This window comes from Moschus berezovskii, chromosome 5, assembly GCF_049115385.1.
Source record: "Moschus berezovskii isolate FMDL1 chromosome 5, NW_MosBer_1.0, whole genome shotgun sequence".
Lineage (NCBI taxonomy): Eukaryota > Metazoa > Chordata > Mammalia > Artiodactyla > Moschidae > Moschus > Moschus berezovskii.
The window spans coordinates 55,832,172-55,904,260 of record NC_142464.1 but is presented as its reverse complement, the minus strand read 5'-3'; positions in this window follow the sequence as shown (position 1 = coordinate 55,904,260).

The following is a 72,089-nucleotide window of genomic DNA, read 5'->3' as shown; positions in this document are numbered from 1 at the left end:
GTTAAATATAAATATAAAATACAGGGGATTTCTGATCATGAGCATGAAAAAAAAATCTATAATATGTTGGTAAATTTGGCAATTTCTAACTTACATTCCATGATGCTGAAACTGAAACTCCAATACTTTGGTCACCTGATGCGAAGAACTGACTCATTGGAAAAGACCCTGATGCTGGGAAAGACTGAAGGTCAAGGCGAAGGGGACGGCAGAGGATTAGATGGTTGGATGGCATCACCGACTCAATGGACATGAGTTTTAGCAAGTTCCAGGTGTGGATGAGGGACAGAGAAGCCTGGCATGCTGCAGTCCTTGGGATCGCAGAGTAAAACATGACTGAGCGACTGAACTGAACTGAACTTACATTCATATTCACATTCACATGTACATACCAAAGACAAACCTCATGTTTGAATTAAAGGCTGAATTTAATTAATTTAATTTTAATTATTCTGTGAGCTTTTTGTGCATTATTTTAATTTTTGTCATGAACATATAATAATTATATGATCAGAAAATACAGTCCATTTAAAATTTTAAAATTAATGATAATTTTAAGACATAACCCACTTTTCTTCTCTCAGTAAGCAAATCTGACCTTTCATTACTTTTTTTTCTTTTCAACTGTATATGATATTATTTCAGTATGCATTCACACCTGTATGTATGTGTATATATATATATTTCAGGCGAACTGCTGCTACTGAAGGCAAGAACTGTCCTTCATAATCAATGTCCACCTTCCACGGGGAATCAATCTATAGTCTGCAAACCAGAAAGTCCTAATGACAGGTATTCTCTGAGTAAAAGCAACACGTAATCCATATTTCATGACTTACCTCTGTATTGCCAAATTCCTTGGCAAAAAACAAGTTACTATGAATCCCATGACTGTATTTACATGTGATTAGTTTGAAAATGTTTTTAAGACTTAATTACATGCAAATCTCCCTTTTTCAGTCTCCCACTTTCTTCTCTCTCTCTCTCTCTCTCTCTCCCCCTCTCTCTCCAGAAAGCTGGAACGTATAATAAAATTCGATGACTTTTCAAGAGTCAATTTTTTTTTTTCAGGAAAAATCTCTAGAAATTGGTTCTTTGCTTATCTTGAATTACCTATACAAGAGATAACATAGTTGTACCTAGCAAATAGATTCAAAAAAAGAGTACTTGGACATCTAACACTAATTTTTTTAAAATAGAAAAAAAAATGGAAAGTAAACAAAAGCTCTTTTGGAACAACAACAAAAAAAAAAACAGAAATAAAATTTCTCTTATTCTAAGGGTTGTCAAATAAAGTCAAATTAACTCATGTAGCAATTCAAAATAATAGTGCTAAAAAGACCAAAATTAATGGGTTTCTTATGACTATAAAGAGAGCTTTATCAGTCTTTTCACCCAGCAAATTCCAAAGTTTTTAGGAGTTTTTGGCCAAAAACTAAAAGTATAAATAAAGCTGTTTACTATAAATCACAATATTACAATCATGTTAACTGTCAAGTTCTTACCAATCATCAGTTCAGTTCAGTCGCTCAGTCGTGTCCGACTCTTTGAGACCCCATGAAGCAAAGCACGCCAGGCCTCCCTGTCCATCACCAACTCCCGGGGTTCACTCAAACTCATGTCCATCGAGTCGGTGATGCCATCCAGCCATCTCATTCTCTGTCGTCCCCTTCTCCTCCTGCCCCCAATACCTACCAGCATCAGTCTTTTCCATTGAGTCAACTCATCGCATGAGGTAGCTAAAGTATTGGAGTTTCAGCTTTAGTATCAGTCCTTCTTTTCCTTTTCTGCAGGAGTTACTTTTGAGGACAGGCTTTGTAGTTTGTTAGCATCTAAGAAAGGCTTTTCCAACCTGTCTCTTTCCCTGGTTTTCTCTGGTAAACCAGGAAGCCTATAACTTTGTTTATCATTGTTATTGAACTACTAGCCTCATCTTAATAGTTCGCCACCCAAATATCCACTGATTTTTACAGCTCCACTACTCGAGTTTCTGCACATTCTGTTCCAAGTGAAGTCAATTTCCATGGAGGCAGCTCCAGAGATCTCTATTCTTGTGGCCTCTCTCTTTCCCTTGGCAGCATCTCTGAGCCTTTTCTTAGGAGCTGAGACTGGCTTATCCATTTCAGAGTGACACCTGCTTTATGAGCAGAGCACTGGTCAGGAGCACTAGTCTCTAGTCTTGGATTTGCTCTTCCTGTGTGTCCCATTCTCTCTATGATTGAGTGTGATGAAGGCAATAGGTTTCCCAGTGTTCTTTGCTTGTCATCCCTGAAATAAATCCTCTATAATGTGACTACAGACCTGGTGAAAGAGTCAGGTTCTGATATCTTGAATATTTATCTGAAATTTAATTTCTGCTATACAGAAATGTGGCAGGGGGGTGAAAAATGTTGATGACTCCCCATCTCTGGAGTAGAGAAATTCTATCTTATTGGTTATACCTACCCCAAAGGAAGTCTCCATTATGCTGAGCTGGGGTGGGGGGAGGAAAATAAGGGAGTGAGTTGTAGTTCAAATGCCATAGACTTTCACTGTGCTTGTTGAGATTTAGTAGATTTTTTTAGATTAATGTTTATTTCCTGTACGTTTTAGAATAAGATTCAGAAACTTTAAATGGTTGTTGCTAAATAACTATTTAAAGTTATTTTTGCTTATTGGGGAAAGCTTTATACTACCATTCTATAAGTAAATCCTCAAAAGTTTAAGTTCCACTGAAAGTTGGATTATCTTAAAATTTCACTTATGTTAAGAAAGTATCATTATCTGGTGAGCAATTTAATTAATAAATGATTGACTTTCTCTTATTCTTACATATTTAATATATTTGAAAATTAAGGATTTCCTTTTACTTTATTTAACTCCTAAAAATAAATGGCTTTATTAAAACATAATCCCTATTTATCCATTTTGCATTTTAATAAATAATACATTATATTTAATATGTTTTCACAAGTATAAAAATATAGAGATGAAAAACATGTTACTTATGAAGAACTAGCTCTTCTTAAAAGCAGATATATAATACTTATTTTCAAAGTGTTTGTTAAAGAACTGAAGTACACAACTACATACAATATAAAAAAAAATTGAGTATGAGAAGTCAATTATTTTTACAGACCCATAACATGTGTTTGGGCCTCCCAGGAGGCGCCAAGGTAAAGAACCCTCCTGCCAGTTTCAAGAGATGTGAGAAACACTAGCTTGATCCCTGAGTTGGGAAGATCCCTTGGAGGAGGAAATGGCAAGCCACTCCAGTATACTTACCTAGAAAATTCCATGGACAGAGGAGCCTAATGAGCTACAGTCAATGAATCACAAACAGTTGGACACACACACACACACACACATACATGTTTGCCTCTATATGCCAGTGCTTTTTAAAATATACTTTCCAATATTTTATTATTTCAGCTGATTTAGGACTAAGCAATATTTTACTGGTGAACTATAATTGGAAAAAAGAATAGAAATTATGGTTGATAAAATAATTGATTCCCTGAAAGAAAAATAATGTTTTCTATATTGTAAACCAGCACAATCAATTAGCATATAAATTATTAATAGTAGCACTTTTCATCTATTTTAAAATCTCATTATTTTATTTCCTAATGCTTTTCAATAGTTACTTTAGAAGAAATGTTTTAAAATTTTAATGGAATTAATTATAGATCTTTTTTTGAGAAATGTGAGCTAAAACTGATTTGTTTTGCTTGAAGTTCACTTTTTAATAAAAAATGCTCAAAGTATATTCAGGTTAAAATGTTAAAACAGAAAAATCAACATAGTATCATTTATTTTCTTATTTTAAAAGAGTTAGAAGTTCATGAGGATTTCTAGTATTGCCACTAATGAGTGATGGACTTTCTGTTTCATAGTTAAACAAAATATTGATTATGGCTGTTGCTTTTAAAATAATTATTCCAGGCAGAGAAAAGTATGTGGGTGCAGGCTCCCCCAAATTTCATATCTTTAAATTATGCACCTGAGAGAAATTGACTCAACTGTCTCTTAGACCCTAAGCTCTAAGACACCAAGGAAGTTTCCCTTGGCAATATTTACTAAAAAGTAGACCATTGAACATGAACATATAAGATGCACTTAAGGATAAAAAATTGTTTTATCTATTTGTCCCCAGTTTTCAATGCATCCTGCTGCGGATTTGTGAAAGATTATCCAATGCCAGAAAATCTCCCATTGCTTTACGCATGAGACTTTACATTAGAAGCTCCGGCCCACACTTAGATTTGACCCAGATGAAAGCAGACAATAGGAGTATAATGAGAGGACCAGGTACTCAAGTGAGAACTTAGTGGCAAAAGAATAGAAGTGATCCTTCTGAATAAAAGAGTAACTTTTCCTTCAATCCTTGTCTTGATGTGCATTTCTTATAACTTTGTAAACAAAATCAGAACAAAATTTCTTCCTTTATTCCCTTTCACTCAACTAAAAATTTTAATGTTCTAGTTTTATAATTAGTTTTGTGCACCCTCATCAACATTTTCTAAAATGTTGTTAACACAACTGTGACCCTGGGGTACATTGATAGGCACTGAATTTGGTGGGAGTTTGGTATGTGAATGTGTGTATGATTTTGTGTATGTGATAGAGGAAAGGCAAATGGATCGGAATATATACTAATCTAAGTCAATAACTTGAAACCTGAAAAATTGAAAAATAGTCACATCACAATTATATCACTCACAGACGCATACCAACTCTTTGCTTTCCTTTTATTATCAATGTAAAATTACCTTATCAAAGAAGATTATTGTCAGAGAAAAATGTACTGATTTTGGAATACTGTGTTCTCAATCTTTTTAATATATGGTAATTTGTAGTAAATCTTCTTCTTTCTTAGAAAATAATTAAAAAAATTAAACTTCACAATGATTATGCTTTTGTACCTGTTAATTGGGAAAATATCCCTTGATTAAAAGCTCTATAAGTAAATATTTTCATTAAACATAATATCACTTACAATCATTTGAAAAATAAATTCACTTTATATATGAATATACATATATATATATATATATACACACAGAGAGAAACACTTATACACACACATACATATATATGTGGCAGTGGGGATGTTAATGAACTAAATGGGAGGAATCTTTTCACTATGTATATGTATATAAAATGATCACGATGCATCCTTTACATATCTTAAAATTTTTCAAGCATATGTCAATAAAGATGAAAAGTATATCACACATGTGTGGACCACACGTTTTTTAGGTAATCTTCAATGTCCACATGGATTTAACACTTCTAGAAATATATTCTTGTTCCTAGGTGTCCTCATTCATAGAATGGGGGCGAATGGTTTTAAGCCAATTTTGGTGCATGAACATTTCTTCAGTGGAAATTCTCACTTGAGAGCTCAATGTACTCAACAAATGGAGTGAAGTTGTTCTGCCAGGGTTTTTGGATTTCTGTATAGTTCACCTGCCTCTCTTCCTCATGTACCATGTCTCTTCTCTCCTCCCTTGAGTTCCTCCTTACACATAAGGAAAGAGCACTGAACCAATTTCAGTGATTTATAAGAATATTTATCTATGTAGGCAAAATTAGATCAAAGGACTCTTTCTAAAGCATAAATGTTTAGATGACTAGATATGTAGTTACATCTTTAAACATAAACTTCAAAGAACTTGAATTTCTCTCTTAAATCCTACTTGGAATTGTTTTTCTTTTTTTTGAAGTACAACTGACCTATACCATGGCAGTTCCAGGTGCACAGGATAGTGATTTGATATTTCCATAATCACAGAATGATCACCATGATAAGTACAGTTACCATCTCCCACCACACAAAGTTATTACAATATTATTGACTATATTCCTCATGTTGTAGAATTCATCTCTGTGATTCATTTATTTTGTAACTGGTAGTCTGTACCACTTACTACTTGAAATTCTTAAATCAGAATTTTTCTCGACGGTAACTGCAGGATTAGAAATTTATGGAAAAGAATTGTTGTATGCTTTGTTGAGCTAAATGTCATGGTAGAATGCATTGCAGTTAGTTATCTGACCTAGAATGGTGAACTTTGAATTATTTTGTTATTATTACATTATTCACTTTGTATCTAAGATGGATACTTAGGGTTTCTAATAACATTGGCTCTTCCCTTTATTCACTTTTCTCCAAGTCTAAATTGTAAAGAGTTATATATTTGGTTTTCCTTAGGTTAAAAGTTGGATTCAGGAAGTTTATGTTTTTCATCCTGTTGAAAGCATAATTACAATTATTTATTAACATCATTGACTTATTGACTATTTACCACCAAGTTTTCTTGTTTTGAAACAACTTAATACTGTGCTCTGTGCTTCACACACATTGTCTCATTCAGAACTTTCAATAATCTTAGAAATTAGACATTATTATAATAGGCATTTTCAGATGAGGAACTAAAATTCAGCAGGAAAAATAATTTACCCAAAGTCTCAAAATGTTTGAAGTGAGAAACCAAGTTCAAACTCAGACCTCACATCAGAGCTCTGATTCTTACTCATTTATCAAAATGTCTAACAAACATTTTTTTTTAATCTGTGTTTCTCCTAAGAGGATATAAAGTTTGAATAGATTTAATGCACATTTTCCATAAAATAATAATGAATACTTATTACAACATAAAAATATAAAACAGCAGAAAAAGAAACTAAGTCATCCATTTTAATAATGCCTTCCTTAAAACATTGTTGCACATTGTTAGTTTTTCATAATCTCATATAATATTTGCATAATTGTGAATATATTAGCTCTGGAACTTCATATGCTTCCTTTTTAATTTACATGATAATTTTTCATATTATTATGTCATTAAAAATAATATTAAAAATTCATAATATTTTATTAAAACTGTAAGTATTTAAGAATAGTTAGGCATTTAGGTTATCATAATGGTCTTTATTATAAATCTGCTCTTAATAGAACAGGTTTTATATATCAAAATTATAATTATTTTCTAGAAAAGTTTATAAAACTGAATAGAACAGTCTTTGGGACTCTGGGAGAGGGTGAAGGTGGGATGATTGGGGAGAATGGCATTGTAGCATGTGTATTATCATATGTGAAATGAATCACCAGTCCAGGTTAGACGCATGATACAGGATGCTTGGGGCTGGTGCACGGGGATGACCTGGAGGGAGGATATGGGGAAGAGGGAGGTGGGAGTGGGGTTCAAGAGGGGGAACACATGTACACCCGGGGCGGATTCGTGTCAATGTATGGCAAAACCAACCAATATATAAGGTAATTTGCCTCCAATAAAACAAATTTAAAAAAATAAATAAATAAATAAATAAAACTGAAGTCGGCATTTCAGGTGCCTTTAAACACAGTTAAGTTTCTTTTTGCATAATGCCAATACTTTTCCAAGGCTTCTGCTTCTATAAGTTCACCATTCCAAAAGAAATGCATAAATATGTGCATTTTACTGCATATGATAAGTCTGCATATTATATCATTCCATAAAGCAAAAAACTATGTGGAAGGTGCTATAGATGAAAGCTACATCTAATACCACCCACCTCTCCCCTTTTAAAAATATCAGTGAAACAAGGGGAAGGAAATGGATCCATATCTTTAAAGACTTAAGAATATCAAAGCACCAATGACCCTGAAAGGAAGTACACGATTTTTACCCCAATCATCTCCTTTGAATGATTTCAAATGATTCACCAATGCCAAATCCATCCCGAAAAAACATATCTATATCAGTACCTGTATCTATATCTGTATTGGTTCCTAATTTTCCTAATCACATACAATATTTGTATAATTGTGAATATATTACCTGTGGAACTTTATATGCTTCTTTCTTAATTTACATGAGAATTTTTCATATTATTATGCCATCTTTAAAAAAATCATATTAAAACTTCATAATTTTTTAAAAACAGTATTAGAGAACTTTTACTTATCCACAAATATCTATGCTCATCATTTTCTCTCCTTACTTCCTGAATTACGTTTTTATTACCCCCTCTCTCTTAACTATTATTTTCATGGTTTAGAGAATCCAATAATATCCTTCACTTATCAACGATTACCATAAATTAATAACTTGAATACTTTCTTTTAAAACACTTTTACTCTATTTCCTTGTACTTTAATGCAACACTTGCTGGATATTTACTTCTATATATGTTATACATCTACAAACATTATTATTGCCTTTTTAATTCAGTCAGTATTATCTTTGAGTCCATATATGTAATTATGAATTTCCTTTCCTTCCATTTTGTTTTTTTATTTCTATTTCTTTGACCATCCAGCTGGGATCACTTACTTTCTCATAAAATGAAAATATTTACTATTTTTATTTTAGTGATGGTAACAATCCCCTCTTTTTTCTAAAGTGTTTTAATTGTACCATGGCAACCCACTTCAGTATTCTTGACTAGAGAATCCCGTGGACAGAGGAGCCTGGTGGGTTACAGTCGCACCAGGGTCACAAAGAGTCAGACATGACTGAAGTGACAAAACAACAATAAGTCTGTGTGTATATATATATATATATATATATATATACACACACACACATGTATATATAGTTATCTTTTGAAATTTTATTGTCTTCTGCATTTTAAAATACAGATATTTTATAGACATGTTAGACAAAATTTGAAGAAGTTCATCAAATATATACATGTATATATAAATCAGGAAGGACTTTCCTGGTGGCTCAGACAGTAAAGAACCTGCCTGCAATGCAGGAAACCTGGGTTTGATTCCTGGGTCAGAAAGATCACCCAGAGAAAGACATGGCAATCCACTCCAATATTCTTGCCTGGAGAATCCCATTGATAGAGGAGCCTGACAGGCTACATACAGTCCATGGGCTCACAAAGAGTCAGACACAACTGCTGCTGCTGCTGCTGCTGCTAAGTCACTTCAGTTGTGTCTGACTGTGCAACCCCATAGATGGCAGCCCACTAGGCTCCTCTGTCCTGGGATTCTTCAGGCAAGAACACTGGAGTGGGTTGCCATTTCCTTCTCCAATGCATGAAAGGGAAAAGTGAAAGTGAAGTCGCTCAGTGTGCCCAACTCTTAGCGACCTCATGGACTGCAGCCTACCAGGCTCCTCCGTCCATGGGATTTTCCAGGCAAGAGTACTGGAGTGGCTTGCCATTGCCTTCTCCGCAGACACAACTGAGTGACTAACATTTTTACTTTTCATATAAATCGCTTGAGTACTGGAGTGGGTTGCCATTGTCCTCTCTGATATAAATCACAGAACCCCTTAATTTCAAAACTGAGCAAAAACTTGAACTTTATTTTCTAGCAAATTGCTAAATTTCTGCAGTAAGTGAAATGATATGAAGAAGATTAAATTCTATTGTCAGAGTTATTTTTAAAAAGCATATTTACAATTGAAATCTCACTATCTTACAAGGTCACAATTGACTTAGTTCACCCTTCTAAAAATATTTAGTGATTGCCTATTTCTGTTTAATAAATTCTATGCTATATTACAATATGGGAAATAATTCAAAATGTATTTCAGAGATTCGATTTTCCTTTATATCTTCATAAATGATTTGAACAACTGGTAGATATTGAAATTATGATCGTCACTTCAATTATGGGGCAAATAAATTAGATATATATATATCCAACAGCAGTCTCAGTTTCTAACCTCTTTTTGATTACCCTATCTTTAGGGCTGGACTAGGCAAGAAGTCACAGAAACCTGAAGGACTGTGGTACTTGGGGCCAAGGAGTTAATGGGATGTACTCTTTTAGAATCAAAAACTAAACAGATGATCCAAAGGATGTAACATTATGAATGGTTAGACAGAAGAATAGAAATAATGACAAAAGAAACCAGAGAAATGAAGTTAAAGTTGAAGCTCAGTTTAAGTGATGTATTTGAGAATTGGTCAGGTACTGACCTAGCCCTTTTCCAAGAAAAAGAGAAAAAAAAAAAAAAAAAACACCAAAAATAATACTAATGTACTTTCCCAGCTCAGAAAATTGAACACCTCCAGACTAAGTTGCTAGCCCTCAAATTCACCAACTGTTATTTTACCATCATGATTTTTCCAGCTGATATTGACCTAGAATGCCTTTTCTCTTTTAACTGTGTACAATAGCCATCATTAAAGAGCTAGCTTAACTTTCACACTTAAGATATCTTCCCTATTTCAACTACTCTTCCTAAAAAAGATTCTGTATTTTTCTGTTAACTCAGTACTTTGATTTTATTTCTTTTCTCATTAAAAGACTTTCTAACCATTATTCTTGAGGTTATACCTATGGTTATATCATTGTAAGTATATTTGGTTTTAATTAATCTGGGATGAATTAGCTACTTTATAAATTTTTCACCTGCCTTCTCAGCTGCTAAATAATATTCTCTGAATACTGAAGACTATGATTAATATGCCTTTGATTTTACCAGAGAACAATGTCAAATAATATTAACTAAATACACATGCTGAAAATTATAAGAATTTTTCTAGATTTTTTTATAATGTATTTTTTCTGAAATATGTGTATATGACTGAAATACAGTTAAATGACTGAAAAATGTAATTGACCACAATGGGTAAATAAAAATAGTTATAACTATATTTGTTTGAATGGATCAAATTATAAAATTTTCAAATATTTATTTTGATATTTAAATTCTTATCTTGCAATAAGAATAAGGCCTAGCAGTATTTCTGCAAACCACTTACATAAAATCAAAACTAAAACTTCAGGTATACATGGTAATTTAAAATGATCCCATCAATTATTTTTAAATGATTTGCTATGCACAGAACATTATCAGAGACACTGTGAGAAATTTAAAAGTACTATGCAAATGTCCTATCCTCAACAAAGCAAATCTAATTGAGGGTGGGACTAGGAATTCATGGGTGAAACAACATAAATATAACACACAAACTTAATTGTTAAGTTTTTCGGTTTGATTCTATAAGTAGTGAAAGTGAAGAAGTTCACCATGATATTCATGTAAACCCTTTGCAACTAGATTTAAATAACTTGCATAAGAAAATAATAATAACAAAAAATAACATTGTTTCAGCAACGTCAATTCCACTTTTTACATTTATGTCAGTACTTACTATTACAAAATTACCACCCTATATACAGATATCAGAAGTTAAACCAAATTTATATTTGTTTTGAAGTTTCAAAAAATACATAAGAACAATTTTCACCTTATGTATTAAAGGCTCCAACACATTACAGCAGAATTTTAAAAATTTACAATTTCCTAACTGATGCAGAGACATTACTTTGCCAACCAAGGTCCATCTAGTCAAGGCTATGGTTTTTCCCGTAGTTGTGTATGGATGTGAGAGTTGGACCGTGAAGAAAGCTGAGCGCCTGGAGAAGACTGTTGAGAGTCCCTTGGACTGCAAGGAGATCCAACCAGTCCATTCTAAAGGAGATCAACCCTGGGTGTTCATTGGAAGGACTGATGCTAAAGCTGAAACTGCAATACTTTGGCCACCTCATGCAACGAGTTGACTCACTGGAAAAGAGTCTGATGCTGGGAGGGATTGGGAGTGGGAGGAGAAGGGGACGACAGAGAATGAGATGGCTGGATGGCATCACCGACTCGATGGACATGAGTTTGAGTGAACTCTGGGATTTGGTGATGGACAGGGAAGCCTGGCGTGCTGTGATTCATGGGGTCGCAAAGAGTTGGACACGACTGAGCGACTGAACTGAACTGATGAAAAGATTTTTTTTTCCCCCTGCGATTTATTAAATTGTTCTTTATTCAAACAAACATAAATGAACATTATTGTCCACAGCAATGTACTTAAAGTTCTATTCTATATAACAAGTTTGAACATGAAGAAAAATTCACAAGGACCTCACTCACCCAACATAAAGTTGATTTCAGGCTGTCCTATCACTTTGCTTTGTGGGTTTATACATACTAAGGAAAAACTACACAAAATTGAGTAATCTGGGTTGGAAATGAATAGAGTACTTGGAGAATATTAAAAAGTAGAGTGGCAGATAGAAGGGAAATATAAATGAATAAAAATGTATAACACCTATGAATTTGACATAAGATAGCTAGACTGAAATGATCCTTGTGAAATACTATTACACATTCATGCTTCCAGAACACCAGGATGGAAAACCAATTATGTACATAACTCAAAATATGGCTCAAAATATTTTCCCCTAACGATAGCCAAGCCAAGTTTGGTAGAACATGTGACTAACCATTTATCAGAATCACTTAGAGAACTTAATAAAAATATAAGAATACAGACTTTGCTCAAGTTAACTACATTTATTGAGTGCTTAACATACTACAGCTACTTTTTAAAAAACTAAGTAATTCAATCCTCGTAATCTTTTTGAAGTAGTTTCTATTTTATGCATGAGAAATTTAAGTCTCAATAGGATTAAATACCCATATAACTCATAGAAATGAATCTCCATTGTCTTTACTGAAATATCTGCCCTTTCTTGTCTTTAAATTTTGAAGTGATTTAGGCTTGTTTCTATCTGCACCACTATCATTTATGTGACCTCATCAATCTACACAGATTTTAATACCATATACCTGCTGGGCAGTCTTATATGTACATTTCTGGAAAAATCACACAAAACTCTACGAATTATCTCTATGACCCCACTTTGATAAGAGAGACGGGTAGCTTTAACAAACCAGCTACTATTCCTTAGTCAAAAATATACTATCGGTCAATCTATCATCTAGGCAATAGAGATAACAAATCAAAAGATCTCTCAGCTCATAGCCTCTATTATGTTTTGATAAAGATGATATATCCATAAATGGGTGTCTCCCCCACAGTTTCAGGATCCATTTGGTTCACTGACATGGATGTTCTCTATTAAATACTTATTCAAAATATCATCCATCTTAGTAGTGTGATTTTAATATTACTTCTCTCAGAGATGTGGTATAAGTATGTTGAAAGCCAAAGGTATTCAACATATGTTATGCTTTCTGGAATATGCTTTCATGCATCCTGAAGAATCCTAAATCATCTGAAGTACTCTCTTGAAATCAAGTACTTGAACTATTTCTGAATAGAATTCTCTGGATCATATACAATTCTTTATTTTTTTAATCTCTTTGATGGTACATATACATTTCCTAATGAATCCACATTGCCAGGTAAGTTTATTCTTTTGTATTTAAACAAAATCTACTTGAATCCCCCTGTTAGAATTATCATGCCTTTTCTATTTATAACCACCACAATATTTGATTTTGTACGTCTGCATTCTGCAAATGTCCTGGTCTATCTAGTCAGTGCCATTTTGAAGGTGGAACATACCATACTTTGCTTGATCTTCTCCCATTATTTTTTTTTAAATAAGATTAAATGTGCACCCATGAAATCTGTGTACATAGAACTTAATTATACTTGGGGAGAAGCTGGAGGAAGGCAAGTTTATATCACAGCAAAACAGCTTAAAATATTCAGAAACTTTCTCTTTATAAAGTCATTTGCCAACCGGTCACAGGAGATTTCTTTCTTGACCACGCCTTCCCACCACTCTAGTCTCCAAAATCCAGTCTTATCCTAGGGGCTTCCATTTGTTCAAACCAGTTTTCAACTTCAAATTCATAGTCCTTAGGCTAACTTTTTATTTTACTTTATTTTATTTTACTCTTTCTTTCCAAATAATATCCTCTTCTGTTTTTAAATATCTTCTGAATCCCAAGGTCTACATTCAAAATGGTTTGTCAAGACATTTTATATAATAAAAAAGACTATCTCTTACCTAAGAATTCTGACACTGGTGAGACAATATATTTTTACCTTGTTAAGATTATTTATTTGAGCTTCTCTCTTAAGTCCTTTATCAGGGACGACCAGTGATTTCTTAACTGTAAGACTTGCTCTTTATATATCATTCAATGGTTAGCATACATATATATATATGCATATGTGTGTGTGTATGCATATGTACGTGTGTGTGTGTATGCATATATACATACTCAGTCACTCAGTTGTGTCAAACTCCTTGCAACCCTATGGATGATAGCCTGCCAGGCTCCTCTGTCCATAGAATTAAAATAGGTTTCCATATCCTCCTCCAGTGGATCTTACCAACCCAGTGATTGAACTGGGCCTCCTGTATAGAAGAATTCTTTATCATCTGAGCCACCAAGGAAGCCTGTGTGTGTGTGTGTGTGAATATGAATGTACAAATGTATATGAATATATGTATGAACACATATAACTATATTTTGTTTCTTGATTTTCATCTTTAAAAAACCCTCCCTAACCACAGAACTGGAAGAGGTCAGTCTTCATTCCAATCCCAAAGAAAGGCAATGGCAAAGAATGCTCAAACTACCGCACAATTGCACTCATCTCACATGCTAGTAAAGTCATGCTCAAAATTCTCCAAGCCAGGCTTCAGCAGTATGTAAACCGTGAACTCCCAGATGTTCAAGCAGGTTTTAGAAATGGCAGAGGCACCAGAGATGAAATTGCCAACATCCGCTGGATCATGGAGAAAGCAAGAGAGTTTCAGAAAAACATCTATTTCTGCTTCATTGACTATGCCAAAGCCTTTGACTGTGTCGATCACAGTAAACTGTGGAACATTCTGAAAGAGATGGGAATACCAGACCACCTGACCTGCCTCTTGAGAAACCTGTATGCAGGTCAGGAAGCAACAGTTAGAACTGGACATGGAACAACAGACTGGTTCCAAATAGGAAAAGGTGTACATCAAGGTTGTATATTGTCACCTTGCTTATTTAACTTCTATGCAGAGTATATCATGAGGAACGCTGGGCTGGAAGAAGCACAAGCTGGAATCAAGATTGCTGGGAGAAATATCAATAACCTCAGATATGCAGATGACACTACCCTTATGGCAGAAAGTGAAGAGGAACTCAAAAGCCTCTTGATGAAAGTGAAAGAGGAGAGTGAAAAGGTTGGCTTGAAGCTCAACATTCAGAAAACAAAGATCATGGCATCTGGCCCCATCACTTCATGGGAAATAGATGGAAAAACAGTGGAAACCGTGTCAGACTTTATTTTTTTGGGCTCCAAAATCACTGCAGATGCTGATTGCAGCCAGGAAATTAAAAGACGCTTGCTCCTTGGAAGGAAAGTTATGACCAACCTTGATAGTATATTAAAAAGCAGAGACATTACTTTGCCAACCAAGGTCCGTCTAGTCAAGGCAATGGTTTTTCCCGTGGTCATGTATGGATGTGAGAGTTGGACTGTGAAGAAGGCTGATCACTGAAGAATCGATGCTTTTGAACTGTGGTGTTGGAGAAGACTCTTGAGAGTCCCTTATACTGCAAGGAGATCCAACCAGTCCATTCTAAGGGAGATCAATCCTGGATGTTTATTGGAGGGACTGATGCTAAAGCTGAAAGTGCAATACTTTGGCCACCCCATGCGATGAGTTGACTCACTGGAAAAGACTCTGATGCTGGGAAAGGTTGGGGGTGGGAGGAGAAGGGGACGATGGAGAATGAGATGGCTGGATGGCATCACTGACTCTGTGGATAGGAGTTTGAGTGTACCCCGGGAGTTGGAGATGGACAGGGAGGCCTGGCGTGCTGTGATTCATGGGGTCACGGAGAGTCGGACACGACTGAGCGACTGAACTGAACTGAACTGAATTCAAGCTGACCTTAACTTTTTAGAATAGAAACTATCATTAAATACAGCCAACTATGTTTTATTGCCACACAGGTTATGCTTTATAGATTACACTTGTCCTGATAGCAGGAAAATGCCCAGCAACATTTGGGATTAACAACTTGTGTTTAGGAAGTCAAGTAAAAATAGATTAAGTGGCAAATCAAAAATGTATTAGTAAAAATTACCATTATAAGTAACTAAACCTAAGAAATGATAAGAAAGTTCAGTTCAGTTCAATTCAGTCGCTCAGTCGTGTCCGACTCTTTGTGACCCCATGAATCACAGCAGGCCAGGCCTCCCTGTCCATCACCAACTCCCAGAGTTCACTCAAAACTCATGTCCACCGAGTCAGTGATGCCATCCAGCCATCTCATTCTCTGTCGTCCCCTTCTCCTCCTGCCCTCAATCCCTCCAAGCATCAGAGTCTTTTCCAATGAGTCAACTCTTCGCATCAGGTGGCCAAAGTATTGGGGTTTCAGCTTTAGCATCAGTCCTTCCAACACCCAGGACTGATCTCCTTTAGAATGGACTGGTTGGACCTCCTTGCAGTCCAAGGGACTCTCAAGAGTCTTCTCCAACACCACAGTTCAAAAGCAAAGTAAAACTAGGAAAATAAAACTAAGGAAATAACAGTGAAATTGAAATTTAAAGTGATTTGAGGATGCTTTTGAGTCTCAATCGGGTGACGGCTGAATAGAAATAAAAATATATTTTGGTGCACAGAACTCAGAGTTTATTATCAGTCCCAACTTACATAACTCTATGAAAAAGATACTTTGTATGATTTACTTATTTTTTCTATGATTTACTTATATTTCTGATATATAGAACAGATTTATATATTGATATGCATAATAAATGAATGAAATAATTGAAAAATCAAGACCAGAACTCATAAGGAAAACCAAATGTGTTTATAGTAGAGGTTAATGTTTCATTTGACTCTAAGACTTCTAAGATCCTGGAGACTAAGACCAAAATAGAATAAACCTCTGTGATGTATACCCTGGAGGCTACTGAATATGCCAGTAGTTTTCAAGAGACAAATCTGACAAATTTACTGCCACCAGTCTCAACTTGTTTTCTCACTTACATGATAAAAATCATAAAAATACTTACTGGAAATTCCCTGGTGGTCCAGTGGTTAGGACTCCATGTTTCCACTTCAGGGAGCACAGGTTTGATCCTTAGTTGAGGAACTAACATTCTTCATGCTGTGCAACATGCAACATGCCCCCCAAAAATCAAAAAATCAAAGTAAAATTATTTTTAAAAATAAGTGGATATATGTATAACTGATTTACATTGCTGTGCACTTAAACTAACACAACATTGTAAATCTACTATATATCAATAACGTTTTTTTAAAAGCTTACTATAAACTTATTGCAAAAAAGCCCCAGAAATTCCCAATCACTTTCAAGACTCTTAGAAATTGTCAGTGATACTGATTAAGCCAGTTGGGTTGTGACCTTCTCATGATAACTCTTTCACCCACCCAACTTACAGATTTGTGTCCTACCAAGGAGGGAGAAAAATTTTCCACCCTTCTAGATTCTTATGGTTGCTTTGAGAATTAAATTGACATGAAACCAATCAACAAGAGAAAATCAAACAAAGTTTCAGTTCGGTTCATCAGTTCAGTTCAATTCAGTCGCTCAGTGGTGTCTGACTCTTTGCGACCCCATGGGCCGCAGCATGCCAGGTCTTTGTGTCCATCACCAACTCCTGGAGTTTACCCAAACTCACGTCCATCGAGTCGGTGGTGCCATCCAACCATCTCATCCTCTGTTGTCCCCTCCTCCTCCTGCCTGCAATCTTTCCCAGCATCCAGGTCTTTTCAAATGAGTCAGCTCTTTGCATCAGGTGGCCAAAGTATTGGAGATTCAGCTTCAACATCAGTCCTTCCGATGAATATTCAGGACTGATTTCCTTTATTAAACAAAGTTTAAAAACATGGATACATGGGAGAGAGCGATAACACTGAGCAATTGTCCATCAAAATGGACAAAACTGTCACCTTCAAAACCATCTTCAGCTAAAGACAAGAGAAGTTGGGAGTAATGGTTTGGGACTTCAAAGGGGAGGAAGGCAATTCACATGAAGATGGAAAAGCAAATGTTTTTATAGATAAATGTTTTCTGGGCCAAGCACAGACAATAGGACACAGAGTGGAACCTGATCTCTACTGAGTTTCTTCCACCACACATCACCCATATTCTATGCAGATATCTCTGGTGACAGTTCTATTCCAGTAAGAAGATCTCTGTCTATTAAATTCATATAGGCAGTTACAGAGAAGGTCAAAGTTTCTTCCTTAGGTTTTGGTCCTTGACTTTTCAGTTCCAAATGTCTGCATGCCAAAGAGACATTTCAGGTGGCAAATTTTACTCTCCTACAGTCCCCAATAACTAGTGTGCATTAAAATTTTTATACCTGGATCACATATAGTCCAATTGGATACTCATTACTGAGTATGTAAAATTTGGACTGCTGCTGCTGCTGCTAAGTCACTTCAGTCGTGTCCGACTCTGTGTGACCCCATAGACAGAAGCCCACCAGGGTCCCCCGTCCCTGGGATTCTCCAGGCAAGAACACTGGAGTGGGTTGCCATTTCCTTCTCCAATGTGTGAAAGTGAAAATTGAAAGTGAAGTCGCTCAGTCGTGTCCGACCCTTAGCGACCCCACGGACTGCAGCCTACCAGGCTCCTCCATCCATGGGATTTTCTAGGCAAGAGTACTGGAGTGGCTTGCCATTGCCTTCTCCGAAAATTTGGACTGGGAAACAGCAAAAACAGGGGATCACTAGAATTGAGTTATATTAATGGAAGCTGCCTAAAGAGGCCAACAGACATCTTCAAAACTATTCAATTCTTTCTTCACATCTTGGAGTTACTCCATTTCCTTCTTACAAATTAAATCTGTTAGTGAACTTTAACAAATATAGGAACACCAATTAGTCATAAAGTAAGATTTGGTATAGTGGGGAAAATGATATAAATATAAGCCTTTCTTTTTCTCATTAGTAGTAGGTCAAGTAAGGTTCTCAACATATTCAGCAAAGTATTAGCTGATTTAATTTCCTTATAATGTTTTTGAGATATCCTTTCTTTCAGTGTAGTTGAATATGCACTAGGGATTCTAAATAAACAGAGCTTATAAAGAAAATGCATTCAATTACCAGTGTGTACAGAACCATAGCACTTCCATGGACATAATAAATTTTGTAACCATAAGAGAAAATCAGCATTAATGAAGAGTAATATTGAAAATCTTATCAGCTGGAGCATTTAAAACAAAACTATTAAGAGGCTTTCATTTCATTAGGCAACCACAATTGCTCTTAATATCATTTTAGGGCTTTAAAGAAAGGAGTTCTCTCTTTAACCTCAATTTAAATGAAAAGCTATAAATGACCTGACAGTGTTAATAGTTTCAAACTATAATTTCACTCATGGGAGTCTATGCTAAGAAATTGAACTCAACTGGGAAAAAAGATTTATCTTTAATAATATTAATCACAGCATGATTTATTGACTAAAAAAGGGGTAAATCTCCAATATTAAAGGTAGAATGATGTCATAATGCAATAGGTAAATTATGATAACTACAATCTGCCATAAAATGACCTGCCATGAAAGCTTTAAAATTATAGTGTCATGATATGGAGAAACACTAGTGACAAAAATACTGAACAAAAAAAGCTATTTATAAATGTTTATAAATAGTTCTACAATTTTCTAGCAGTTTAAAATTTAATTAGCATAGAAAAATTAAGAGATTTCCTACCAAATTCAGGACTTTGTTTGATTAACAAATTACTGCTACTGATACTGACAGAACTGCCTAAAGTTTCAGTTCTTTTGTTCCATCCTGTGAGTTAATTGGTCTTTTTCAAAAAACTGTTTCAAATCAAAAATCTTAAGTTTAAAAGATCAAATTGCAGGAAAAAGAAACAAAAAACAAAACAAGGCTTAATCCAATTTGAGTAAAAATTCTAAATCTCTGTATGCACAGTATAGGCAAGACAATGAATATAGCAAAAAATGGAAAAACTCACAGCAAGCCACACCCCACTCATTTGGAGAAGGAGAATACAGAAAGGCGCTGGGATTTTCCAAGTTTTACTTTATACACTTTTTTACAACTTGAATATTTTATAATACAACTAATGAAAATACAAATAACAACAAAAAATAAAATAGGAAATCGTAGCAAAATTTATGTCTATTTTCAAAAGCTTATAACTATTAATTTAAATTTCCCTTTTATTTCTGTATATGGCTGTGTGTGTGTTTAAAGATAGAACATATTTTGTTTCCTATAGGAACTGTCAATTTTTATGTTTTTTTAGTCTCAAAAGGACAAAGGATGCTTGAAAATGCATTTGAATCGCTGCAAAGTGCTGAGTATCATAGTTGAATTTTAGGTTTAATTTATGTCTTAATAACACTTACCAGAGTTATCTGTTGAGCATCAAAATATCACTGAAAAAATCTTCAATAAACTACTGCAGCATGTAGCTTTCTAGCCTTTTGATTGACCTGCAATTCTCCACAATTTCATCTGTGTTTTTAGTAAGATATATGCACAAGCTGAGGTTTGAGGTATTCTGCTTTGTTTATTCAGGCCCTGAGAAGTAATCCCAACTGGAATTTTATCAAAGATATCTACATGGCAATAATGATAATCCTTCAGAATCTAGATTAGTTCACTATTTTATTCTACTAATGAATACTCTGGAGAAATATGTGTAATTTTACAGAACAAATTAACCCTAGAGCAGAACTACTTACAATGTTCATTTTACTGGACACCTACAAAGCAGAATATATTAAAATACAGTTTAATTGATCCTTCCGGCCTGGTTGAGATCAAATGGCTAGGACATAAATATAATGGCAATTAACATAAATTGATGCTTTTTTTTTTTTTTTTACATAAGTACTTTAAATGTCACAACTGGAATCCTAATTTCAAGCCAATAGGACAGTCTATAGGACAGAAGCAATAGCGTTATACTATGTATCACTTGAGTCACAGTAGTTCAGAGGTGGCTTTTGCTGGCAAGGAAATCTGATTTTTAATTACTGTGTTGTTTCCAGCATATAATGGCCATGACATGTTTAACACGAATACCGCTATATGAGCTGCAGTTTGTTTCCCTTCTGCCTTCATTTCATTGCACAATTGAAAAAATGTAACTATCTGTCCTACTAATAGGGCAGCATGAAAACTAATTGGTATTCTCCTTTTTCAAATATTTGTATCCTCAAGCCTCTAGGCCTAAAAAAGCCTGACAGAGTCTCTTCATTATCTTATTATGCTATAATTATTGCATACTCAATTGCCAGGGCCTGAGAGTAATTCGTTCATGCTCTGCATCAATATAAACTTGTGCCTCTAGAACTAGATTTAACCAACTTAAAAATACTATAATTTAGATTCATAAAATTGTCTGTCTCCTGGTGATTCAAGACATGAACCATCTTTTCTTTCTATTAAAAGAAGAAAAGTCTAAATCAATATACTAACTATTCTAGCTTTCAAAGCCTTGTTGATAATTGTCCTTTTCTTATACCATACTCAAAAAGGACAAGAAGCACCCTTCAATACTTTTATGCATTCCTGACCACCACTGGCTGGCATTATGTTCTTATTAATAAACTCTTCTGAAATTTACACATTTCTCCTCCTGTTTGTGGTATAATGATGATCATATTATAGTGGTATAATGATGATCATGATTCAGTTCAGTTCAGTTCAGTCATTCAGTCACGTCCGACTCTTTGCGACCCCATGAATCACAGCACGCCAGGCCTCCCTGTCCATCACCAATTCCCGGAGTTCATTCAAATTCATGTCCATCGAGTCTGTGATGCCATTCAGCCATTTCATTCTCTGTCGCCCCCTTCTCCTCCTGACCTCAATCTTTCCCAGCATCAGGGGCTTTTCCAGTGAGTCAACTCTTCACATGAGGTGGCCAAAGTATTAGAGTTTCAGCTTTAGCATCAGTCCTTCCAATGAACACCCAGGGTTGATCTCCATTAGAATGGACTGGTTAGATCTCCTTGCAGTCCAAGGGACTCTCAAGAGTCTTCTATTATAGTTCAAAAGCATCAATTCTTCGGCGATCAGCTTTCTTCACAGTCCAACTCTCACATCCATACATGACCACTGGAAAAACCATACCCTTGACTAGATGGACCTTTGTTGGCAAAGTAATATCTCTGCTTTTCAATATGCCATCTAGGTTGGTCATAACTTTCCTTCCAAGGAGTAAGTGTCTTTAAATTTCATGGCTGCAATCAGCATCCACAGTGATTTTGGAGCCCCCAAAAAATAAAGTCTGACACTATTTCCACTATTTCTCCACCTATTTCCCGTGAAGAGATGGGACCAGATACCATGACCTTAGTTTTCTGAATGTTGAGCTTTAAGCCAACTTTTTCACTCTCCTCTTTCACTTTCATCAAGAGGCTTTTGAGTTCCTCTTCACTTTCTGCCATAAGAGTGGTGTCATCTGCATATCTGAGGTGATTGATATTTCTCCCGGCAATCTTGATTCCAGTTTGTGCTTCTTCCAGCCCAGCGTTCCTCATGATGTACTCTGCATATAAGTTAAATAAGCAAGGTGACAATATACAGCCTTGACGCACTCCTTTTCCTATTTGGAACCAGTCTGTTGTTCCATGTCCAGTTCTAACTGTTGCTTCCTGACCTGCATATAGGTTTCTCAAGAGGCAGGTCAGGTGGTCTGGTATTCCCATCTCTTTCAGAATTTTCCACAGTATATTGTGATCCATGCAGTCAAAGGCTTTGGCATAGTCAATAAAGCAGAAATAGATCATGAGTAGGTATTTCTTATTCTCCGTTTGTACTCAAATTCAATGCATTCAATTAAAAAAATAATAATCTTCTATTTAATAATCCCAAACAGAATGATTTGTAAATGGTACATATTAAATATATATTTACAGAATTGGCTTTTTCAATGAGTAAAGAATCTGTTCCCTTTTTCATTTATGAGTAGCTTTATATTCTTTTCATATCAATTCCCTCACTTATTTTTCCAGTACACATAGGTAATCAATGGAACAGTTTTATCATCTTTCAAATAGATAAATCTATTTTAAGAACTAGACATCTGACATTTCCATTAGAGAATCAATGTATTTTCCTGGCACCACATAAACTCACTTCCTTTTCTGTTTTTATTGTACTCCCCAACCTTTCAAATCTTCAGTTTTATTGTGCCCACTGTAGTTATATCCAATTTTATACATTTTTTAATTTCTTCAGGCATTAGATCCAAGTAATTGGTATCTAGGAAAGTATCTAGGAAGTATCCAATTCCATAGAGGTATCCAGAAAGAAAAATTCCACAAATAAATTATAAAAAAATCAATAATCAGAAATAAGACAAAAAAAAACACCAACATTAAAAGAGGTCTGCCACAAGAAAATCAAGCCAGGCTCAGGTTTCTCATAAAACTTTTTTCCATTTCTCTTATTACCACCTTAGTCCCAAATACCATCCTTTCTTAGTGGCTTCTCTGCTTCTAATGTGCCACCTAATACAATCTCCAAATGTAATAATCTTTTCCTCCAAAGATTTTTTTTTAATGTGGACCATTTTTAAAGTCTTTATTGAATTCTTTACAATATTGCTGATGTTTTATGTTTGGGTTTTTTGGCCATGAGACATGTAGGATCTTAGCTTCCTGACCAGGGATATAACCCACACCCTCTGCATTGGAAGGTGAAGTCTCAACCACTGGACTTTCAGGAAAGTCCCCACACAATAACTTTTAAAATGTAAATCAGATCTTGATACCTTCTTACTCAAAACATTCTAATAGTTTTCCATCATATTAGCATACAATTTTAACTCTTTGTCCTGGCCTTTGAATCCAGTCTCCAGTACCCACCTACTTCTAGATCTGTATAACTCACCAGTGAACAGCAGCAATGTTGGTCTTACTACTGTTATTTTAATGGGAGTTAAAATGTTCCAGCAATCTCTTTAATTCTGAATTGATTACTGGCTAATATTTTATGTACTTACATTTTTATTATCTTTTTTAACTAACTCAATTTAAACTTGCCTGACACTGCTGTCTCACAAAATGCCTAGAAAATCACTAGGCAATCTACAAACAGTTGCTTAATGAACAAATGCATGGCTGATTGGTATACTGGTACTATATTCTAACTGACAAAGGATTAATAAAAATAAAATGAAAACTTACTTAATTTCAAGACAGTAAATATAAAGATAGAATGACATTATCCACATTGAGAAAACAAATATGACTGCAAGGTATAGTGGAAACTCCTTCTAGAATCAGGAAGCGCAGCATTTAGCTCTGTGTCCTAGTTCTGCTATTAATAATGTGTTTAATTTTTATAAGTAGCATATATTTCCTGAGCTTTATTTCTTTAAACAACATACATAATAGTGTAACATGATGAATAAATTATTTCAAATATAGTTTTCAATGTTATATAGCACAGTATGGCAGAAACTCTTTTTCAAGCTCCTCCAATCCCCTCCACTCACCTCAATGATTTATCATTTTATAAGAAAGGACACACTTATAACAATCTCTTAAAAAGCCCTGATTTACATCTCTGACCATGTCTCCAAATATCCTAGCTTGCTCCTATCTGCTTACCTTCACCCTATCACCACTGGGCACAATAATTACCATAGATAATCCTGCCTCAGAATTCTGATTTACCATTTCCTTTAACCGAAACACTCCTAAGTCAGAAATCCAAATAGCTTCATCTTTCAACACTTTTAAGTCTTCATCCAGATGTTCTCTTATTACTGAGGTCTGCTATCACCATAGTCTTTAAAGTGGCATCCTTCCTCTTGGTCATTTCAATCCCATGTTTAATTACTTTACATGTTTCCTTAATAGCCTATGTCACAGAACTACAATATAAGCTTTAAAAAGATAAGGTTAATTTTGTGCCTTAAACACAGTAGGCCCTGCCTACATAAGTAAGAATGAACGAATACAAAGAATTGCCCAGTCAATCACTTTCTCTTTTACTTTCTTCTATCAGAGGAACTAGAAAATTAATACTCGGTTCTCCCTGCTCTCTTCCAGTGAGATATGGTCTAGCTTGTTTCTGGGCAGTGAGACAGGAATGGATGTTTGATGACAAAGGAATCCTTTGCAAATAAAAGATGAACCTTCTCAGAAAAACAGCTTTTGAAATTTCTGAATTTTTCCTTGCCTGGAATGAGAAAGTAAAATGTGAAGGCTGAGCAGTCACTTGACTTCAGGGATAAAAGTTGCACGTTAACAGTTGAGAAAAAGTAACATACACAGAGTCAAATGGCATAAAATGTTTGATGATATCTCTGAATTCATAAAAGCAAATTATGACCAATTATTATTAAATCCTTCAAACCCAACCTCATGGACATGTGTATTTTAAGGGGAAAATACTTTAATAGTCAGGGATTGATATGCAGTGGTGGCAGTGAAAGCTTATGGAATCAGTGAAAGAATATTTTCTACAAGATTATTACTGGAATTAGACTGAAAGATGTGACCATGGATTCTCTCTTCTCAAGTGAATAGTCACTGTTTTCATGCCCTTGGAATAGGAGGTTACCTGGTCTTCTGAACTGAAAAAAATATGCCCCTATAGCAGTAGATTCTAAGGCAAGGTATTAGGAAGAGTTGGAATTTTGTAATAATCAATTCTGTGGGAAATTAGAGATGCTAGTAGAGAGAGAAGACACAATCTGTTGATAAGGAAGAAGACAAGCTCATTTCTAGCTTCTTTATACATATGCTATATTCAAAGAAATAAGGCATGTGTATTGAAAATATGTAAAAACTAAGGATAAATATAATTTTGTGCTCACCAAAGACAAATTTGTTATCCATTTAGTTGTAACTTAAGTATTCTTTTGCAAATAATATTGGAAAAATTACAATAAAGAACAAGAACAGTTGTAAAAGACAAAACACATATAGGCAGGGGAAGGCAAATATTCTGTAAGAAAAGTCATATATGAAAGTTAAACAACAACACTGACAGTTGAAAATATCCCCAGCTCAATTTCCACCAGTCAGTGCTGCTAATGAACAGAATGTTCCTTAGGATGGTAGAATGGACAGAGCTTGGTCTTTGAAATCAAACAGATATGATCCAAATCTCTCCTTCTCTTCACATTGGTTGTGATTTTAGACATGCTCCTCTATGTGTTTCCAGTTTAGGAGCAAAAATGGGTGTTATCATACCCATCTCATATATAGGGTAGTGTGAATACTAAGTGAAAAAATGCATATACATTTCCTATAACATTGTTGTTCTTTCCAAAACAATTATTAGGAGATTAGGGTTCAAGGAAACTAGTCCATTGTTCTGCATGACTACTTCTATTGAGAAAAATTATCTAAAGCTTAGAGTGGTGCCATGAGGCTTTGGGAGTCCTCAAGATGCTTTCAGAGTCCAAAAGGTTTTGTATTTCTAATTATCTGTGTGAAGTCACATTTTCTCCAACAAATTTCAACCAAGTGTACTGCAGAGGACATACACTGTAGATTGAATGGAGATGTACATGTGAGAGTCCAGATATCTTTTATCAAGTCACAGATCAAAATGATTTGCAAAAGTGTAAAAGAATGTCACTATCAATTTAACTTGTTTCTGTTTGGTTAAATATATTTCAAAAACAATCTGTTAAAGGTATTAGTACATGTTTATCATCATTTTGAAATAAATAAATGAATATGTATAAATATTCTCATTTTAGTTCTAACCCCCAAATATTAACAGCTTTAGCCTGCATGAAAAAAACCACTCTGGCCATGTTCAAAAATTTTTAGGAGTGATGAGGGTCTTGAGCCAAAAAGCACCAAAACCTAAATAGATTACCCATTAGCATTAACCACAATCATCAGTTCAGTTGCTCAGTCATGTCCCACTCTTCGCAACCCTCTGGAGCACAGCACGCCAGGCCTCCCTGTCCATCACCAACTCCCAGAGTTTACTTAAATTCATCTCCATTGAGTCGGTGATGCCATCAAACCATCTCATCCTCTGTCGTCCCCTTCTCCTCCTCCCTTCAATCTTTCCCAGCATCAGGGTCTTTTCAAATGAATCAGCTCTTTGCATCAGTATTGGAGTTTCAGTTTCAGCATCAGGACTTGCAATGAATATTCAGGACTGATTTCCTTTAGGAGGGACTGGTTGGATCTCTTTGTAGTCCAAGGATTCTCAAGAGTCTTCTCCAACACCACAGTTCAAAAGCATCAATTCTTCAGCACTCAGCTTTCTTTATAGTCCAACTCTCACATCCATACATGACTACTGGAAAAACGATAGCTTTGACCAGATAGACCTTTGTTAGCAAAGTAATGCCTTTTAATATGCTGTCTAGATTGATCATAACTTTCCTTCCAAAAAGTAAGTGTCTTTTAATTTCATGGATTCAGTCACCATCTGCAGTGATTTTGGAGCCCAAAAAAACAAAGTCTGACACTGTTCCTCCATCTATTTGCCATGAAGTGATGGGACCAGATACCATGATCTTAGTTTTCTGAATGTTGTTTAAAGCCAACTTATCACTCTCCTCTTTCACTGTCATCAAGAGGCTCTTTAGTTATTCTTCACTTTCTGCCATAAGGGTGGTGTCATCTGCATATCTGAGGTTATTGATATGTAGCAATCTTGATTCCAGCTTGTGCTTCACCCAGCCCAGCGTTTCTCATGATGTACTCTGCATATAAGGTAAATAAGCAGGGTCACAATATACAGCCTTGACATACTCCTTTTCCTATTTGGAACCAGTCTGTTGTTCCATGTCCAGTTCTAACTGTTGCTTACTGACCTGCATACAGATTTCTCAAGAGGCAGGTCAGGTGGTCTCGTATCCCCATCACTTTCAGAATTTTCCACAGTTTACTGTGATCCACACATTCAAAGGCTTTGGCATAGTCAATAAAGCAGAAATGGATGTTTTCCTGGAACTCTCTTGCTCTTTTGATGATCCAGTGGATGTTGGTCACTCAATCTCTGGTTCCTCTGACTTTTCTAAAACCAGCTTGATCATCTGGAAGTTCACAGTTCACGTATTGCTGAAGCCTGACTTGCAGAATTTTGAGCATTACTTTCTAGCATGTGAGATGAGTGCAATCGTGTGGTAGTTGGAGCATTCTTTGGCCTTGCCTTTCTTTGGGATTGGAATGAATACTGATCTTTTCCAGTCCTGTGGCCACTGCTGAGTTTTCCAAATTTGCTGGCTTATTGAGTGCAGCACTTTCACAGCATCATCATTTAGGATTTGAAATAGCTCAACTGGCATTCCATTACCTCCACTAGCTTTGTTCATAGTGATGCTTCCTAAGGCCCACTTGACTTCACATTCCAGGATGTTTGACTCTAGATGAGTGATCACACCATCATGATATCTGGGTCGTGAAGATGTTTTTTTGTACAGTTCTTCTGTGTATTCTTACCACCTCTTCTTTACATCTTCTGCTTTTGTTAGGTCCATACCATTTCTGTCCTTTATCGAACCCATCTTTGCATGAAATGTTCCCTTGAAAAGTGAAGGTGAAGTCACTCAGTTGTGCCCAACTCTTTGCGACCCCATGGACTGTAGCCTACCAGGCTCCTCAGTCCATGGAATTTTCCAGGCAAGAGTACTGGAATGGGTTGCCATTTCCTTTCTGCAGGGGATCTTCCCAACCCAGGGATTGAACCCGTGTCTCCCACACTGCAGGCAGACGCTTTACAGTCTGAGCCACCAGGGAAGCAATGTTCCCTTGGTATCTCTAATTTTCTTGAAGAGATCTCTAGTCTTTCCCATTCTATGGTTTCCTCTATTTCTTTGCACTGATCAGTCTTCTTGCTATTCTTTGAAACTCTGAATTCAAATGAGTATATTTTTCCTTTTCTCTTTTGCTTTTCACTTCTCTTCTTTTCACACACTCATAAGCTTAGGCTATCATTTCTTTTCTTATAAAATAAAATTCAGATTGAATATATTTATACATATTCAAATATATCTATTATATGATAAATCACTAATTTATTGGGATAACAGTATTTCCTTAATTTAATTCTGTGATCTTATGATCTAAAATTAGCTTTGCTATGGAATCAAAAGAAAAAAATAATGTGAATTTGATGACCTTATAGTACATTACCAGGTTGCACTAGTGGTGAAAAATCCACCTGCCAATGAAGGAAATGCAAAAGGGAAGATTTCATCCATGGGTCAGGAACATTCCTTAGAGTAGGAAATGGTAACCCACTCCAGTATTCTTGCTTGGCAAATCCCATGGACAGAGGAGCCTTGTGGGTTACAGTCCATGGGGTTGCAAGAGCCCAACCTGACTAAGCACACATGGGGAATGCGGAATAGTACTATTAGAATTGCAAAAGATAACCATGAAAATGTGTCGGTATATGCTATGTGCTGCCTTTCTGTTCTGGTCCTAAACATTGATAGTCCTGAGCCTTAATCAATAATGAAACTGCTTGTAAGCATGAATGATAAAGGCCATCAGTTCAGTTCAGTCGCTCAGTCATGTCCGACTCTTTGTGACCTCTTGAATCACAGCACGCCAGGCCTCCCTGGAGTTCACTCAAACTCACCTCCATCGAGTTGGTGATGCCATCCAGACATCTCATTCTCTGTCGGCCCCTTCTCCTCCTGCCCCCAATCCCTCCCAGCATCAGAGTCTTTTCCAGTGAGTCAACTCTTCGCATGAGGTGGCCAAAGTATTGGAGTTTCAGCTATACCATCAGTCCTTCCAATGAACACCCAGGACTGATCTCCTTTAGAATGGACTGGTTGGATCTCCTTGCAGTCCAAGGGACTCTTAAGAGTCTTCTCCAACACCACAGTTCAAAAGCATCAATTCTTTGGCAATCAGCTTTCTTCACAGTCCAACTCTTACATCCATACATGACCACTGGAAACACCATAGCCTTGACTAGATGGACCTTTGTTGGAAAAGTAATGTCTCTGCTTTTTAATATGCTATCTAGGTTGGTCATAACTTTCCTTCCAAGGAGTAAGTGTCTTTTAATATCATGGCTGCAATCAGCATCCGCAGTGATTTTGGAGCCAAAAAAATAAAGTCTGACACTGTTTCCACTGTTTCCCCATCTATTTCCCATGAAGTGATGGGACCAGTTGCCATGATCTTTGTTTTCTGAATGTTGAGCTTCATAACTGCACAAAATTATAGCATAAGCATCTGTAATATATATCACCCTGTTAAAAACCAAAAGACCTGGAAAGTAGATGCTTATAAACATAAGCGAAACATAAACACTAAAACAGAGTGGCCTCCCAAGGTAATATTGAAAGTATGTTTAAAATATTAATATAAAAAATAATTGAATTCCATTTGCAAATACTTTTAGCTTACCAGGAAATAAAAATATTCCTGCATTATTTTTAGTCACACAAGCTGTCATACAAACTGTAGTATACACATATATGTATGTTTTCTTCCTATTCACATTTATTGATTATACAAATTCTATTTTAAGTAGAGAAATAACTGAATTCTTTTAATATAATATAAAGATACCTTAATATAATATAAAGATATAATATAAAGATACCTTAAAATTACAAAATATCACAAAATTGTCCAGAAGGTGGTTGGGCTGACTTACCTCCCTTTGCACATCACATGCTTTCTCTGAGCTCCCATCTACACCTTGTTCTAGGCTGCAGGGTGTTGACTTCCATAGACTGCATTATTCCCAGTATCCCAAGTCCTCCATCATCAATTTTGATTTGGCCATAGAGGCAGCAGCAGAAAATTGGTGTGCTGGAGAGACAGAGAGAAAAGAAGAAAGAGAGGAAGAGGGGGAGAGAAAGAGAGAGAGACAGAATTTAATCTTTTCTCTCTTTCTTTCCAGGCAGCAGTTTCTATGGTGACTGGTTTCCTCTGCCTTGGGAATGAAATTCCCAGAACTGCCACTCTTACCATGCCCGAGATTCCCCTCATTCCCCTATATCACATTGCTCCTTTGGGCAAACAAGTAGTAAAGGTGTCCAGCACCTGCTGGTGCCTGGATGCTTGACCATTCTTTGTTCAATCCTTTCATCCTATCCCTGTCTCACTGGAAATAGATCTTAAATTAACCTTTTACCAGACTTTCCTAAATTAACATTTTGGATATGTTCTGCTGATTGGCACTGCAGTTGTTTCAGAATCTTCCATAGTCCAGCATGACTTTCAGATACCACTGGAGCAGGTTGTCCATCTTTTAGGTTGCTATTTGGTAAATCAAACTGCTACTGAAAGCTCATTAAGGGACTAACTAATTCCCCATATAAGGAATCAGATGTAGTATTTGCTATGCTACTGCTGTTGCTGCTGAGTCACTTCAGTTATGTCCGACTCTGTGTGACCCCTTAACGGAAGCCCACCAGGCTCCCCCGTCCCCGGGATTCTCCAGGCAAGAACACTTGAGTGGGTTGCCATTTCCTTCTCCAATGTGTGAAAGTGAAAAGTGAAAGTGAAGTCGCTCAGTCGTGTCTGAACCTTAGTGATCCCATGGACTGCAGCCTACCAGGCTCCTCCATCCATGGGATTTTCTAGGCAAGAGTACTGGAGTGGCTTGCCATTGCCTTCACCAATAAAACCAATCAGACCATTTCATGTAGTTTAACCTACAGTACAAAAAGGGCAAAACCTTTGCTGAGTTTTAAGCTTTCCTATATTTCAAGCAAATTATATATGCCCAATGTTTAAACTACCATGAGGAAATTAGTTACTAAAAAGTGAAGGCTAACTCTTTTAATATGTATTTTGACCAAACAGAGAAGTGAAATGACAAGACACATAAGTTTCTTGATGGTGCAAGTGTCATATCTAAAAAATTGTAGAGGGATAGTGTCAAGTACTATAGTTTTTTAAAAAACTAACAGCAATCATAATAGTCTACATACTTTATATATATTAAATCATTTTAACCTTGTAAAAGTTCTATTCTTTCTCCATTTTATAGGCAACGGTTTGGTCACAGAGAAATTAATTACTTGCCCCCAAATCACACAGTAGAGGCTGAGCTGGAAATATAACAAAAGTATTAAAGTAATTAAATTGGCCTTTGCTGGTGTCATTTTCTTTATTTCTTTTAATAAAAGTAATAATCAAACTTCCAAAGAGATTAAGAAATTGACCTTTGAAGGTAAAACTAAAATTCTATGAGCTATACAAGTAAATTTTATTTTACATTTACTCAATTATATTTTAGTTGAAGCAATTTTTACTAGAATATTATCTTAAGCTTCTCTCTTATTGTTTGGTTTTACTTTATGAGAAAAGAAAAATGATGCCAATGTATCTGTACCACAAAGATAAGTCAAAGAATAAATGAAGAATCACAGGACAGGACACAGAAAAAATTGTTACATCACTGGTATTCCTAATTCACCCTATCTCTATTTCTGCCAGTGCCAACTCATCAAGTATTTATAAAATGACTGGGGAGTATGTGCTGTTGTTAAAAACAGGAAAATACACAAACTCTCCTTGGCTCTCATGGGCATATCATTAGGGAGAAAATATGTGAATAAAATAATTGCATCTGTGATTGTTATTATGAAACAGACCTGAAGGAAGACAAGGTCTTGTCTAGGTGGGAATGGGGTTGGTGAAAAGAAAATATTCTGAGGAGGACAGCATAAACTTGCAGAAAGTAAAGCCTGGAGGGAAAGGGAGTTCAGATTTTTCTGAGAGGTAAAATTCATCATTGTTTCTGAAATTCTGAATATGCTAGCTATTAAGGCCTAGATTTTATATTTTTAGAAAGAAAATAGATTATTTTCTACATTCAGTTTAGGAGACAGAGTTTTAAGAAACTCTCCTTCAAATTTCTAATACCAACCTGTGTAAAGTCACTGACTCTCTTTTTCATAGTCTCCCATCCTGGAGGGAGATTGCAGGAAAGCTAAGTAACTGAGTGAAGTTAAATTGACCAGGCAATTTACCCTGAAACAGTCTGTGAAGGAAGTGTCTCAATAATTGCTCCTAAGGTATTTGATCTATGGAACAACTGAGTAACAGATGGAAAGAGGGTATATTTTAACATGAAATTAGAGTTATGAAAGCTATAACTGAATTAGTAGTTGTCAGGTATTTAATATATATTATACATAATCCTTATAGAACATAACAGTACTGGTACTTTTAGCCACATTTTATAGAAAAGAAAACTGAGAAGTCACATGACTTGTATCTTTACATGATAGTATGTTTTACATCTTTACATAACAATGGAATTATAAACATGGCTAGTCTGATTCCAAAGTCCTTGCTCTTTCTATTCTACCTCTCTGAGATGAAAAATTTGTCTTCTTAATGTTAAGTTCAAGAAAAGAACTAAGGGAAAGAAAGAACTAAGGAAACTAAGTCAAGAAAGAACTAAGAAGGATGGGAGTTGATGAAATGTTGAAGATAAATGGAAACATATTGCATTTTAAATAACTCTAAATTCTTCTTTTGTTCATTGGATTTTTTTAATTTAAGATTTACTGTTTTGAGATGTTTCTCATAAAACTAAAAAAAATGTATTCAATATTTGTCTATAACAGGATTGCAGGGAGGATTCATGCAATAGAGAAAAAAATAATACTCATCTACTGACTTTTAGTTTCAGAGAATGAATGTCCCTTGAAAGCTGATTCTATGTAGCCTTGACCATCTGCTTTGTGAGAATGTTTTTGACTCAATTTTGAGTTCAGTAAGTTGGACTCAATTTTAAAGTTGGTACTACATGTCAAGTAATGCTTATGTACTATACAGTTCAGTCACAATTCAAAGTTAATATGGCTGAAAGCCTGAAAACAGGCATTTTAATCTGCATTTTACAAATAGGGAATCTGAGACTTAGCAACATTATGCAACTTTCACTTAAGAATCCGTGAAGAACGCTTGTGTATGGTCATTACCTATCAAGAGATATGTTAAATGGTTTAGATCTGTTATCTCAGTAAACCCAACACTACTGATAGAGATGATGATATTAATAGTAATAATGATGATGAGGAGGTGATGAAGACTATGATAATATTTATTTTACAGGTGAGGACCTTGGGTAAACAGTGCCATCCACTGCATGTTGCATAATAAATTTAAACTAAATTTTTGAGGAATCACTTAAAACTCAATTCCTGGAATATTCCCTCAGGAAATTGCAAATTTACCACTTTTTAACATGAGAATATTCTTTTCTGCTCCATTCTGATGACCACTCAAAGAATATAAAAAATGTTAAATTCGTATCAGGATTCTGAGACCTGATTACCATCCATCGGTGGCAATTAAACTAATGGCCTCCATTCTAAGAAAAACTATTGCTTGGTATCTCATTTATTTCATTATTCAAGTTCACTTTTTCAGCTGTGATCATATGCTTATTGGGATATGCACAAATGAAAATCAGATCGTTCTAAATACCATAATATATGTAGTGGCTTAAAATTCAACACTTTGGAGACTTCATGGGAAATTACTTCTTGTTTAGAAATATTTTAAATAACTTTGGCCCTGAAATGCTCTTAGATGGCCAATTCAAGCAAAAGCTGATGGCATTAAAAGAGAGAGCAAAAAATTAGTTGGTTTTTGAGCATGAAAAGGAATAATTATAAATTTATAAATGGAATCTTAAATTTGGGGGATGTTAAAACAAAATGTAATGCAGAAAGAGAGTCCAGAACCCCTATGATATATCAGTTTTTATTTGATCTTTATGTTTCATTTGATCCAATAAAACCGTATTTATCACTTACTCTATCCCATTCTCTATGTCACAAGTAAGTAAATAGCATGGGCTCACTCTTCCACATGCCTGTCTACAACAGAAAACACTGTAGATAATACATTTGCTCCCCTCTGTCAACCACTGTTTTCACTTTACCACTCAGTTAATATTATAATTTTAAAAAACATGAACTATGATGAAGTTAATATAATTAAATTGATTGTATACACAGATAAACTGATTACATTAATAAAAAGTTATATTGATAAAACATATACACGTGCTGTGTGCTATGCTGTGGTCAGTTGCTTCATTTGTGCTCAACTTTTGCAACCCTATGGAATGTAGCCTGCCAAACTCCTCTGTCCATGGGATTCCCCAGGCAAGAATACTGGAGTAGGTTGCCGTGACCCCTCCAGGGTATCTTCCTGATCCAGGAATTAAACCAATATCTCTAGTGTCTCCTGCATTGCAGGCAGGTTTTTTATCCACTGATCCACCTGGGAAATCCAACATATGTACATATATGCCAACAAATATGAACAAAATCAGTAAGAAGAAAAAATTATCCATTTCAGAAAAGAAAATGATTGATTTTTTTCCTTGTTTGACACTCCTAAAGATTAAAATCTATGAGTTTATGATTAAAATTTATGAATTTCACAAATGTATCTGAAGGCCATCAACTAGTTATTATGTATATAGGAAGCTGGTTCAACTAAAACTTGTAAAGATAGTACCTTACATTATAAATTATATAAAATCATAATTAGTTCTGTATTTGAGAATGCATAAATTAGAAGCTCCTGAAAGATGATGCTGTGAAAATGCTGCACTCAATATGCCAGCAAATTTGGAAAACTCAGCAGTGGCCACAGGACTGGAAAAGTTCAGTATTCATTCCAATCCCAAAGAAATGCAATTCCAAAGAATGCTCAAAAACAACCACACAATTGCACTCATCTCACATGCTAGAAAGTAATGCTCAAAATTCTGCAAGCCAGGCTTCAGTAATATGTGAACCGTGAACTTCCAGATGATCAAGCTGGTTTTAGAAAAGTCAGAGGAACCAGAGATTGAATGACCAACATCCACTGGATCATCAAAAGAGCAAGAGAGTTCTAGAAAAACATCCATTTCTGCTTTATTGACTATGCCAAAGCCTTTGAATGTGTGGATCACAGTAAACTGTGGAAAATTCTGAAAAAGATGGGAATACCAGACCACCTGACCTGCCTCTTGAGAAATGTGTATGCAGGTCAGGAAGCAACAGTCAGAACTGGACATGGAACAACAGACTGGTTCCAAATAGGAAAAAGAGTATGTCAAGGTTGTATATTGTCACCCTGCTTATTTAACTTATATGCAGAGTACATCATGAGGAACGCTGGGCTGGAAGAAGCACAAGCTGGAATCAAGATTGCTGGGAGAAATATCAATAACCTCAGATATGCAGATGACACCACCCTTATGGCAGAAAGTGAAGAGGAACTCAAAGGCCTCTTGATGAAAGTGAAAGAGGAGAGTGAAAAAGTTGGCTTGAAACTCAACATTCAGAAAACAAAGATCATGGCATCTGGTCCCATCACTTCATGGGAAACAGATGGAGAAACAGTGGAAACCGTGTCAGACTTTATTTTTTTTGGGCTCCAAAATCACTGCAGATGGTGATTGCAGCCATGAAATTAAAAGATGCTAATTAAAAGATTAAAAGGAAAGTTATGACCAACCTAGATATCATATTAAAAAGCAGAGACATTACTTTGCCAACAAAGGTCTGTCTAGTCAAGCCTATGGTTTTTCCAGTGGTCATGTATGGATGTGAGAGTTGGACTGTGAAGAAAGCTGATTGCCAAAGAATTGATGCTTTTTTACTGTGGTGTTGGAGAATACTGTTCAGAGTCCCTTGGACTGCAAGGAAGTCCAACCAGTCCATCCTAAAGATCAGTCCTGGGTGTTCATTGGAAAGGCTGATGGTAAAGCTGAAACTCCTATACTTTGGCCACCTCATGTGAAGAGTTGACTCACTGGAAAAGACCCTGATGCTGGGAGGGATTGGGGGCAGGAGGAGAAGGGGATGACAGAGGATGAGATGGCTAGATGGCATCACTGACTAGATGGACATGAGCTTGAGGGAACTCTGGGAGTTGGTGATGGACAGGGAGGCCTGGCGTGCTGCGGTTCATTGGGTTGCAAAGAGTTGGACAGGACTGAGTGACTGAACTGAACTGAACTGAAATTAGGAGCATGTTAATTTTCCTACTATTTAACATATCAGAATAGCTATTCTCAATAAGGAACATGTACCCTCAAGGATTTATCAGAAAATTATTACCTATAAAGAATTCAAATATGCTGCTCATCCTTTATTGGAGATTACTACTACTGTTGGGAGCACCCCGTGATTTTATAAGGCCCTACTTGGGGAAGTGAGGGAATTAAGTGTAGAATTACTCAACCTAAATGAGATGGCTGGATGGCATCACCGACTCGATGGACATGAGTTTGAGTGAACTCCGGGAGTTGGTGATGGACAGGGAGGCCTGGCATGCTGTGGTTCATGGGGTCGCTAAGAGTTGGACACGACTGAGAGACTGAACTGGACTGAACTGAACTGAAATCACTCTGAAAGAAAGAAACATTGTCAGCATCTTTCAAAGGATTTTGGGAGTATTCCTGAACAAAACACTGTGAAACTGAAATGTAATGATATACATAAGCAGTAATAAAGATTCCTGCATCATCCTCACTCCCATAGAGGGGCAGATTATTGAATCCAATTACCATCCTAAGGGATATATCTCTGTTTTGAAGTAAACAAAAATGTTATGAAATTGACTGAGGAAAAGAGAAGCTGATTTTTAAATGAACTTATGTTTAGTATTTATGGGAATTCTATTGCTATACAGGTTATTTTTCAATTATTTAAATTATAATATAACAAGTGCTGTTTGCAAAATATTTACAAATAAGAAAGATTATTCTAAAAATCCCCCTTTCCCATATTATACCTACTTTTATAGTAATTTTCTATTTGGACATATTCATGAGGAAGGAAGTGAATAACATTAGACAACAAATATGTATGTGCATATGAAACTATATATATGTATATGCTCAGGAATTTTTAATATAATTCATGCTATAGAATTTGTTCTGCAATTTTTTAAAGTTAACAACATGACAAGGAACGCTCTTTGTATCTATTTACATGAAATTACCTTATTCTTTTTAATTTCAAAATAAATACTTTTCTCTTATATTCATATACAATCAGAGAGTTGCAGTATTGTAACCAGGAAGTGTTAATTTTGATTGTCTGTTGGATCTTCTTCTGTGACTTTAACCCTCATCCTGCCACTTTTTGTTGTTGTAGGCATACATAATGGCCTGACTCAAGGAGATAACCTGAGCTACCCACCTATGAAGGACTGTAAGGAAGTAAAACTAATACATTCCCCGGCCTGAGGCTTGCCATTTTAGGGGACATTGGCAAGGATTGAATAGACTTTTTACTTCATTTCCTCACCTCCCTTCCATCTCTGTTCCATAAAAAATCTGGGCAACCAGGCTACAAGTTGGTTATTTTGAGGTGCCAGTCTGCCATCTTTTTGGTCAGCGAGCTCCCAAATAAAGTCCCTTTCCTAGTCCCAACACCTCATCTTATTGTCTCATTGACTTATCCTGAGGCTAGCAGAGCCAGCTTGGACTCAGTAACATTGTGGGAATACGTAATTGTTGATTCTAGAAGTAGTATTTTTATATTCTTATTCAGACTTAGTCACTTACTAGCTATATTAATGTAAACACTTTAAAGCTTTTTGTGACTATATTTCCTTATCTACAAAATGGTAATAATAATAACATATCTTATTAACAAAATAATAATTTGTTCAACTTATTCAACAAATATTCACTAAGCTCCTTCTAGATGCCAGAGAGATCAAGGCACCTTTCATTCTTCACTAAATAAAGCTGACAAGGATTATTTTTTATCCCTCATGAAGCTTAACTTCTAGAAAAGGACTACAAAAAATTTACAAATAATAATAAAATAAATCCATGAATTACATAGCATTTTATAATAAGCTAAACTGAACTGAACTGATGAACAATAGAAAAAGTAGAACAAGGAGGACAGTTGGCCAGAACACAGTGAGTGAAAGATAAACCTGAAGAAAATTAGGCTGTAGAATTAAGGAGGGCAAGGAGGAAGGGTAAAGTAAGTATTTGCTGAACGTTGAGAGAACTTGGGAACCATTGTGGGGGGAGGATTCAGACTGGAGGTGTGAGGTCCCCAGATTTACAATTTACAAGATTTCTTGGACTGTTTTCTGCATTATAGCATGTAGGTGTGGAACAAGCATGGAAATGTAAAGCCAATTAGGAAGCTACTGCAATAAAATTGAGATTGGAATTGATAGTGACTCAAGCAGGATATTACCGGTGGAAATGGTTGAAAGTCACTGAATTTGGATATAACTTAAAGGTCAAGAAAACAGGATATGCTGATGAATTGAATTTGAGATGCTGAGAAAGAAAACATTCAGTGATGACTTCAATTATTTAGCACTTACCTAGAAGGATGAAATTATCATCAAATGGAAATGGGGAAACTCTGGAAGAAGTAGGCTTAGCAAAGAAAACCAGGAGTTAAATTTAGGTCACATTACATTTGCAATCTCTTAATATCCAACTGGAGATACTGAGAAGTCAGTTGTTAAATAACATAATTCACATCTAAAAATAGCTCTCAGAGATACTCTGATGTAAGCTAAATTTGCTGGATTATAACAACAGGTTACTAAAGAAGATGATTATGATGTTTCATTCATAGTGAATACTAGATTGGTGGATGTAAAATTTGATACTACGGTTTTAGCTTTGTTAGGTAGTTAGAATAGGAAATAGGTGTCCAAATTAGCGGCAGCTAAAAGACAAAGGAAGGAAAAAGCCCGTGAAAATAAAACAAAGGAAGGTCCGAGGACCAGAGTGAGAACCTCAGGTGAAACAAATAGTCCTCCTGGCTAGCCCAATTTACATACAGCAGGCTGGGAAAAGGGCAGGGGCGGGGGTGGGACATAAAGGGAGAAGCCAAAATTGATCTCCTCTCTTCTTTAGGGTCAGCCTGTTCTCAGGCCTCAAGGATATATTTTCCTTTGTTTGCCAAATAAACCTGAGCTGTAACCAAGCAGCAACACTGGTGTCAAATTTTTGCTGCAGTGAGACAGAACCAAGGAAATTACACATTTCCCCTGACAGCTTCAAGCTCCATGTGCATGATGTAAACAATGATAAACAGGTGACTGAGTGCTGGCAGTTGTAATATGTATCCACACAAATGCCATATGCTGCTTTATTGAAGGCAGTCATATCCGTTAGATTCCTAACATGTCCAAGTGCTAGGTCTAGCTCACCAGAAAAATAAAACATAGAAGGAATCATGCCCTCCACTCCCTGAGATTCTGATTGATGGAATCCACACTGATCAAGAAAAAGAATCAGGTTGAGCCAGTAATAGCAAAGACCTCTCTCTGAGTTTAGTGACCTTGATGTGACAAAGTTATAATCCTTCAGTGTCTGTAAAAGGTATTCTAGAAAAGAAAAGCAATTCTCATATTGACCCCTCCCCTTTTGAGGAGACTTTCATTCTCACTACTCCTCGTAAGGTGACCAGAGATTTTGTGTTGTTTAATGAGATGGTCATCTTATTTTACACCTTTCATGACTTGACAGCATTATTTGGCACAGCTGATTTTTTTATGCTTGAACTATTTTTCTCATTTAGCATCTGGAACCTCATTCTTTCTTGGTTGCTGTTCCTTCGTAGTATCCAGCTGTACCTCCATCACGGCCAAATTGCTCTGTCCTCAATTTCCCCCAAAGTGACTGCAACCTTAAAAATTTCTCCACCCAAAGCACTCAGCACTTATTTCTCCCTTATATGATTTAATCGATTCATAAGAATATACCTTTATTTAAATACATTCAGAATCAGATCCCTTTGCAGTACTTCCACTCCTACCATGGCTCAAGCAACTAGCAGATTTTACTTAGGTTTTAGAACTTCTAAAGATTTTTATCCTAGTGTCTTTACTCTCCTTCCTAACAGTTGATCCTTAACATAGCACCAGAGTTCATTTTCCAAAGATTTCTTTCCTTTGCTCAAAATCTGTCAGCAGTTTTTCATTTAATTAATGAAAGTTCCTACATAAACTGACATTATCTCCTATTGCTTTAAGACTTCTTATTCAGCTTTATCCACACTGGTTTATTATTATTTCTGAAATACCCTAAAGTGTCATCACATCTTAACTGCCTCAGAATGTTTGACCTGCTATTTTCTCTACCAGGAATGCTCTTCCTGACAATTCTGTGACTCACTTCCCCTTCCTCCAATTATCTGGATGTCTAGTCTCTTCTCAATGATTCCTTCTTTAAGACCCAACAAAAGATGGCAATCCCTATTTTCCTCAATACCACTTATCTCCATCAGAAATACCATGTATGCAAAATCTTTGTAGCTTGTCATGTTCCTCCAACTAGAATGTGACTTCTATGGATGCAATAATTTTGTTCCCCCAAAATAATTGTTAAGCCAACTAGTAAATTCTTGTTTGAAATGGTGCCTGTGTTTAATTACTCAGCAGGGAATTTTCTCTCCTAATTTTCTCTTTAGAAAAACATTTCTAAAGCTATTATTATTCGATCAACTCTCCAGATGCCAGGTAAGCTATCTTACCTGACTTTTTGTCTCCTCTGCCTACCTGCATTACACCCAATGCAGTGTCACATTTGAGACTTCTTGGAGACTCTATATTTTCTTCTTGATTAGTGAAAAGTTGAAAATTATATATAGTGTGAAAAATGTCTGGAAATATTTTGAATTATTAAAACCCAGCAGACACCTGAACATAAAGGTTATATAAAATATCTGTCATTTCATCACTTTCATCTCTATCATTATCATTGTTTTTATGGTTATAGATATCATTCACTAAGAATTTAAAATATAACAAACTGTTCTTAATCTCTATGTGAACAACTGTATATGGTAGGTATCACCTACCTATGGATTTTATGGATTGTGTTCTGTATTTTACAGATGACATAACTGAGACAAAGTAATTTGGCTCAGACTTTTGTAACATAAATATCCAACTTGAAAGTGGCTTGTGTTTAAAAGAAATACAAATAATGATCAATAACCTACTCCAAATCTACAGATATTAAAAGAGAAAAGGTGGGTTCTGGAACAAAATGGTGAAACAAGAAGATTCTGAACTCATCTCCTTTAAGGACATACCAAATCTAAAGGACATACCAAATCTATGGGACAATATCTTAAAAAAAAAGACCTAAAAACTAGTAGAACAATTTTTGTAAATCAGACAAAGGAAAAGTAGGAAAGGCTGAGACACAATCTCACAATAAACTTTACTTCCCAACCTTCAGCCCCACGTGGTGACCCATAATTGTGAAGGAATTCAAAACTTGTCTCTTCTCCCTGTGGAGTGAAGAGTTCATATCCCACATGGGGCACCATAGCTTTTAAGACATATGCTTGAAGGAGAAGGAAATGGCAACCCACTCCAGTATTCTTGCCTGGAAAATCCCATGGATGGAAGAGCCTGGTAGGCTACAGTCCATGGGGTCACAAAGAGTTGGACACGACTAAGTGACTTCACTTTAAGGATCAGGAACACAGATTCCTTTGCTTTTTCCATCAATGTCCTATACATAGAAGGTCTTGATATTTGTTGAATGCCTTTTTTAGGACATAATGTTTTTGTAAAGAATTCTATGAGGAACATTTTAATAAAGCAATCAAAATTACAAAAAAAAAACAAAAAGACATATGCTTGAGAGATGAGTTTCCTCAATTATTCTACCTTTGAAAACCAACTAGGTGCTTGTCTATGAGACCAGTGGGGCTGTGGTGAATTGAGAAACAACTCTTAAAGGGCTCACAAACAAATTCACTCACCCCAGGGCCGAGTGCAGAAACAGCTTTTAAAAGCTTCATATGAAAAAGCTTATTTGGTAATTTTAAAAGAGAGTTAGGGGTGGGGTTGTGCTGGGATATTCCCAACCAACAGAGTCTGGTGGGCACCATATTTTTTACTTTAAGTTTTTACATTATTTATTTATTTATTTAACTCTAGACCCATTTCCCTGGTGAGCCTTATATTTTAGTTTCCGTTTTTCCTTTTGTGGCAGGTACCATCTTTACATTCCCCCTTTGCCTCACTCTAGATTGTCAGTATCTCCCAGAGGGGAGTGTCTGCATGCATCTGGTGTCCTGTTTTTACTTCTGGTGACCCAGTTTTCACAGCTGCAGCCCAAGGGACACCCTTTCACCACCTGGCTCTGAAGGGCTGTTGGTAGATTGTCACCTCCAAGCTGCTGCTCAGACAGCAGTCTGAAACACATCCCCACACTTTTTGAGAAAGAGGTTTGTTTGCTTGTACAGGAGCTTTGACCTGAGGGTCAGGCTTTAAGGAGCTTATGGAGGTGTTCTCAGAGTTAAGGCTGGTGGATGCAATCTTTGAGTTCTCTTTCTGCTTTGTTCCAATTCAATAGTCATCCAGAAAGGGGTTTGTGCTACTGCCTGGCACCATGAATTTTAGATTTGCTGCCAGGGGACACCTCTAGATTGCCTGGCTCTGCAGGAGAGTAGGGCCTATGCTTATGGTTCTACACAGCACTATGTAACTTAGTTCTTTAAAATAAACACATGAAAAAATGCTCAACATCCCTCATCATCAGAGAAATGCAAATCAAAACCACAGTGAGATACCATTTCACACCAGTCAGAATGGCTGCTATCCAAAAGTCTACATGCAATAAGTGCTGGAGAGGGTGTGGAGAGAAGGGAACCCTCTTACACTGTTGGTGGGAATGCAAACTAGTACAGCCACTATGGAGAACAGTGTGGAGATTCCTCAGAAAACTGGAAATAGAACTGCCATATGATCCAGGAATCGCACTCCTGGGCATATACACCAAGGAAACCAGAATTGAAAGAGACACATGTACTCCAATGTTCATTGCAGCACTGTTCATAATAGCCAGGACATGGAAGCAACCTAGATGTCCATCTGCAGATGAATGGATAAGAAAGCTTTGGTACATATACACAATGGAGTATTTCTCAGCCATCAAAAAGAATGCATTTGAATCAGTTTTAATGAGGTGGATGAAATTGGAGCGAATTATACAGAGTGAAGTAAGCCAGAAAGAAGAACATCAATACCATATATTAATGCATATATATGGAATTTAGAAAAATGGTAACCTGAACCCTGTATAAGAGACTGCAAAAGAGACATAGGCATTTAGAACAGTCTTTGGGACTCTGTGGGAGAGGGTGAAGGTGGAATGATTGGAGAGAATGGAATTGTAGCATGTATATTATCATAAGTGACTAGTCCAGGTTCGACGCATAAATTTTCCTCTGTTCAAAAAAAAAAAAAAATTGCTTTCTAAAGGACTGGCTTCCAACTGCCTGAATCTGGGTGCTCCCTGAAGTCCTTCCTTTTGGGACTCTGGCTGGTCTTGGTACACTCTAAACTACTGTAAGTTATTACAAATAAAATAGGTTGCTTGGAAAATCACAAAGGTTTGAAAAACAACCAAGAGCAAGGGAACGGTTGAACAATATGAATCCTTCCCAATATAGGTACTACTCGTTCAAGACTGGGAGAGGTAGCCATTTCATTTAATGAACAGAGAGTCAAGCAAAATGAAGAAACAGAGGGATATGCTCTAAATGAAAGTACAAGATAAAAAGCCTTACTGAAATGGAGTTAAGCAATTTACCTGATAAAACACAGGAAGAGACCCACTGGACAGCTATGGGGATAAGAAATGGCCACCTCACACCCTGGCATATGCTCAGCAGCCTAGGAACAAGTTAACATGGCAAGAGAAGCACATATCATGTGACTTCATAACTGCCAGTTCTGTGCTGTCAATCCTGTCTCAACAATCTTATGCCAGTCCCACACAAAAAGACGTAAGTGTTAATCAGTTGTGTAATTTTGAATCTTACTTCATCAAATATCTGTTTAGCCAGACCCACTGGGAAACAAACTAGTCATTTCAATCTTCTAAGTACTGAATTGGCTTACCTAATCACCTATTTTATCATTGAATAGTTCAGTTCAGTTCAGTTCAGTCGCTCAGTCGTGTCCGACTCTCCGCGACCCCATGAATCACAGCACGCCAGGCCTCCCTGTCCATCACCAACCCCCGGAGTACACTCAAATTCATGTCCACAGAGTCGGTGATGCCATCCAGCCATCTCATTCTCCGTCGTCCCCTTCTCCTCCCGCCCCCAACCTTTCCCAGCATCACAGTCTTTTCCAGTGAGTCAACTCGTCGCATGAGGTGGCCAAAGTATTGCAGTTTCAGTTTTAGCATCAGTCCCTCCAATGAACATCCAGGGTTGATCTCCTTTAGAATGGACTGGTTGGATCTCCTTGCAGTATAAGGGACTCTCAAGAGTCTTCTCCAACACCACAGTTCAAAAGCATCGATTCTTCGGCGATCAGCCTTCTTCACAGTCCAACTCTCACATCCATACATGACCACGGGAAAAACCATTGCCTTGACTAGACGGACCTTGGTTGGCAAAGTAATGTCTCTGCTTTTTAATATACTATCAAGGTTGGTCATAACTTTCCTTCCAAGGAGCAAGCGTCTTTTAATTTCATGGCTGCAATCAGCATCTGCAGTGATTTTGGAGCCCAAAAAAATAAAGTCTGACACTGTTTCCACTGTTTTTCCATCTATCTCCCATGAAGTGATGGGACCAGATGCCATGATCTTTGTTTTCTGAATGTTGAGCTTCAAGCCAACCTTTTCACTCTCCTCTTTCACTTTCATCAAGAGGCTTTTGAGTTCCTCTTCACTTTCTGCCATAAGAGTAGTGTCATCTGCATATCTGAGGTTATTGATATTTCTCCCGGCAATCTTGATTCCAGCATGTGCTTCTTCCAGCCCAGCGTTCCTCACGATGTACTCTGCATATAAGTTAAATAAGCAAGGTGACAATATACAACCTTGACGTACACCTTTTCCTATTTGGAACCACTCTGTTGTTCCATGTCCAGTTCTAACAGTTGCTTCCTGACCTGCATACAGGTTTCTCAAGAGGCAGGTGAGGTGGTCTGGGATTCCCATCTCTTTCAGAATGTTCCACAGTGTATTGTGATCAACACAGTCAAAGGCTTTGGCATAGTCAATGAATAGTTATTGGCCTCTAAATCAGTTCATTTGGGGACCAGGTGTTATCATCTAAAATATGCCTCCATTTCATTTGCCTTTTCACCTGCTGCCATGCTTTGCAAAACACACAGGTGCCAGGTCAATAAGCCCTACTTAAATATCTAACAGCATTGCCAAGAAAACACCTAAGATACAATTTAAAATGGTATTCACTATGAAAAATGAAATGAATCATCAGTATTCCACAAACAACATAAGGCTGAAGCTTCTACTAATAAAAGCAACCCATTATAATATACAAGGTTAAGTCTCTCTTACAAGAGGTAATAGTAACACACCTTGTTCAATTTGCAGAACAGATGATGATTCAGTTCATTTCAGTTCAGTTCAGTCGCTCAGTCGTGTCAGACTCTTTGCGACCCCATGAACCACAGCACGCCAGGCCTCCCTGTCCATCACCAACTCCCGGAGTTCACTCAAACTCATGTCCATCGAGTCGGTGATGCCATCCAGCCATCTCATTCATTCTTACAGACCCTCTTTCAAGAAATTAGTCATTGCCTAATGTATGCATGTGAGAGTTGTACTGTGAAAAATCTGATCGCCAAAGAATTGATGCTTTTAACTGTGATGTTAGAGAAGACTCTTGGGAGTCCCTTGGACTGCAAGGAGATCCAAGCAGTCCATTCTAAAGGAGATCAGTCCTGGGTGTTCATTGGAAGGACTGATGCTGAAATTGAAACTCCAACACTTTGGCCATCTCATGTGAAGAGTTGACTCACTGGAAAAGACTCTGATGCTGGGAGGGATTGGGGGCAGGAGGAGAAGGGGATGACAAAGAATGAGATGGCTGAATGGCATCACTGACTCAATGGACATGAGTTTGAGTGAACTCTGGGAGTTGGTGATGGACAGGGAGGCCTGGTATGCTGTGATTCATGGGTTTGCAAAGAGTCGGACATGACTGAGCAACTGAACTGAACTGAACCGAAACACAAAACTAAGTGGGAATAAGAAAATCAACAGAAAAAATATGTACTCAAGATATTTCCCCATCTATCCTTAGAAATCTATTATTATTATAGTTGAATATATCATCCTTTTGATAAAAAGTGGAGTTTACAAGACTTAATAGACTAAAGATACTTTTATTTGTTCCAAAGTTGGTATTTGTTTGGGTCTGTGCAACTTAAAAATAAGTGTTTGAAATATCTTAAAAATATTTTAAGCCTTCTCCTCTACTGAAAACTTCAAATTCCTCCAATTGGGACAAACAAAAGTCAAATCTCTTAATTGCACTGACATTCATCAAATCTACTCACTTTCTGAAATAGTTTCAGTTTCCTAGAGACATCTGTGTGATCTGATGATTTTGCATCTTGAGGCTTTATATGTGGTTGAGACTAGAGGTGGACTTTAATCCCATCACAACACAAAGCCACAATTTGGTCACAGTGAGCACCAAATTCCTCTAAGAGAAAGGTTGTGATAGTTTTTTCGTGTAATGTCACAGTGATCATAGGTAAGGTTTAGTGACACCAGCTCATCGCAGGTGAGAACAGGAAGCCTCAGGAACTTAGACTCAGAGTCTCAGTCCTGCAAGTCAGGAATTTGATTTTGTTGGCATTCATCTTTCAGGGATATGTCATCTTAACAAAACTCATAGGACTGAAAAAAATCAGGAATCTCAATTTAAGAAATTAGAAACAAAGTCAAAATATCAAATGAAATGGACATTTGCAACAATCCAATCAGCATATTTTCTCTGTGCAAATAAAGAATGTAGGGATTCAAATTATCAGGTGTATTGATTAACTGACCACAGGAGTCAATTCTATGATTCAAATGTCAGGATGCTAAATTCTTATAGCCTGATGCAGCCTTCTCACTCAACAAACCTGGTTTGTGGGCAAACAGTCATGCCAACCCAGCAAACAGTACACCACTCAGCTTAGCACTGCCATCTTTGGTATTTAGAATTGCATTTTTTAATTTTACCTGGCCTGACTACTGTCTTCTGTTTTTACAGTCTGTCTCCCAGCAAGATGGACATAACATCTGATCAAATTACAGTATCATAAGCTCCTTCAATACTTAGACTATTCCTGAGTCATCTTAGTTGGAACTCTGGGATTCTGTAGCTCTTTTGTCCTATTGCTGTTTGGTTGTACAATTACTGATCATTTGTTCAGCATCCTTTCATTCAGGAAGTATTTACTGAGAATTTATTGTGTCAAAATATCTATTTTAGTCCCTGTGAGGATAATGTTATCCCAAGGTGATATAGGAACAGTCTTTGTCTTCATAAACCTCAAAATCTAAAAGGGAAAAAAGTACATGAAGCACATAATTAAAATAAAGAACACTGACTAGTATGATTAGGAAAGTTCCCAGCATTATTAAAAAAAATTAGGAAAGTTCTTTCAAAAGAAATGATGCTTACACTGACACTGAGAAATAAGATAAATTCTTATTTTTCATTTACAGATTATCTGTTCACTTATTATGTCTGGATTTTTTTGGTTTAGTTTTGTAGGATTTTTTATTTCTCTTATTCATAAATTCATTTATGACATGTTGTAGTTGCATCCCATTGGACTGAACAAAATTAAGTCCACTATGACAATCTATATTATAAAAATAAAAGATTGGAAGCACCTACGCATCATCTAGCAAAAACGACCTCTCAAAAAGTCAACAGTATTGATGTTCAGTTGTTTAAAAATGAAAATAATTACACAGTACAGGATCTAACTTGCCCTAAATTCTGTACAGAAAAACAAAAAATTCCTCAACATCCTCTCTCCATTTAAACCCTCATCATTTCATTCCCTAAAGAATAACTCTCAGGACAGCTTTCCAGTCCAAACCATTGATATCAAACTATATTTCTATTTTTAAGAGGGGAGGTCGGGGAATCTCCTAAAAGCTTCAATACACAGATGGTTTGAACTTAAGCCCAAGTCTTTAACATGATCAGAAGTTTTCCTTGAATTATATTAATATTAAAAGCTTTAAGGCAAAAAGTTCAAATCAGTGGCAATACTAGTAGTATTAAACCAAGCAAACCTGAGGAGAAAAAGGGCAGATCTAAGGTGAGTTTACATTCACATTCAGTTCCAGCAGCTGTCTCATGATTCTAGTTTGTGTTTCCAACTCCTCCCATTCCTAGTCATGCATCACTGTTACTTCTCCAATCACTGTGTAAGCTGCATGCACTTCCAGGAACCTGGGCCTTAAAAGCTGGCTTCTTTATAATTTGATATTTATCACAACTATCAGGCAACATGAAAATTATGAACATAATTGTCAACATGAGAATTAAAGAGCAAGAATATGATCTAGCATTTAAAATCTGATCAATATACCTAATTCATAAATTTTTGTAATAATTCAGTCTAACCCCAAATTTATAATTATGACAGAATTCCAAATACTTCCCACAGTCTTCATGACTTTTAAGACCCTCTACTTTCTGATTGTACTCTTTCTATTTTTCACTGTTAGATGTCATCACTTCTTGATATTCATGAAGACATATTTGGAGGTCTTTGTATTAATACAATTTCCTGAGCTACAAATTCTTTTTCAAAGCTCATTTTGCCTAGTGGCATATGAATGGATTATATTACACCTTTAAGTCTTTTTAAATTGCACTAATATTTTCTAAATTGATGAGAAAATTTTAACCCAGCTGAGGCCTTTTCTTAAAATACCTGCACTAATTACCGTTTCTTAGTGTCATAGTGTGCATAGAGGTTTTGTTCCCTTCTAATATCATCAGTTCAATTCAGTTCAGTCGCTCAGTCGTGTCCAACTCTTTGTGACCCCATGAATCACATAGCCTTCATAAAATTCGTCTTTCAGATTTATTTTAAAAAATGTAAATTTTGCCTTAAACATCACTCTCTTAGACATCTTTAAGCATTCATCTCCATTAATATCTTATGTTTTGTTCTGATTTGTGAGTGTGTTTTTTCTCTGGTTTATTTTGCACAAGGATACCAATAACATATTTTCTTTTTTTAAAAAAATCACATGATATTTAGTGAGAATTTAAATCACAAAATAATGAGACTTGTGACTAAAAATGTTCATACCAAACAGAGACCCTAAACTTATTCACTGATAGATGATATAATCTTAAATTACAAACACACAGAATGAAACTAAGCTTGTGTTTCAGTTCATGAAACATTGAAAATACTCAATGTATATAAATATATAGTATACATGTAAACACACACATAGGCAAATATATATAATGCATGCATATATATGAAAGGCTTCAACAATCATATTTGTATATAAATGTATAAAACTTACATACATGCATACAACTACACATTACCTAATATAAGCAAATCTAGCACAAAGAAGTTTTGATATCTGATATATTTTTCACTCAGTTTAACTAAGTTTCTTCATTAATACAAACTGCATCTTTCTGAGTTGTCATTACCTCTTTTACCTCTGCAAATTTACACATGCATTTATTTTATTTACCTACCCTGGATAAAGCGGATCGCCAAAGAATTGATGCTTTTGAACTGTGGTGCTGGAATGGAGAAGACTATTGAGAGTCCCTTGGACTGCAGGGAGATCCAACCAGTCCATTCTAAAGGAGATCAACCCTGGGTGTTCATTGGAAGGACTGATGTTAAAGCTGAAACTCCAATACTTTGGCCACCTCACGCATCGAGTTGACTCACTGGAAAAGAGTCTGATGCTAGGAAGGACTGGGGGGAAGGAGATGGGGACGACAGAGAATGAGATGGCTGAATGGCATCACCGACTCGATGGACATGAGTTTGAGTGAACTCCAGGAGTTGGTGATGGACAGGGAGGCCTGCCGTGCTGTGATTCATGGGGTTGCAAAGAGTCGGACACCACTGAGCGACTGAACTGGACTGAACTGAACTGAACTTGATAGCATACTCTTTAAAGACAGAAATCTACTAGTTTAGCTTTAAATTCCTTCATGATACATTATAAACTATAAGTATTTGATAAATATCTTGCTGGTTAGTACATTTTATTCCATAGAAATAAAAAAGAGATTAAAGTATATATATATAAACTAAATAGATTAAAATATTAAAAAAACAGACAAATATTTAAAGGAATAAAATAGGATACACTACTTAGTATTCATATTAAGATAAATAATGCATGTTGGTTCCATATAGGAAAAGGAGTACGTCAAGGCTGTATATTGTCACCCTGCTTATTTAACTTATATGCAGAGTACATCATGAAGAATGCTGGGCTGGAAGAAGCACAAGCTGGAATCAAGATTGCTGGGAAAATATCAATAACCTCAGATATGCAGATGACACCACCCTTACGGGAGAAAGTGAAGAGGAACTAAAAAGCCTCTTGATGAAAGTGAAAGAGGAGAGTGAAAACGTTGGCTTAAAGCTCAACATTCAGAAAACAAAGATCATAGCATCTGGTCCCATCACTTCATGGGAAATAGATGGAGAGGCAACGGAAACAGTGTCAGACTTTATTTTTCTGGGCTCCAAAATCACTGCAGATGCTGATTGCAGCCATGAAATTACAAGACTCTTACTCCTTGGAAGGAAAGTTATGACCAAAGTAGATAGCATATTAAAAAGCAGAGACATTACTTTGCCAACCAAGGTCCATCTAGTCAAGGCTATGGTTTTTCCCGTGGTCATGTATGGATGTGAGAGTTGGACTGTGAAGAAGGCTGATTGCCGAAGAAATGATGCTTGTGAACTGTGGTGCTGGAGAAGACTCTTGAGAGTCCCTTGGACTGCAAGGAGATCCAACCAGTCCATTCTAAAGGAGATCAGTCCTGGGTGTTCATTGGAAGGGCTGATGCTAAAGCTGAAACTCCAATACTTTGGCCACCTCATGCGAAGAGTTGATTCACTGGAAAAGAGTCTGGTGCTAGGAGGGATTGGGGGTGGGAGGAGAAGGGGACAACAGAGAATGAGATGGCTGGATGTCATCACCGACTCTGTGGACATGAGTTTGAGTGAACTCCGGGAGTTGGTGATGGACAGAGAGGCCTGGCGTGCTCTGATTCATGGGGTCACAGAGTCGGACAGGATTGAGCAACTGAACTGAACTGAACTGAACTCATTTTAGACTTGTTTCATAAAAATATGTAGCATTTTAGATAAGTCTGTAGGGTCTGCATTTAACAATTTTTTCAAGTCTGACTAGCTTTCAAAATCATGACTATAACATTTCAGTACTTTTAGAAAAAAAAGGACTCCTTATTTTAAAAACAGTATGTTTTTAATTATAAGTTCATTTAGACATTTTGAAATAGGATACAAGTAATAAGTGGAATGCTCTTTACTCCTTAATTATCCTAATTACCTGAATATTCTTTTGGTGAAGCTCTGTCAATACAATTATTGAAAAATCTCCATTTACTGTTCCTGTCACTCCATTTCTGTGTGCTCATGTGAAAGTTCTTATTAAAACTAATTTGTTTTATGCACTGACAGTCATATTTAAAAGTCAGCAGGAAATATAAATCATCCAATTATTCCTACTGAGGAAACAGCATTGAAGTTTGGATAGATTTAGAATGATAACTTGTATAGCTCTGTGTCACTGTGCAATGTGAGGGGTTTTGACAATTTGATCCAGATTTGAATCTGTTGTTAATTCCTTTGTTCTGTGGAAGATTACTTATTTCTGCACACTCTGGAATGCATGGGTTGGTGGGTAGAGAATATAGGAGAAAAAATGAAGATAAATTATTGTGTGGGCCTTCCTATAGAAGGACATATGTTGTTGAAAGAGATGAAGTTTATCAATCTGGAGTAATCACCAATATCTTTTAAATATCAATGTCAACTAAGCCACCTTCTGTGTCAGAACTTCTCCTCACCAAATTTATTAGAGATGTTAGAGTACACAAAACAATGATAATCTCCTTAATTGAAACAATCAGAAACCACAAACCATACCTCTCCACCCTCTGACACAGACATCAGGGGAAAAACTGCTCATTAAAAATCTGGAGAAGTGGATAAAAATTGGTGTCATTCTCTGAAAAGTTGAAAACTCAATGTGGTATACAACTTCCAGACTTTTAATAAAGCACTGTTGAAGACAGAGCAGCTGTTGCTTTGAAATGCAACATTATTTTCTGTGTTGTCTTAATGTTAGTCTTTGATAATGAATAAAGAAAACAGCCAATTTAAAACTCAGGGATGCCCTTTGAGAACATAGAAAGCTGAATGGCACACTGAGAGCAAATCTGAGAAAAGTAAATGTCACCGTAACACTCCAGATGGTTTAGAGAACTTTCTCAATAAAGCTTTGCAGTCCCTACTGGGAACAGGAGCTAAGTTCGCCCAAAATTCCACCGAAGGATGTGGACACCAACACATTTACTTCTTTAAAAAACACTATACTCTATGTTCTAGTTTTATTCAAAGCTCTTGTATAGCAGAGAAGAAAGATCCTATTCACTGACTAAATTCTGTTCTTAGGAAAACAGAGATAAACACCAGTGTAGGTCTTACTTAAACACTGGCAAACAGACACAGGCTACCATAGACAAAGATAAGAAAATTTTCCTCTAGGAGACTTTCAGAAGAATTCACTCTAGACCTATTCTAGCCAAGATCTGTTCCACCACAAAGCTGAGCCCAACATGGAGCCAAGAGACCATGTGCACTCAGAGCCTACATGTCTTATTTTCCCAGATACCCAGGACCTTGCAGGTCCTGCCTAAAAGCCTTAAAATTTCTTCCAGTGATGCTGTGGGCATCTCCCACAGCTCCATCCTTCCAAAGGCACATCATATATCTGGTGTCTGTTTTCCATGTATCTGATGGACATTGTGCTGAAGTTTGGGTGCGTGAGCAGGAGTATCCACATAGGCACAAACAACACTCTACTAACTAACTCAGAAGAGTATGAGAAGACAGGCAGAATCTCAAGTCAGAAGACAGGGGCCAGCTCTCTGTACGAGCATTTCTGGGCAGAAATCTGTCTAAACTTGCACTGGGTATTGAGATTTTTCTTGACATATATTTGTCAGGTAAGATGAAACACATGTTTTAATAGCAAACAGAAACGGTATGGATCTAACAGAAGCAGAAGATGTAAAGAAGAGGTGGCAAGAATACACAGAAGAACCGCACAAAAAAGATCTTCATGACCCAGATATTCATGATGGTGTGGTTACTTACCTAAAGCCAGACATCCTGGAATCTGAAGTCCAGTGGGCATTAGGAAGCATCAGAATGAACAAAGCTATTGGAGGTGATGGAATTACAGTTGAGTTATTTCAAATCCTGAAAGATGATGCTGTGAAAGTGCTGCACTCAATATGCCAGCAAATTTGGAAAATGCAGCAATGGCCACAACTGGAAAAGGTCAATTTTCATTCCAATCAAAAAGAAAGGCAATGCCAAAGAATGTTCAAAATACCGCACAATTGCACTCATCTTACATGCTAACAAAGTAATGCACAAAATTCTCCAAGCCAGACTTCAACAATACATGAACTGTGAACATCCACATGTTCAAGCTGGTTTTAGAAAAGGCAGAGGAACCAGAGATTGAATGACCAACATCTGCTGGATCATCAAAAAAGCAAGGAATTTCCAGAAAAACATCTATTTCTGCTTTATTGACTATACCAAAGACTTTGACTGTGTGGATTACCACAAACTGTGAAACTTCTGAAAGAGATGGGACTGCCAGACCACCTGACCTGCCTCCTGAGAAATCTGTATGCAGGTCATGAAGCAACAGTTAGAACCGGAGGTGGAACAACAGACTGGTTCCAAAAAGGGAAAGGAGTACATAAAGGCTGTATATTGTCACCCTGCTATTTAACTTATATGCAAAGTACATCATGAGAAATTCTGGGCTGGATGAAGCAAAAGATGGAATCAAGATTGCCAGGAGAAATATAAAAAACCTCAGATATGTAGATGTCACCACCCTTATTGCAGAAAGTGAAGAAGAACTAAAGAGCCTGTTGATGAAAGTGAAACAGGAGAGTGAAAAAGTTGGCTTAAAACTCAACATTCAGAGAACTAAGATCATGGCATCCAGTCCCATCACTTCATGGCAAATAGATGGAGAAACAGCGGAAACAGTGGCTGACTTTATTTTCTTGGGCTCCAAAATCACTGCAAATGGTGACTGCAGCCACAAAATTAAACGGTGCTTACTCCTTGGAAGGAAAGTTATGACCAACCTAGAAAGCATATTAAAAAGCACTCACCACTACTCTTCAACATAGTTCTGGAAGTTTTGGCCACAGCAATCAGAGCAGAAAAAGACATAAAAGGAATACAAATTGGAAAAGAAGAAGTAAAACTTTCACTGTTCGCTGATGACATGATCCTCTACACAGAAAACCCTAAAGACTCTACCAGAAAACTGCTAGAGCTAATCAATGATTACAGTAAAGTTGCAGGATATAAAATCAACACACAGAAATCCCTTGCATTCCTATACACTAATAATGAGAAAATAGAAAGAGAAATTAAGGAAACCATTCCATTCACTGTTGCAACGAAAAGAATTAAATACTTAGGAATATATCTACCTAAGGAAACAAAAGACTTGTACATAGAAAACTATAAAACACTAGTGAAAGTAGTCAAAGAGGACACTAATAGATGGAGAAATATACCATGTTCATGGATTGGAAGAATAAATATTGCAAAAATGAGTATACTACCCAAAGTAATTTATACATTCAATGCAATCCCTATCAAGCTACCAACGATATTTTTCACAGAACTAGAACAAATAATCTCACAATTTGTATGGAAATACAAAAAACCTCGAATAGCCAAAGCAATCTTGAGGAAGAAGAATGGAACTGGGGGAATTAACCTGCCGGACTTCAGGCTCTACTACAAAGCCACAGTCATCAAGACAGTATGGTACTGGCATAAAGACAGAAATATAGATCAATGGAACAAAATAGAAAGCCCAGAGATAAATCCACGCACCTATGGACACCTTATCTTCGACAAAGGAGTCAAGAATATAAAATGGAGAAAAGACAGTCTCTTTAACAAGTGGTGCTGGGAAAACTGGTCAGCCACTTGTAAAAGAATGAAACTAGAACACTTCCTAACACCATACACAAAAATAAACTCAAAATGGATCAGAGAGCTAAATGTAAGACCAGAAACTATAAAACTCCTAGAGGAGAACGTAGGCAAAACACTCTCCGACATAAATCACAGCAGGATCCTCCATGACCCACCTCCCAGAATATTCGAAATAAAAGCAAAAATAAACAAATGGGACCTAATTTAAATCAAAAGCTTCTGCACAGCAAAGGAAACTATAAGTAAGGTGAAAAGACAGCCTTTAGAATGGGAGAAAATAATAGCAAATGAAATAACTGATAAAGGATTAATCTCTAAAATATACAAGCAGCTCCTGCAGCTCAATTCCAGAAACATAAATGACCCAATCAAAAATGGGCCAAAGAACTAAACAGACATTTTTCCAAAAAAGACATAAACATGGCTAACAAACACATGAAAAAATGCTCAACATCCCTCATAATCAGAGAGATGCAAATCAAAACCACAATGAGATACCATTTCACACCAGTCAGAATGGCTGCTATCCAAAAGTCCACATGCAATAAATGCTGGAGAGGGTGTGGAGAGAAGGGAACCCTCTTACACTGTTGGTGGGAATGCAAACTAGTACAGCCACTATGGAGAACAGTGTGGAGATTCCTCAAAAAAACTGGAAATAGAACTGCCATATGATCCAGCAATCGCACTCCTGGGCATACACACCGAGGAAACCAGAATTGAAAGAGACACATGTATTCCAATGTTCATTGCAGCACTGTTTATAATAGCGAGGACTTGGAAGCAACCTAGATGTCCATCTGCAGACGAATGGATAAGAAAGCTTTGGTACATATACACAACGGAGTGTTACTCAGCCATTAAAAAGAATGCATTTGAATCAGTTCTAATGAGGTGGCTGAACTGGAGCCTATTATATAGAGTGAAGTAAGCCGGAAAGAAAAACACCAATACAGTATACTAACGCATATATATGGAATTTAGAAAGATGCAAATGATAACCCTGAATACGAGATAGCAAAAGAGACACAGATGTATAGAACAGCCTCTGGGACTCTGTGGGAGAGGGTGAGGGTGGGATGATTTGGGAGAATGGCATTGAAACATGTATGCTGTCATATGTGAAACGATCACCAGTTCAGAGTCAATGCATGTTACAGGATGCTCGGGGCTGTTATGCGGGGATGACCCAGAGGGAAGATAAGAGGAGGAGGGAGGTGGGAGGGGGGTTCGGGAGGGGAAACTCATGTACACCCAGGGCGGATTCATGTCAATGCATGGCAAAACCAACCAATATAATATTGTAAAATAATTAGCCTCCAATAAAAATTAAATTAATTAATTAAAAAAAATAAAAAGCAGAGACATTACTTTGCCAACAAAGGGCCATCTAGTCAAAGATATGGTTTTTCCAGTAGTCACGAATGGATGTGAGAGTTGGACTATAGAGAAAACTGAGTGCCAAAGAATTGATGCTTTTGAAGTGTTGTGTTGGAGAGTCCTTGGACGACAAGGAGATCCAACCAGTCCAATCTAAAGGATATCAGTTCTGAGTGATCTTTGGAAAGACTGACGTTGAAGCTGAAATTCCAATACTTTTGCCACCTGATGTGAAGAGCTGACTCATTTGATAAAAACCCTGATTCTGGGAAAGATTGAAGGCAGGAGGAGAAGGAGATGACAGAGGATGAGATGGTTTGATGACATCACCAACTCAATGGAGATGAGTTTGAGTAAACTCCAGGAGTTGGTGGTGGATTGGGAGGCCTGGCGTGCCGTGGTCCATGGGGTCTCCAACAGTCAGACACAACCGAGCGACTGAAATGAACTGAACTACCTTGATTTATAACTATATATAATTTAGACTTTGGTATGTAGATCACATTTATAATTTTTTTCCAAGACCCACATATGTAAACATTGGACCAATTTAGGCTACTGAGTTCCCCCAACCTCAAGTTCAAAGACAATACTCTTCCATGGTTAATATGATCATTTAAGGGGAATCTTTATTTTTAAAGATAATATGCTTAATTATTTTCTTCTTCTTTATGATATTAACATTTTAGAGATGAATTTTGTCAGGAAATTTTTCAATTGGATCCATCATTTTGAATTCTCTCTCTGTTGTATCACTGTATTATACACAGGAGAAGGAGGATGAGATATATCAGAACTAAACAACACAATCAACAAAAGGGATCAGTTGACATCAACACAAGCTTCCACTCAAAATACTGGGTTTTTCCAGGTATTTATGGAACATACTTTAATAAAAACCATGAAACAAACTTAAACAAATTTTAAAGAATTGAAATCACAGAGTCTGTTCTCTGATCATAATGTGATCAAATGAGAGTCAGAAAGAGAAAGGGGACAGGAAATTTTCTAAACATGTAAAAATTAAACAAACTTCTAAGCAATTTAATGGTTTAACAAGAAAGGTCTTAAAGGAAATTTTAAAAATGCATAGAGTTTAAATGAAATTGAAAACACAACCTATCAAAACATGTGAGATATAGCTGAATAAATTCTGAGAAGAAAATAAGAAATTTATACCAGGAAATATTTAAACTAGAAAGGAAAAGACTCAAATTAACAACTTAAGTCATACCCAAAGAAGCTAGGGAAAAAGAGTAATACAAAGCCAAAGCAAGCAGAATAAAGGAAATACTAAAGATGGGCAAAAATTAATTTAATTAAAAATAGTTAAACAGTGAAACCAATTAAACAAAAATGTTGTTTTTAGAATTTAATAAATTTGATAAACTTCTAAGAAGACTGACAAAAACACTGAAAATGGGGAATACATTAATATATAAATCACCAATATCAGAAATGATATAAGGGGTATCTGTATAGGTCCTGTTGTCACTAAAAAAATAATAAGGAAACAATACATGTATGCTCATAAATTCAACAACTTAGATGAAAAAATTCTTTGAAAACAACAAAACTTCCAAACTGAATCAAGATGAAATTAATAGTCTGAATTATTACAACCATTAAAATAACTACATATGTATTTTAAAAATTAGACAGCAAACCTTTATACCAAAACAGATCTACTGGAGAGTTCTATTAAATGAATAAAAAAGAATTAACACAAATTCTACACAATGTCTTCAAGAAAATAATACGGAAAAAATGATTTCCCAATTAATTGTATGAAGCTAGGATTACATTGATATAAAAGTCAAATAAGTATTAAAAACTACCTAACATAGCAAATACCCTCTTCCAACAACACAAGAGAAGACTCTACACATGGACATCACTAGATGGTCAACACCGAAATCAGATAGATTATATTCTTTGAGGCCAAAGATGGAGAAGCGCTATACAGATAGCAAAAACAAGATCAGGAGATGACTGTGGCTCATATCATGAACTCCTTATTGCCAAATTCAGACTTAAATTGAAGAAAGTAGGGAAAACCACTAGACTATTCAGATATGACTTAATCAAATCCCTTATGATTATACAATGGAAGTAAAAAATAGATTTAAGGGACTAGATCTGATAGAGTGCCTGATGAACTCTGGACGGAGGTTCCTGACATTGTACAGGAGACAGGGACTAAGACAATTCCCATGGAAAAGAAATGCAAAAAAGCAAAATGGCTGTCTGGGGAGGCCTTACAAATAGCTGTGAAAAGAAGAGAAGTGAAAAGCAAAGGAGAAAAGGAAAGATATAAGCATCTGAATGCAGAGTTCCAAAGAATAGCAAGGAGAGATAAGAAAGCCTTCCTCAGAGATCAATGCAAAGAAATAGAGGAAAACAACAGAATAGGAAAAACAAGAGATCTCTTCAAGAAAATTAGAGATTCCAAGTGAACATACATTGCAAAGCTGAGTTCGATAAAGGACAGAAATGGCATGGAGCTAACAGAAGCAGAAGATATTAAGAAGAGGTGGCAAGAATACACAGAAGAACTGTACAAAAAATATCTTCACGACCAAGATAGTCACAATAACGTGATCACTGACCTAGAGCCAGACATCTTGGAATGTGAAGTCAAGTGGGCCTTAGAAAGCATCACTACGAACAAAGCTAGTAGAGGTGATGGAATTCCAGTTGAGCTATTTCAAATATTGAAAGATGATGCTGTGAAAGTGCTGCACTCAATATGCCAGCAAATTTGGAAAACTCAGCAGTGGCCACAGGACTGGAAAAGATCAGTCTTCATTCCAATCCCAAAGAAAGGCAATGCCAAAAAATGCTCAAACTACCGCACAATTGCACTCATCTCACACGCTAGTAAAGTCATGCTCAAAATTCTCCAAGCCAGTTTTCAGCAATATGTGAACTGTGAACTCCCAGATGTTCAAGCAGGTTTTAGAAAAGGCAGAAGCACCAGAGGTCAAATTGCCAACATCCGCTGGATCATGGAGAAAACAAGAGATTTTCAGAAAAACATCTATTTCTGCTTCATTGACTATGCCAAAGCCTTTGACTGTGTGGATCACAATAAACTGTGGAAAATTCTGAAAGACATGGGAATACCACACGACCTGACCTGCCTCTTGAGAAACCTGTATGCAGGTCAGGAAGCAACAGTCAGAACTGTACATGGAACAACAGACTGGATCCAAATAGGAAAAGGAGTACATCAAGGCTGTATATTGTCACCCTGCTTATTTGATTTATATGCAGAGTACATCATGAGGAACGCTGGTTGGAAGAAGCACAAGCTGGAATCAAGATTGCTGGGAGAAATATCAATACCTCAGATATGCAGATGATACCACCCTTATAGCAAAAAATGAAGAGGAACTCAAAAGCCTTTTGAGGAAAGTGAAAGAGGAGAGTGAAAAGGTTGGCTTGAAGCTCAACACTCAGAAAACAAAGATCATGGCATCTGGTCCCATCACTTCATGGGAAATAGATGGAAAAACAGTGGAAACAGTGTCAGACTTTATTTTTTTGGGCTCCAAAATCACTGCGGATGCTGATTGCAGCCATGAAGTTAAAAGACGCTTACTTCTTGGAAGGAAAGTTATGACCAACCTTGATAGTATATTAAAAAGCAGAGACATTACTTTGCCAGTCAAGGTCCGTCTAGTCAAGGCTATGGTTTTTCCCGTGGTCATGTATGGATGTGAGAGTTGGACTATGAAGAAGGCTGATCGCCGAAGAATTGATGCTTTTGAACTGTGGTGTTGGAGAAGATTCTTGAGAGTCCTTCTGACTGCAAGGAGATCCAACCAGTCCATTCTAAAGGAGATCAATCCTGGGTGTTCATTGGAGGGACTGATGCTAAAGCTGAAACTGCAATACTTTAGCCACCTCATGTGACGAGTTGACTCACTGGAAAAGACTCTGATGCTGGGAAAGTCTGGGGGCTGGAGGAGAAGGGGACGACAGAGAATGAAATGGCTGGATGGTATCACCTACTCGATGGACATGAGTTTGAGTGAACTCCGGGTGTTGGTGATGGACAGGGAGGCCTGGCGTGCTGTGATTCATGGGATCGCAGAGAGTCGGACACGACTGAACAACTGAACTGAACTGAACTGAACTGAACAACAACAGAAAAAAACCAAAGGACAGACCAATATTTATCAAGAACTGAAATACAACTATTGTCACCAAAATATTAGCAAATAGAATTCAGCAATATATACAATGAATTTTATACCATGGTCAACTTGGGCTTATTCCAAGAACATAAAGATGATTTGACATTTGAAAATCAATCTGTCGTTTTAACAAGCTAAACAACAAAACTCATGCAGACTTATAAACTAATTTATCAGAGGCATTTAGCAATATTCAATAGCTGTTGTGATAAATTTCCTCAGCATTATTTATCATACCATTATAAGGACATTTTCTTAAATTAGTAGAAAGTATCCATAATTAATCTGTCTTTTATTGTGTCTGTATTTGCATGAAATATTCCCTTTGTATCTCTAGTTTTCTTGAAGAGATCTCTAGTCTTTCTATTCTATTATTTTCCTCTACTTCTTTGCATTGATATCTGAGGAAGGCTTTCTTATCTCTCCTTGCTATTCTTTGGAACTCTGCATTCAAATGGATATATCTTTTCTTTTCTCCTTTGCCCTTTGCTTCTCTTCTTTTCTCAGCTATTTGTAAGGCCTCCTTAGACAAACATTTTGCCTTTTCATATTTCTTTTTCTTGGATATGGTCTTGATCACTGCTTTCTATACAATGTCATGAACCTCCATCCATAGTTCTTCAGGAACTCTGTCTATCAGATCTAATCCCTTGAAATTAAACAGAAATGGTAAGGATCAAACAGAAGCAGAAGATATAAAGTGGTGGCAAGAATACACAGAAGAACTATACAGAAAAGATCTTCATGATCCAGATAACCATGATGGTGTGATCTCTCACCCAGGGCCAGACATCCTGGAATGTAAAGTCAAGTGGGCCTTAGAAAGCATCATTATGAATAAAGGTAGTGGAGGTGATGGAATTCCAGTTGAGCTATTTCAAATCCTAAAAGATGATGCTGTGAAAGTGCTGCACTCAAACTGCCAGCAAATTTTGAAAACTCAGCAGTGGCCATAGGACTGTAAAAAGTCAGTGTTCATTCCAAACCCAAAGAAAGGAAATGCCAAAGAATGTTCAAACTGCCACACACTTGCATTCATCTCACATGCTAGCAAATAATGCTCAACATCCTCCAATCTAGGCTTCAACAGTACGTGAACTGTGAAATTCCAGATATTCAAGCTGGATTTAGAAAAGACAGGGGAACCAGAGATCAAATTGCCAACATCCATCAGATCATAGCAAAAGCAAGAGAGTTCCAGAAAAATATCTATTTCTGCTTTAATGGCTACACCAAAGCCTTTAACTGTGTGGATCAAAACAAACTGGAAAATTCTGAAAGAGATGGGAATACCAGACTATCTTATCTGCCTTCTGATAAATCTGTATGCAGATCAAGAAGGAACAGTCAGAACTAGACATGGAACAACAGACTGGTTCCAAATCCGGAAAGGAATACATCAAGGCTTTATATTGTCATCCTGCTTATTTAACTTGTATTCAGAGTACATCATGCAAAATGCTGGGCTGGATGAAGCACAAGCTGGAATCAAGACTGCTGGTAGAAATATCAATAACCTCAGATAGGATTGCTGGTAGAAATATCAATAACCTCAGATAGGCAGATGACACCACTCTTATGTCAGAAAGTGAAGAAGAACCAAAGAGCATCTTGATAAAACTGAAAAAGGAGAGTGAAAAAGTTGGCTTAATACTCAATGTTCAAAAAACAAAGATAATGGCCTCCAGTCCCATCACAGCATGGCAAATAGATGGGGAAACAGTGGAAACAGTGGCAGACTTTATTTTCTTGGGTTCCAAAATCACTGCAGATGGTGACTGGAGCCATGAAATTAAAAAACACTTGCTCCTTGGAAGAAAAGCTATGACCAACCTAGACAGCATATTAAAAAGCAGAGACATCACTTTGCCAACAAAGGTCCATATAGTAAAGGTTGTGATTTTTTCAGTAGTCATGTATTGGCATGAGAATTGTACTATAAAGAAAGCTGAGCACTGAAGAATTGATCCTTTTGTACTGTGGTGTGGAAGAAGACTCTTGAGCCTCTTGGACAGCAAGGAGATCCAACCAGTTCATCCTAAATGAAATCAGTCCTGAGTACCCATTGGAAGGACTGATGCTGAAGCTGAAACTCCAATGCTTTGAATACTTGATATGAAGAACTGACTCATTTGAAAAGACCCTGATACTGGGAAAGATTGAAGGCAGAAGGACATGGGGATGACAGAGGATGAGATGGTTGGATGGCATCACCAACTCGATGGACTTGAATTTGACAAGCTCCAGAAGTTGGTGATGGGTAGGGAAGTCTCGTGTGCTGCAGTCCACAGGGTCACAAACAGCACAAATGAGAGACTGAACTGAACTGAACAATTAATCTACAACTAACATTACACTTAATGTTGAAAGACTATGTTTCTTCTTAGATCCAGATATTAATAAGGCAAAGATATCTACTCTTACTAATCATCATATTTGTATAATACTGAAAGCTTTAACCACTGAAACAAGGCAAGCCAAAATAGAAGACAGAGTGATTAGAAAGGAGTAAATCATTTCTGTTTTCACATGACATAATTTTATGTAAAAATCCAAAGAAATTCAACACTGAACAAATAGACAAACAAAACACCTTAAATAATAATGAACACAGAAAGTTTTCAGGATGCAATGTCAGTACTCTAAAATTTATTGCATTTTTACTTAGAAACAACATGTGGAAAATTAAAGCACAAAATAATTTACAGGTGCTCTAAAGAAAATGAAACATACAAGTATGCATAAAACAAAGAATATATAAAATCTGTATGTTGAAAATTAAAATATGCTGGTGAAAGAAATTTTAAAAAACCTAAAAAAAAGAAAGATATAGTGTGATCATGGATGGGAAAACCCATTAAAACATTAGGAAAAAAGTGATCAATTCTCTTAAAATTTTCTACGCTTTAGAACAATTCTTATGAATATTCTGGAGAGATTATTTTGTAGACATAGGAATGCTTATTCTAAAATTTATATGGAAAAGCACAAGCCTTAGAGTATTGTTGGTAGTTTATTTAAAAGTAAAGGAATAAAGAATACAAAGGAAGGAAAGAGGGAAGGAAGAAAAAAGCAATTATCATAAAATCCAGGAATTGTACTCTAGAGAACTAGAACTTTACATTTATTAAAAAAAAACTTTTTATGCCATTGTATATATAAGTTTTACTCATAATAGCCCAAATCTGGAATCAGCCCAAATAGCTTTCAATAGATGAATGGTTTAAAATACTGTGGGACATGCATACCATCGAATACTACTCAGCCATAAAAATTTTTTAAAATACATTGCAGTTTGGATGAGTTTCCAGGAGAAAAGATGGATATAATTATGAAAGGACAAGAGGAAAAATATCCATGATGAGGAAATTGGCCATTATCATGACCATCAAGAAGATATGTGAACCGACACATTAAACACAACTGTTCAGAACTAAATATACACACAAATGAGAAAAAGAAAAGTTGCAGAAACAAAAATACATTGGTAGATTATATCACTGACAATAGCTGTATTATACAAGAGTTTTACAAAGTATGTGTCAGAAAACTGTATATGAAATTACTTTGTATTACTTTTACTATTGCATGTGGACTTATTATTGTCTCAATAAAACATTTTCTTAAATATCAAATAATTACAAGTTTTCAAGATGCTCTCCATGAGCATTTTCATTACCACATTTTTTATTATGAAGGGATATGAAGTTCTGACCATGGAGGAATATGAAGTTGTGAGAAGTAGCTATATTATTTCTTAGCCTGTGTAAGACTAAACAAAGGAGTCAATTTAAAGCAAGGGACAGAAGCTGCTTGTATATTTTGGAGATTAATCTTTTATCAGTTGCTTCATTTGCTGTTATTTTCTCCCACTCTGAAGGCTGTCTTTTCACCTTACTTATAGTTTCCTTTGCTGTGCAGAAGCTTTTGATTTTAATTAGGTCCCATTTGTTTATTTTTGCTTTTATTTCGAATATTCTGGGAGGTGGGTCATGGAGGATCCTGCTGTGATTTATGTCAGAGAGTGTTTTGCCTACGTTCTCCTCTAGGAGTCTTATAGTTTCTGGTCTTACATTTAGCTCTCTGATCCATTTTGAGTTTATTTTTGTGTATGGTGTTAGGAAGTGTTCTAGTTTCATTCTTTTACAAGTGGCTGACCAGTTTTCCCAGCACCACTTGTTAAAGAGACTGTCTTTTCTCCATTTTATATTCTTGACTCCTTTGTCGAAGATAAGGTGTCCATAGGTGCGTGGATTTATCTCTGGGCTTTCTATTTTGTTCCATTGATCTATATTTCTGTCTTTATGCCAGTACCATACTGTCTTGATGACTGTGGCTTTGTAGTAGAGCCTGAAGTCCGGCAGGTTAATTCCCCCAGTTCCATTCTTCTTCCTCAAGATTGCTTTGGCTATTCGAGGTTTTTTGTATTTCCATACAAATTGTGAGATTATTTGTTCTAGTTCTGTGAAAAATATCGTTGGTAGCTTGATAGGGATTGCATTGAATGTATAAATTACTTTGGGTAGTATACTCATTTTTGCAATATTTATTCTTCCAATCCATGAACATGGTATATTTCTCCATCTATTAGTGTCCTCTTTGACTACTTTCACTAGTGTTTTATAGTTTTCTATGTACAAGTCTTTTGTTTCCTTAGGTAGATATATTCCTAAGTATTTAATTCTTTTCGTTGCAACAGTGAATGGAATGGTTTCCTTAATTTCTTTTTCTATTTTCTCATTATTAGTGTATAGGAATGCAAGGGATTTCTGTGTGTTGATTTTATATCCTGCAACTTTACTGTAATCATTGATTAGCTCTAGCAGTTTTCTGGTAGAGTCTTTAGGGTTTTCTGTGTAGAGGATCATGTCATCAGCGAAAAGTGAAAGTTTTACTTCTTCTTTTCCAATTTGTATTCCTTTTATGTCTTTTTCTGCTCTGATTGCTGTGGCCAAAACTTCCAGAACTATGTTGAAGAGTAGTGGTGAGAGTGGGCACCCTTGTCTTGTTCCTGACTTTAGGGGAAATGCTTTCAGTTTTTCACCATTGAGGATAATGTTTGCTGTGGGTTTGTCATATATAGCTTTTATTATGTTGAGGTATGTCCCTTCAATTCCCACTTTCTGGAGGGTTTTTATCATAAATAGATGTTGAATTTTGTCGAAGGCTTTCTCTGCATCTATTGAGATAATCATATGATTTTTATTTTTCAGTTTGCTAATGTGGTGTATTACATTGATTTGTGGATATTGAAGAATCCTTGCATTCCTGGGATAAAGCCCACTTGGTCATGATGTATGATCTTCTTAATGTGTTGTTGGATTCTGATTGCTAGAATTTTGTTAAGGATTTTTGCATCTATGTTCATCAGTGATATTGGCCTGTAGTTTTCTTTTTTTTGTGGGGTCTTTACCAGGTTTTGCAATTAGGGTGATGGTGGCCTCATAGAATGAGTTTGGAAGTTTCCCTTCCTCAGCAATTTTCTGGAAGAGTTTGAGTAGAATAGGTGTTAGCTCTTCTCTAAATTTTTGGTAGAATTCAGCTGTGAAGCCGTCTGGACCTGGGCTTTTATTTGCTGGAAGATTCCTGATTACAGCCTCTAGTTCTGTGCTTGTGATGGGTCTGTTCAGATTTTCTATTTCTTCCTGGTTCAGTTTTGGAAAGTTGTACTTTTCTAGGAATTTGTCCATTTCTTCCAGGTTATTCATTTTACTGCCATATAATTGCTGATAGTATTCTCTAATAATCCTTTGTATTTCTGTGTTGTCAGTTGTGATCTCTCCATTTTCATTTTTAATTTTATTGATTTGGTTCTTCTCCCTTTGTTTCTTGATAAGTCTGGCTAGTGGTTTGTCAATTTTATTTACCTTCTCAAAGAACCAGGTTTTGGCTTTGTTGATCTTTGCTATGGTCTCTTTTGTTTCTTTTGCATTTATCTCTGCCCTAACTTTTACGATTTCTTTCCTTCTACTGACCCTGGGGTTCTTTATTTCTTCCTTTTCTAGTTGCTGTAGATGTAGAGTTAGGTTATTTAGTTGACTTTTTTCTTGTTTCTTGAGGTGTGCCTGTATTGCTATGAACTTCCCCCTTAGCACTGCTTTTACAGTGTCCCAGAGGTTTTGGGTTGTTGTGTTTTCATTTTCATTCATTTCTATGCATATTTTGATTTCTCTTTTGATTTCTTCTATGATTTGTTCATTATTCAGCAGCATGTTGTTCAGCCTCCATACAAGGAGCTCCTGCAGCTCAATTCCAGAAAAATAAATGACCCAATCAAAAACTGGGCCAAAGAACTAAACAGACATTTCTCCAAAGAAAATATACAGATGGCTAACAAACACATGAAAAAATGCTCAACATCCCTCATAATCAGAGAGATGCAAATCAAAACCACAATGAGATACCATTTCACACCAGTCAGAATGGCTGCTATCCAAAAGTCCACATGCAATAAATGCTGGAGAGGATGTGGAGAGAAAGGAACCCTCTTACACTGTTGGTGGGAATGTAAACTAGTACAGCCACTATGGAGAACAGTGTGGAGACTCCTCAAAAAACTGGAAATAGAACTGCCATATGATCCAGCAATCGCACTCCTGGGTATACACACCGAGGAAACCAGAATTGAAAGAGACACATGTATTCCAATGTTCATTGCAGCACTGTTTATAACAGCCAGGACATGGAAGCAACCTAGATGTTCATCTGCAGACGAATGGATAAGAAAGCTGTGGTACATATACACAATGGAGTATTATTCAGCCATTAAAAAGAATACATTTGAATCAGTTCTAATGAGGTGGATGAAACTGGAGCCTGTTATACAGAGTGAAGTAAGCCAGAAAGGAAAACACCAATACAGTATACTAACGCATATATATGGAATTTAGAAAGATGCAAATGATAACCCTGTATACGAGACAGCAAAAGAGACACAGATGTATAGAACAGTCTTTGGGACTCTGTGGGAGAGGGTGAGGGTGGGATGATTTGGGAGAATGGCATTGAAACACGTATGTTGTCATATGTGAAATGAATCACTAGTTCAGGGTCGATGCATGTTATAGGATGCTAGGGCTGGCGTGCGGGGATGACCCAAAGGGAGGATAAAAGGAGGAGGGAGGTGGGAGGGGGGTTCAGGAGGGGGAACTTATGTAAACCTGGGGCGAATTCATGTCAATGTATGGGAAAACCAACCAATATAATATTGTAAAATAATTTGCCTCCAATAAAAATAAATTAATTTAAAAAATAAAAATAAAAAATAAATAACAAAAAAAAATAAAGTGAGGGACAGAATGCCTGAAGAACTATGCACAGAGGTTTGTGACATTGTACAGGAGACAGGGATGAAGACCATCCCAAGAAAAAGAAATGCAAAAAGAAAAACGGCTCTCTGAGGAGGCTGTACAAATAGCTGTGAAAAGAAGAAAAGCAAAGGAGAAAAGGAAAGATATTTCCATTTGAATGAAGAATTCCAAAGAATAGTAAGCAGAGATAAGAAAGATTTCCTCAGTGATCAGTGCAAATAAATAGAGGAAAACAATAGAATGGGAAAGACTAGAAATCTCTTCAGGAAATTAGAGATACCAAGGGAACATTTCATGCAAAGATGGGCACGATAAAGAATAGAAATGGTATGGACCTAACAGAAGCAGAAGATATTAAGAAGGGTGGAAAGAATACACAGAGGAAGTGTACAAAAAGATCTTCATGACCCAAATAATCATGATGGTGTGATCACTCACCTAGAGCCAGACATCCTGGAATGTGAAGTCAAGTGGGCCTTAGGAAATATCACTACAAACAAAGCTAGTATAGGTGATGGAATTCCAGTTGAACTATTTCAAATCCTAAAAGATGATGCTGGGAAAGTGCTGCACTCAAAATATCAGCAAATTTGGAAAACTCAGTCATGGCCACAACTGGAAAAGGTCAGTTTTCATTCCAATCCCAAAGAAAGGGAATGCCAAAGAATGCTCAAGCTCTTGCACAATTGCACTCATCTCATACGCTAGTAAAGTCATGCTCAAAATTCTCCAAGCAAGACTTCAACAATACGTGAACCATGAACTTTCAGATGTTCAAGCTGGTTTTAGAAAAGGAAGAGGAATAAGAGACCATATTGCCAACATCCACAGGATCATTGAAAAAGCTAGAGAGTTCCAGAAAAACATCTATTTCTGCTCCATTAACTTTGCCAAAGCCTTTGACTGTGTGGATCACAATAAACTGGAAAATTCTGAATGAGATGGGCATACCATACCACCTGACCTGCCTCTTAAAAAAATCTGTATGCAAGTCAGAAAGCAACAGTTAGTACTAGACGTGGAAAACCAGACTGGTTCCAAATAGGAAAATGAGTACATCAAGGCTGTATATTGTGACCCTGCTTATTTTACTTATATGCAGAGTACGTTATGAGAAATGCTGGGCTGGAGGAAGCACAAGCTAGAATCAAGATTGCTGGGAGAAATATCAATAACTTCAGCTATGTAGATGACACCACCCTTATGGCAGAAAGTGAAGAAGAACTAAAGAGCCTCTTGATTAAAGTGAAAGAGGATAGTGAAAAAGTTGGCTTAAAGCTCAACATTCAGAAAATGAAGATCATGGCATCTGGTCTCATCGCTTTATGGCAAATAGATGTTGAAACAGTGGAAGCAATGAGAGACTTCATATTTGGGGGCTCCAAAATCACTGCAGATAGTAATTGCAGCCATGAAATTAAAAGTCGCTTACTCCTTGGAAGGAAAGTTATGACCAACCTATACAGCATATTAAAAATAGAGACATTACTTTGTCAACAAAGGTCTGTCTAATCAAGGCTATGGTTTTTCCATATGTATGGATGTGAGAGTTGGACCCTAAAGAAAACTGAGTGCCAAAGAATTGATGCTTTTGAACTGCGGTGTTTCAGAAAACTCTTGAGAGTCCCTTGGACTGCAAGGAGCCCCAACCAGTCCATCCTAAAAGAGATCAGTCCTAGGTGTTCATTGGAAGGGCTGATGTTGAAGCTGAAACTCCAATAATTTAGCCATCTGATGCGAAGAACTGACTCATTTGTAAAGACCCTGATGCTGGGAAATATTGAGGGCGGGAGAAGGGAACGACACAGGATGAGATGTTTGGATGGCATCACTGACTCAATGGGCATGAGTTTGGGTAAACTCTGGGAGTTGGTGATGGACAGGGAGGCCTGGCATGCTGCAGTTCATGGGGTCACAAACAGTAGGACACGACTGATCGACTGAACCGAAAATGAAAGTGAGGGAACTGGGTGTAAGTTCATGAGATGAGTTAGCAGGTAGTCATATAAGACCTCGGAGAAGGCAATGGCAAGCCACTCCAGTACTATTGCCTAGAAAATCCCATGGATGGAGGAGCCTGGTTGGCTGTAGTCCATGGGGTCGCACAGAGTCGGACACAACTGAAGTGTTAGCAGCAGCAGCAGCAGCAGCATATAAGACCTCTATCTGTGAGGTTTGCCAGGACAGCCTAGAGAACTCCCTCCTAAATGGTTAAGCTAGTATTTCATGATAGGTATGAAATAGAATATTAACAAAACAAGATATAAATAGGAGTTGAAAGAACAAAGTTTTTCATTGTACATCTAAATGCTGAGTTACTTAAAGTTAAACATTTCTTTAATCCAGGCATTTAGAGAGAGTAAAGTTAGTGTTCATCTTTAAGTCCCTAAGAAGCAGAGATAACATATAAATTCTAAAAAATATCATATGTGTGTTCACACAGCACTTTTTTAGGACAAATTTTCTATGGAATATATTTTTGCAAGCGCTGGTTTAAATCAGAGCTGACCAGCACAGTCTTTGGTTCAAATCAGAGTTGACAAGCATTATTTCTCGTATCATGCATTATACTTTAATTATCCAAGTAATTGCTTTCATTTATTGCCAGAAATATAAACTATTTGCAGGTTTTCTTTTTTGTTTTTTTATGAATATATACCAAAAAAATCATTTTGCTTAATTAAAAAAGCATGTACAAGAAATGTTATAAGGACATTTTAATTTATTTTTTCTTTCAAGTACACAGACATTGTAGTTATTTGGCTTTTAGATATAATAAGTGTAGGTCAATAATTAAATTCAAACATAATTTTTTTTTACAAAATCCAAAAAAGAATAACTCACAGTGCTTTATGTATAAGGTATGATTTTTTTACTTTCGTATACTTTTATATGTTTATTTAAATTTGAAAATTCATGATATTAAAATGAGCTGGAACAACCCACTAAAACTGAGATTCCCTGAGGTCATCTTGTTCCAAACACATAGTTATTTATTCTCATTTCACTGCAGTGATTTGACTTAGCATAATGCTGATTGGCCTCTATTTTCGACTCTGAATTTTATTGCAGGCATGTGTCAGCTTATTCCTGAAGTGGTTATACATAAGCTCCTCTCAGATATTCACTATTCTATTTTGTCGTGTCTTTTCAGGCAAAGCTTCTATTGAAAGCAATGGTCCTGACTTAGCTCTTTAGGTGTCTCACCAAGCAGGAATGTAAGTTACATTTTTGGTGGGACAAACTGTTTATTCCAGCAAACACATTTCCAAAAAGGGAAAAACTGAAGGTTCATTAATACTCAAGTCTGCTGCAGATAAGAGGTTTCTTTTATGTAAGCACATTAATCTTATATTTTCTTATGAGCATATTTTACCAGTGACCCAAGACCAAGTGCTTTCATGTGACTCTGTTTCAGGACTGAAGGCATGTCAATAAGAAAGCTAGAAATTGTAAATTAGACCAGAGTCATC